Source organism: Panthera uncia, chromosome D2, assembly GCF_023721935.1.
Source record: "Panthera uncia isolate 11264 chromosome D2, Puncia_PCG_1.0, whole genome shotgun sequence".
Lineage (NCBI taxonomy): Eukaryota > Metazoa > Chordata > Mammalia > Carnivora > Felidae > Panthera > Panthera uncia.
The window spans coordinates 45,599,361-45,664,639 of NC_064818.1; the positions used below are offsets into that span (position 1 = coordinate 45,599,361).

Here is a 65,279-nt window from a genome sequence, read left to right on the forward strand (position 1 = left end):
CCTGCTATTCTCTTTCTGGCCACTAGAGGAAGAACAGAGGCTTCCTGAGCCCATCAACCCTGCAGACTAACTCACAAAGGAGGCTGGAGTTTGCTCAATACCTGGGGTCAGACAAGAGGTACATTCATTCAATCTGCTATCAGATGGCATCGGAGAAGTTCAAGTGAGGAAATGGTACCTGTCCTCCTGTCTCTTGTCCATTTACAAACCCACAGACTGCCCGCTCTTTGTTAGCATGCAGCCTGCTGATGACCAAACACTGCTCAGGCCTCACAGGACACAAGACACGGGCATAGTCCTTATAAGGGATGTGTGCATTTCTCATCAAGAATTAGTTTGAGGGGCGCCTGGGTGGCTGAGTCAGTTGGGCATCCGACTTTGGCTCAGGTTTAATCTCAAGGTTCGTGGGTTCGAGTCCCGGATGGGGCTCTGTGCTAACAATTCAGAGCCTGGAGCCTGCTTCACATTCCGTGTCTCCCTCTCTCTCTGCCCCTCCCCCATTCATTCTCTGTCTGTTTCAAAAATAAAATACAATTTAAAAAATTCCTTTAACTAAAAATTAAATTAAGAAACTAACATCTTACTGCCTAAGAAAACAATGCTCTGGTTAGTCTTCCTGACACTCAGAGTTGATCATGTTTTCAACTGAATCTGAGTGCCTCGCTGTCCTCCCCACAGCTGCCACTCCTGGCTGCCTAGTCCCCACACACCTGTGGAGAGAAGGAGACCACATCTGCACCTACAAAGTCCCTGTGTCCCTGCCCACGTCACCACCTGGAGCTCCAGTACTAGTCAGGGGATCCCCTCTCCCTCTCACACAACCCTGAGTCAGGCCTCACTATGGAATTGGACTCATGTGGCCAGTATGGTTAGAGTTAGGGTCAATCAGAGGTGTCCCTTGCCACCTGCCCACACCTCATGGGGCCAGTTCTTTCCATTGCAATATAGTTGTTTTTTTTTTTTTTTTTTTTAGCTCCAGAACCTGCCATGACATCACCGGGAGTTTGAGGGATGGGATTCCCAACTTCCCAGCCTAGACTTGCTCTCTCACAGAGACCTCTTTCTGGGGCCTCATCTTGGCACTGGGCCACAGAGCAGGCCTCGGAGGCTCTTCAGATGTGTTTTAACATCTTTGTCCCTCAACAAGAAGGGGTCAGAACTCTGGTCACTTTCCTCCCTGTGAACACCTCCAGAAAGAGTCACTTTTTATTCATTTGTTCCACGTGTGCAGACATGGTGCCCGCTGCTGGGGACACGGTGGTGGCAGACCTGAGGGGGTTATTAATGCTCATGTATATGAAGCATTAGCCATCATCAACCCTCCCTGGCATCCATGCTCTCTACCTGATCCCTAGGCTCACTCCCGGAGCATGGACCACAGAGGAGGAGAGAATCCTGATGCCCTTCACTCGGGCACAAGCTAACTTCCCTCTCACTCCTGGAAGTGCAGGACCAATGTTCTGGACAGAGTCACCCCGGAGCTATAGCTCAACCCTAGAGGGGAGGTGATGCTCTAGCTCTTACGTTCCTGTTGGTCACTTCCCAAGGGTGTGTAGGGAGCTGGAACTCACTCCTGCAGTGGGCTCTGCGTGGCCTCCTATCCACCATGTTTGCCCAGCCCCTGGAGCCCTGATCCATCAGCAAAGCTACATTCATGCAAGTTGAGAGCATGGGCTCTTAGGGCCGCCTGCCTGGGTTCTAAGCCTGGCTCTTGCTTCCTAGCTATGTGAGGTGTCTCTCTTTCATCAAATATGAAATGGAAGAAAATAATAGTACCAGCACGATAAGGTTGTCGTGAGGAATAAGTGAGCCAGCGTAAGCTTTCCAAGCCACGAGTCACCAACCATTTGCTGGTTATAAAACCAAGTTAGTGGGTTGTGACCAGCACTTAACATAACTATAGTAGAAACAAGAGTATGCCTCACTTTGGGTAGTAGGTCAGTATACACATCTATATGTGTGTGTGGCAGAAACTATTCCCAGATGCTTTTCTTCCTGTGAGACCCCATGGTGGACTTGGGAGATGTTAGATGGATTGAATATAGGCCAAGGTGGGGAGAAGACATGCAATCAAGCCCTACAATCCCTCTTGCCAATGCAAGGGTAAAGGTATGTGTACATGGGCCAGGATGTCCCCCACGGTTAGTAACCCATTCTGCTGGGAAAGTGAACATGGACAACAGTGGGACTGGGCATGGCAAGATGCAGGTGTCCTGGGCAGGCCACCATGTGCATGTGGCAGGGAGTGCTAGTAGAAGCAGCGTGAGGAGGAGCTGGGGACATACACTTAGGGCCCTGAAAGCCATGGTTAGCTTGTGAACTTGGCCATAGGCAATGGGAATTTAAAGCAAGAGGATGGCCAGTTTAACAAATATCTATTAAGTGCCTACTGTGGGGAAGATTTATGTTTTAAAAACTTGACTGTGAGAGCAGTTAAGGGGGTCAGGAGCTTGAAGTAACACCAGAGGCAGGGAGAATCTACCAAGAGCCTACTGCAATAGTCCTAGCAAGAAATAATAAGGACAGAGGTAAGAATGTCTCAGGAAGGAGGAAACAGATATAGCCTCTGTGCCTGGAGCTAGATGGTCCCCAATACCCAGAGGAGGATAGTAGTCATGACCCTGCACACAGGATTTGTGGGAGAGCAGTGCTTTGAAGACCACAGAGAAATTCCACAGGTCTCCAGAGAATGGAAGCCACATAGCCAAATGGATAAACCCATGGACATGAACCAGACGGCCGGGTGACCTTGGCACATTAGTCAACTCCCTACACTGCCAACTTATAAAATGGGGCCCAGAAGAGGACTTAGCTCATAGGAGTTTTATGATATTGAAAGCTAATAATGGTAAAAGCCTTTTGCAGTGTCTGGTACAAGGCCAGGGCTCGCACTGGGGCTGTTTGCTGACCTCTCTCTTACGTCACAGACACGCCTAGAAAAGGCCCTGGCAAGCAGCCTGGGAAAGAACAAACTTCTGGCCACTCAGACACAAGTCAGAGAGACTGGGCTGACTTTGTAGTGTCCCTGCCCCTTCCAGGCCCATGTCTGAAACTCAGACCCATCTATCTGCAATGACGTGGAGACTCAGGCTGGCAAGCGGTAGGCAGGCCCTGAAGGGCCAGCGGTCTTACCATAATGGGCCTCCTCTGTGCATCTCCGCTGTCTGCACCTGGGTGCCCTCGGAAAAGGACTCTGTCTTCAGAGGCTTCAAGATGAATGATCTTGAACCTGTGGCCACACTACACAAGCACGGAACGTTTCCACAGTTCTCAGTGTAGGCGGTCGCTACATACCCATTCAGAACAATTCACTCCCAAACAAGTATCCCCCTTGCATTCTCACTGAACCTTTCTAAATGCAGACAATGCGCTGGGTGATGGGGATATACTGACACAGCCCGCGTCCACAAGGGACATCCTTCTGGAGTAGTCGTCTGCCTGCCTTCTGTTCAGGGCTCTGAGATTTCCCTGCCCCAACCTTATACTTTTCAAGTCTAAAAATCGGAGTGACTCTGACTGATCAGTGCTTGCTTTTCTGATCACGACAAGCCTCTAAAAACCAAAAGGGATCTCTGGCAGCCTTCATCTCTCTTCCTGATTTTCCCAGTCATGCCAACCCTGACTGTAAAATGTAGTTTCCCTTAAATATCTTTCTGCCTACCCAACTAGTCAATCAGGGGAGCTTTTCAGGCTAGGCTGCAGTGTCAGTGTGCCTTAAGGCAAATCTATTTCCTGGCTCTCCCAGGGTACATCTAGGGCATTTTTCAGGTACACTTTAGCTTTCCCCTAAGTGTGCCTCTGTCCATTCCAAGCTCAACAAAATTTTGGCAAAATGAGGAAGCCCTATTTTTTTTTTCCAAAAGTGGCACACAGGCTAATTCTTCCATTGCACAGTCATCTATGGGGTGTTGTATCCCAGGCGCCGAGTGCAACCCACCCACCTCAGACCCTATCCTCTGGTAGAGGAAACAGACACGTGAACACACCCTCATAATACAGTGTGACAAATATAGTGATAGACACATGGTCTTGGCACAAAGGAGAGAGGAAACTGTTTTATTTGGGAAGTAGGACAAAGAGGCTTGATTTGATCACAACGGATATGTAAGAGGCATCCAGACAAATAGGAGGGGGAATAACTCACAGCAGCATCACCTTACTTCACAAGGAACCTCATTCTAAACCCTGTGCTGCCTTGTCCATGCACCCATTTTATAGATGCATTAGTAAGGTTTGGGAGGTTAAGTAACTTGCACAAGGTCAGAGAGTTAGAAACTTGCAAAGAAGGGACAATTGTATGCTTTTTTAAATGACAGAACCTAAATCCAGAGCATTTAAGTAAATGAGCTCCAAGTTAGATGGGTGGAAAGTGATGGAATCAGGAATCAGATCTGGGTATTGTATGGTGACCGTGGAAGTAGATGGATTACAGGGGCTCTGTTAGGTCTAGCTAAAAAATTTGGACTCTCTCCCACTGATGAGGAGGAGGCTGTGAATGGTTTTAACTGATGTTGCAACTTCATATCCACCCCAAACTATCCTTCCCAATAAGTATCAACCATCAATTCCAGTAGGGAAGAAGTAACAAAAGTTTTCAGCCACAATAGACATGCCCAAGGGAAATATATTTTATTTAATCAAGTTATTCTATTTAATAATGATATTCTACACAACAAACATTCCTATAACTCAGGAAGAAAAGAACAAACAACCTAATAGAAAAATGGGGAAAGTAAGAGGCGATTTACGAAAAAGGAAACACAAATGGCCAATAAACATAAGAAAAGGTACTCAGCCAGTTAAAATAATCCTCTAACTAAAACAATATTGAACACCATTTTTCTCCCATTAGATTGACAAAAGGGAAAAAGACAAAAAAGAACAAATGTGCTAGGGTGTTGGGAATTGTGAACTCTTCTGTACTACTTGTGGGGGATACATTTTTGCAGATGCTTTGGAGGGCAATTTGGAAATTTCTTTCAAAATTTAGAATGTGCATAGACTTCTGGGATCGACCAAAGTGTTTGTGTATCTCTTGCGGAAGCACCTCTACCCAAACACAAGGAAATCCATTGCAACATCATCATGCCTAAACATTAGAAATAACCTAAATGGGGGTGCCTGGGTGGCTCAGTTGGTTAAGCGTCTGGCTCTTGATTTCTGCTCAGGTCATGATCTCATGGTTTGTGAGTTCGAGGCCCATGTTGGGCTCTGCGCTGACAGTGTGGAGCCTGCTTGGGATTCTCTCTCTCTCTCTCTCTCTCTCTCTCTGCCCCTTCCTCTCTCTCTATCACAAAGTAAATAAACTTAAAAAAAAAAAGAAATAACTGAAATGTCTATCATAGGGAAATAGCTGTAAACACTGGGGTACGTTCATAACAAAAAATACTCTGCAGCAGCTAAGAAAATTGAGTTAGTTTTTATGGACTAAATTTTATGGACAAATATTCTTGAGTGGAAAAGGAGAGAACTGCAGAATGACACATTTATAACAACCTTTATGTCAAAATATACATATTTAAACATAAAGGTTGCTTATGTTGCATTTTATAGGTGTTCATAGATAAGTCTGGAAAAGGGTTTAGAAAGATCTTGGAAAATACACATAAAAACAGTTAATGGTAGTAGCTTCTGAGAGGGGGGCAGAGAGGACCAGGATTGGGGGCCACAAACAAATATTCACAATGTTCTAATTTCTATGAGTATCTCTATGAGCAATTTCTATTCACGTATACTTACATGGTTAATTTTCATTTTAATAAACATAGAGATAGATTTAAAAACCACTGACATATCCACTTCTGTGCAAAGTGCTGTGGCTGATACTCTGCAGAATACATGACAAGCAAATCTTGTTTTTAGACACACTCGGTAGATAATGCCTTCAAGAAGCTCTCAGGCTGGCAGAGGGTAGAGGGAATAGGTCCAGCACTGTGTGGAATAAAATTCCTGAAGAGGAGTAGGAAAATGCAGTAGGAGTCATGGTGGGGGGAAGGAGAGGGTGTTCACAATATATTAGGAATCAGGGAAGCATCTATTGCAACCAAGGAAAGCTAGAGGCACCTGGGTGGCTCAGTCAGTTAAGTGTCAGACTCTTGATTTCTGCTCAGGTCATGATCTCACCATCATGCAATCAAGCCCCACAAGGGGCTGTGCACTGAGCATGGAGTCTGCTTAAGGTTCTCTCTCTCTTTCTGCCCCTCTCCCTCTCTCTCGCTGTCTTTCAAGAAAGAAAGAAAGAAAGAAAGAAAGAAAGAAAGAAAGAAAGAGAAAGGCAAAGCTGGGCATGGGCTAAGAGAACTGCAGTTTCAAAGGTGCAGAGGCAGGAGTTTCAGGGGGCTGTTAGGAAAGACAAGAAAGACATGAAAGGTTGGGGACTCGTTGTGGAAAGCCACAATGCTGGAAGAAGAAGCTGGAGTCCAGTCCTAAGCAGCAGGGGGCCCTGCAAGGTCCATAATCACATGGGAACCTGCCTGAAACTTTACAGAAAAGAAGTTTGGCATCCATGCACAGGTGGATTGGTCAGGTCAGGAGGCAAGGGACAAACTAGGAGGTGACTGACTTCCACAGTTTGGGGGAAGATTAGGTTTAAGGGAAGATTAGGGGTCTGGGCAGGGATGGCCTCAATGGAGGAGGGAAATGAGCCTGAGAGACTCATTGGATTGTGATGAGAAAACAGGAGGAAGAAGAAACGGAGTGATTTTGAGGCCCTGCTTCCACTTCATAAGTGTCAGGAGCCACAAGGAAAGCAGGTAAGGGCAGCTTTTTCTCTGAGAGCTGTAGAGAGGTGTTCCAAGTCCTGCTCACAGTACAGGAATTTCAGCCCCCTTATTCCCCAATTAGAACCCAGATGTGCAGTGCACAAGACAGGTCTGAGTCCTGAGGACACACTAGCCAAGGGCAGGCAGGCAGGCACGTAGTCCTCCTGGCTTCTAGCCACCAGACTCACGGGCTTCCAGGAAAGGCTGACAGGGACTGCTCTGTTCCTTTGAATCTGAGAATATGTGACTGAGGAAACCTAAATTAATTAAGTGATTCTGAGGCTCTGAGGCCTTCCTGAGGAAGCACACAGGGTGAGTAGTAAGATCAGGGTAAACGGCACCCCTCCCCCAGTACTGGAATCCAAAGAGGCTTCTGAGCTTCATTGGAACTAAGCCTGCACTTAAGTGGTTCCAGGGAGACAAAGAAATAATAAATCAGAAGCAGGTGCCCCGCCCACACACCGCCACCACCACTATCAACCTGCTTCTCTACAGAAACATGGTCATTTTGAGTCTCTGAGTCCAGATGTCTCAGTGAAACAATAAATGGAGTGGCCCTGGAATTAACTTGGCCCATGACCTTCTCTAAAAGATTCCAGGATGGGCTGATGCCTTCCTCCAAAGCAGCACCCACATTACAAGTCCCTTGAGATCCATTCTGGAATACACACGCCATACCTCACCCAGGCACAGGTGCAGGAAGGCTATCCTTCCACACCTTCCTCATGGACACCACTACTCCCCAAGTCCACAGCAAGCAACACTGGGACACCAGTTCAAGCTTGAGGAAAGGACTATGTTCTAGCAGACAGAGGCCACAACTGTATCCAATGGATAAAAGGAGAAGAAAAGTTGTCAGGAAATCACCAAACTGTCTCTATCTACACAAAATAATAATAATTAAACTCCTACTAAGTATCGGGCATTGAACTAGATACTTTCAAGTAAGTTGACTCATAATCTCCAGCCACCCTGGATCAGGACAGCATGGCAGTTGAGAGCTGGATGCTGGAGCTAGATAGCCTGCATTTGAATCCTGTCTCCACCACCTATGAACTCTCCAACTGTGGGTAAATTACTGTCCCTTGGTGTCCTTGCCTGTAAAAAGGCAATATGAAATTTGATAAGAGTATTAAATGAGTTAATGTTGTAAAATGCTTAGAACAGTGTCTAGAATGTTATAAGTACTTCTGTGTGTCTAAAAAATATTTTTTTTTCCTTTCCTCATTTGACTTACATTGAGTAGCAGATAGGTACTCTGTAGCAACAGTTCCTATATCTAATTGAGAAAGGAGAGAAGAAAATGTTGCCATTTTCTCCAACAGGATTGGATGGGAAGTTCTCTTTTGCCTGCAAGTTATGGTCAGATAGAGAAGTCTCTGGAAAGGAATTTACCAAGAGTTCTATTGAAGAGCAAGCCACAGACACAGGAAGCCCAGAGGAGCAGGGCCTTTGTGTAAGGCTGGTTGGCCAGAGACGGAGCAGGGACCAGCACCCTGGACAGCTCCCTGCCAGCCAAGGAAGGGAATCCTTCCCAAGTTCTGCCAAGGCTAGGGCCCTAGCCTTTCGCTGAGGCAGGGGGTCCTCAACTCCCAGAGATGCCTGCTCCCTAGTTACTGGGGCTGCTGATCAAAGGGGTAGGGGATTGCCTTCTGAACTGGAAGTTTGAGGGTGAAGGAGTTTAGTGTCCCAGGAGTTTCTTTAGGGACAAGCCAAGCCTTCCTCCTCCCATGGATCTTGATCTGTCCCTCTCCCCTACACTGCCAGGTGTGGCTGCTTTGCAGTTGGAGCAGCAGAGGGACAGTGAAGCACAGGAAATAGGAAGGCATCATGAAAATCACAAGACAGGTGGTTTAAATCCAGGCTCTACTGTTGGGACCTTAGGTAAGTGACCTGATTTCTCTCTGCCCAGCTTCCTCATCAGTAAGACAGGGAAAAGAACACCTGCTACCTGCACTGCCCCAGGACTGAGTGAAATTAAATAACACAGCACACATAATACCCTTGGCACAGAGTCCTCAATAAATGAGTCTGTTTCCTCCCATTGGTGAACGGAGGACTGGAGAGTTGGGCATGATCTCAGAGATAACTTGGCTCCATGCTCAAGAAGAGTCATGAATTATGAGGGCCAGTGGGCTGGGAGAGGTGTCTGCACCTTGAAGTCTCTGGAAAAGTTTCCTTTCTCTAAGATTCCTCTAAGTTCTAAATTCTTCAGCCACTAGACAGAAAAACATCTGCTTTAAACCATCCCCCCCCCCCATTAAAGCAGACAGGGCAAACAATATATGCATAAATAACAATTGCTCTGCAGGCTGGAAGACTGACCCTTTATTTGTATTTATTTATTTATTTATTTATTCATTCATTCATTCATTCATTATTTTTAATATAATTTATTGTCAAGTTGGCTAACATACAGTGTATACAGTGTGCTCCTGGTTTTGGGGGCAGATTCTTGTGATTCATTGGTTACATACAACTACTCAGTGCTCATTCCAATAAGTGCCCTCCTCAACGTCCATCACCCTTCTTCCCTTCCCCTGCCCCTCACCCATCAACCATCTGACCCTTTAAAAGCCTCACAATGGGAGAGTCAGAAGAGGCCAGAGGTCTGCTTTGGGAAGCTGGAGCTGGTATACTCAACTGAGAATATGCAGATTATGATCTGCTGAATGAGGAAGTGTAAGCCACCCACACAGGGGCAGCAGGTAGCCCCCCACCCACCACCCCCCACCTCCCCAGCATCTGAGCTCTCACTCTGGGAAAGTGAAACCCATGGGATCACCTCAATTGAAGGTGCAGTTTCAATACACCCATACAAAGGAAGTAGAGTCACAGATATTACTTACAGATCCCAGAAGCAGAGGGGAGGCTGCGAAGAGCAATGGGGGAAGGGCAGACTCTGTCCCAGGTCACCAGTGAGCAGGAGATAGACAGTAGGGTAGCAAGCACTTTTTACTTATAAAGTGGTTGAGGCAGAGGTCACTAACATTTTGTGTGCTTATTTTTAAGTGGTTATTTTTAAAGGTGCCCCAGGAAAAGCCATGTGAGAACTTAAGTCAGAAATCCTAAACTCAAGTCCTTATCTAAATGTCAGATTCTGGGGGTGCCTGGGTGGCTCAGCCAGTTGAGTGTCCGACTTCGGCTCAGGTCATGATCTCTTGGCTCATGAGTTCGAGCCCTGCATCAGGCTCTGTGCTGACAGCTCAGAGCCTGGAGCTTGTTTCGGATTCTGTCTCTGTCTCTCTCTGCACCTGCCCTCCCCACCCTCCATCTCAAATATAAACAGACATTAAGGAAAACTTTTTTAAGTGTTTAAATGTCCAGATTCTGGGTATGAGTAGGGCTATCAAACTGTAAAATGCCTAAGCAGCAACTTAGAAAAACAAAAGTTGTTTTCCTCATCCCCAGGTTTCAAACTCAAATGACTGGACAAGCAAGTAGGTGACCTAAATGTGCAAACAAAATCAGTCGGAGGGACACTGTGATAAGCTGAAGAGTGTGTGCTGACTCAAGGCCTTCAAATAAAATTTAAAATAATTCTGTCACCCTGAAAAGCCCTTCTCTAGTACCCATTTCCCCAGGAAATGCAGTGGGGGAGGGGCTTTCCTCTCACCCCTTACTTAACAGAGACAAAAGCTGGAGTCCAGAGAGAGGCTGTGACTTGCCCAAGGTCAATCAGAGCCAGATCTGTCTCCATAAGGGGCTCTTTTCCTGTCTCAGACACAGGGCAGTTTGGCCACTGCAGAGCACGTGCTGGGAACTCCTGAAGTGGAAGGGTTTCTCATCCTCTCTGGGGTGCCTGGGTAGGTGGAGAGATTGAGTAACAGGTACCAAAGCTGCTGGCTGTCATCCTGACACCCTGGTCTCTATCATCTCACCCCACAGTCATCTCAGGGATAGAAGATAACTTCCCAATGCCCTTGGGCCTCCCATCAGCTAGGACAGAGCCTGGAATCACAATGCCCACCTAATCACAAGGACTAGCCAGGAAGCCAAGGTGTCCCTGTATCTTTTACCTGCTCTTTACAAGACCCCTACTGTGGGAAAGGAAGACAAAAGAACACATTTTACAGATAATAATGACAATAGCAAGCACTTGCATCACTCTTACTATGTTATGGGCGGTTGATACAATGATTACCCCGTTTTACAAATAAAGAAACAGGGGGACAGAGAGGTGAAGTCATTCCCTGACGCCCTAACTGGTAAGTGGCAGAGGTGGGAGCCATCTTCAGCCATTTGTCTCTAAAGCCCAAGTTCTTTGCACTGCATCACCAGTGCCTCCCTCAGGGTGGGGAGCACGGTAGAGAAAGAAGATGGATCTAATGCTAGTTTACTTTTGAGACCAGAAGAACGGGAAAATTCCTCTCTGACTCTGGAAAGGACACACTGTAATCTCAACAACACAAGTCCCCCAGTCCCAGCTGCCTCAGAGCCTTTCCCTTGCCAGCCCGCAGACTGGAACACGGACTCCGTGTGCCATCTAGGGTCCACGCTCTTTGGGGGAACACATTAGGCTCAGCGCACAGCCAGGGAGGCTCAGCCAGTCTGCAGAGAATGAGGTGTCTGGGCGTTGCAGCCCTCTCGGCAGGTGAGCCTCCCTCCATCCTCTGATGAGAGCAAAGCTGCTGGGTCCTGCCATGGGAGTGGGCGCCGCACCCACTCCCACGGGCTTTCTTACAGCTGCCAAGAGAGGACCCCGGCCACGTAACTCCCAGAGCCCACCTGGGACTTGGAGGCAGCTCTGGAGACGCGGGGCGGGACCTCACTGAAACTGAGGGAGGACTTGTTCCAGTGCTAAGAGGGGCTGGGAGGAGTTAGAATGGGGAGGGGTCAGGAGGAGGGAAAGGAGAAGAGGCGGAGCTGGGAAACCCGGACAGTTAAAGCTGAAAGGGGGAGTACGGGCTGGGAGAGGGTGGCGAAGCTGTACGGGAGGATGGGAGGGGCAAGGCTGATATTCGGGGCCCCGGGTGGGAGGAGGGTGACTTCTCCCCTCGATCCCCAGAAGCTAATAGTCAGGAATTCTCTGCTATGACATTCTCCCGAAGGGCCGGTCTGTCGGAACCCGGCCCAGCAGTCTCTGCGTCTCCCCCTCCCTTCCCGAAGGTGGAAGGGGCCAAGGGGGTGGGGCCGGAGAAAGGGTTGGGGGGATCTATACCGGGCCCCCACCAATAGCAGCCCCACATTCCAGCTGCGAGAACAGATGGACGCAGCGGCGGCTCACCTCGGGGGCTCTTTGCCGGCTGTGCTCGGAGATCCAGGCTGAGGCGGAGATCTGGAGTCCCCGGCGCCTTCCTCTCCAGCACGGCTGGAGGGTTGGGGGACGGCCGCTGAGCGACCCTCTGGGGAGGGGGGAAAAGAACTGGTGCAAACCCCTCGGGTCCTAGAACTGAGAGGGGGCGGAGGAACAGACAGCCCGCTCCTCGCGCGGCGCATCCATCCTCCAGGGCTTGACCAGTACTCTCTTCACACCAAGACCCCTTTCTAGGGTTTCCAGTCCTGGCGCCTCTGGGAAGGGGACCCCTGCCCGGCCGCGCCCCGCCCCCGGCCCCCGCCCCGCCGACGTCGCATTAGCATGAGCGACGCAAGTGGCCCGGGCACCACTCGGGGGCCGAGACTCGCCGCGTCACAGCCCCGAGTGGAAAGGAAAAAAAGAGGAGGCGGAGGAGGAGGAGGCAAGAGCCGACGCGAAGGGAGGGGAGAGCGGCGGCGGGGCGAGTGAGCCAGCGGGCGGGCGGCAGCAGCATGCCCTTCGGCCCGCGCGGGCGGCCTTTCAACGCTTCGGGGACCGCGCCTGACGAGCCCAAGGCGCCGCGCGCTCAGTCTGTGGCCCCAGCCACTCGGTGCGCCCACCTTCCCTGACAGCCCCCGAGCCCAGCAGCGGCGGGTCCGGGCTTGACTGCGAACGGCCGGAGGCGTCTCGCCGGACAGGGTCTTTGCCTTTCCCGGGACAACGGGCCATGAGCCCTGCAGCCACCTGAGACACAGGGGGCGCTGCGCCGCGCGGACCGCGCCCGCGAAGTTCCGTGCCCTCGGCTCTGCACTGCAGGGCGCCCGCGCCCAGGCGGCCCCAGCGGAGGCGTCCTCGGAAGAGCGGCGGAGTAGAGGCAATGGAACCCGCGGCGCCCGCGGGCCAGGCCCGGGCGGCAGCCAGCAAGCTGTCGGAGGCGATGGGCGCAGTGCTGCAGGATCCTCGGCGGCAGCGGCGCCTGGTGCTGGTCATCGTGTGCGTGGCTCTCTTCCTGGACAACATGCTGTACATGGTCATCGTGCCCATCGTGCCCGACTACATTGCCCACATGCATAAGGCCGGCAGGCCCACCACGAGCCCCAAAGTGTACACCCTGCAGGCGCCCACTCCAGCCAGTGGCAGTGACAACATGGGCAACACCTCAGAGTCCCCGACGGAGAGTGAGGACGTGAAGATCGGGGTGCTGTTTGCCTCCAAGGCCATCCTGCAGCTGCTGGTGAACCCCCTGAGTGGGCCCTTCATTGACCGTATGAGCTACGACGTGCCGCTGCTTATCGGCCTGGGCGTCTTGTTCGCCTCCACCGTGCTGTTCGCGTTCGCGGAGGACTATGCTATGCTCTTCGCTGCACGCAGCCTGCAGGGCCTGGGCTCAGCCTTTGCGGATACGTCCGGCATTGCCATGATCGCCGACAAGTATCCTGAAGAGCCGGAGCGCAGTCGTGCGTTGGGCGTGGCGCTGGCCTTCATCAGCTTCGGGAGTCTGGTGGCGCCACCCTTCGGGGGCTTCCTCTACTGGTTCGCGGGCAAGCCTGTGCCCTTTCTGGTGCTCGCCGCTGTTTCGCTGCTCGACGCGCTGTTGCTGCTGGTGGTGGCCAAGCCCTTCTCGGCCGTGACGCGGGCGCGGGCCAACCTGCCGGTGGGCACACCCATCCACCGCCTCATGCTGGACCCTTACATCGCCGTGGTGGCCGGGGCGCTCACCACCTGCAACATCCCCCTCGCCTTCCTCGAGCCCACCATCGCCACGTGGATGGAGCACACGATGTCGGCGTCTGAATGGCAGACGGGCATGGCCTGGCTGCCAGCTTTCGTGCCGCATGTGCTAGGTGTCTACCTCACCGTGCGCCTGGCGGCGCGCTATCCACACCTGCAGTGGCTGTACGGAGCACTAGGGCTGGTAGTGATCGGCGCCAGCTCTTGCGTGGTGCCTGCCTGCCGCTCCTTCGCACCACTGGTGATCTCACTCTGCGGCCTCTGCTTCGGCATTGCGCTAGTTGACACGGCACTGCTGCCCACGCTCGCCTTTCTCGTGGACGTGCGCCACGTCTCGGTCTACGGCAGCGTCTATGCCATCGCCGACATCTCCTATTCCGTGGCCTATGCTCTCGGGCCCATAGTGGCGGGGCACATAGTGCACTCGCTTGGTTTTGTGCAACTTAGCCTTGGCATGGGCCTGGCCAACCTGCTCTACGCGCCAGTCCTGCTGCTGCTGCGCAACGTGGGCCTCCTGAGGCGCTCCCGCTCTGAGCGCGATGTGCTGCTGGATGAGCCACCGCAGGGTCTGTATGATGCTGTGCGCCTGCGTGAGCGCCCTGTGGCCGACCCAGACGGCGCCCCTCGAAGCCCTTCGGGCCCCTTTGACGAGTGCGAGGACGTCTACAACAATTACTACACCCACAGCTAGCAGCCCAGCTACTCTCCCGGAGCCATCCCCTCACCGCCCACCCCCCCGGGTCAAGGTGGCTACTCTGTGAGAGTACTGGCCAGCTTAGACTCAAGGCCCACCCCTCCAACCAGTATCCTACACTCTTGCCCATCTTGACTTGCCTGCCGGGATCCCCCCACTTTGACCCTTTCTGTGTTTCCCTCCCTCTAGTCCGGTGGGACGTGGAGCACGGAAGCATACAAAACGATACACTCCTGGCAGAGATAAAGAGGTGCGCAAGCCGCCACCTGGGGGCTCCCCTGTGTAGAACCGTCCGTCTGTCTGTCTGTCTTTCCTTCCGTTCCTCTCAGTGCCAACTTAGCCCCCAGCACCGCGGTGCTTCTGGCCCGAATCAATAAACTATATCTGTTCGAGACCGAGTCTCTTTACTGATGAGGGTGGGCGGCCCGGCACAGGGCCAGGGCAGAGGGGAGGGCAGAGGGGAGGGTGAGCTGAGTCTAGCCCCGATCCAGGTCTGAGCCTGGCAAGCACTCGGGAAGCCTGTGGCTCTTGCTACCTGGTAAAGGAGATACGAAAGAAGCAAAACCAACTAGGGATCCCACCCTCAGACACCGTGTTGTACACGGCTCTCTTCCCTCGAGACAGCCCCTCCCTCCCAGTCCCAACGCAGCGCCCCAGGGCGCCGCCCGAGGGAGCCTGAGGATCCGCTCCCTCCGGGTACGCTAGTCCCCGCCCCTTGAGGACACTCCCAGTGTCAGCCACTGAGCTCTGAAACGCCAGAGCCCCGCATCCTGCCCTGTCCAGGCTCCAGTGAGGAGTAGGGGCCGAGCTGTTCCGGGCAGAGATCCGCTCTCTGGAAAAGCGCTTGTGTCGTGTGTGCTCGTTAGAGAGTTAGGCTCTATCCTTCGAGGAGTGGGGGAACTGTTGATGTGTCTGCTGTGTCCTGGCTGTGCGGGTCTGAGTCGTGACTGAAGAGGGTGCCAGTGTGGGAGCTGGTGCCAACCCCCCACCCTTACCCCCACCCTTACCCCGGCCTTGGTGGAAGCAGCTGGCCAAGGCTGTCAGAATTCTCCCCACCTCGATCGCAGGTCTCCGGAGCCGCAGGCCCCCATTTGCAAGCCACTCCCAGTCCTGGAGCCTGCGGCCTGATGAAGGCCAAAGAGCCCTCCAATTCTGGCAAGGGGAGGCAGCAGAGTTGGGGTACGCCTGTGTATTAAACAATGCCTGCAAGAGTCTTCACTGCTGGTGTGTGCACGTCTGTCCTCGTCTGTGTGTTGGGCTGTGTTGCATGCGTTTGGGCAGGGTCTGTCTTTGTGGGTCTGTCTGTACGTGTTGGTGTGTAAGGATCTGTATCTGGGGTGGGGGGAGGAGTGCTTTGTCTGGGAGGAGTGTCTGCCTCTGGCTGTGTGTCTATAAGCATCCCCAGGTCTGTATCTCCACTCCCTCACCCCATAGTGCCAGCAAGGATGGGGTGGGAATAGAAAAGGAAGGAGGACCTTGCAGTGATCAACAAACAGGATGATGATGATGATGATGATGATGATTTTGAAAGAAGTTGCGGTACGGTTTGAGCCTGGCCTAGACGGCGGGGAGGGCAGATTTCTCCAGACCCAACCCTTCCCAGGGTGGTGCGGACGCAACCGGGGCTTGGATAATGGAGTTGGGAGAGTGCGGCGACTGGGGATGGCTGGGCGGGGTGCAAAGGGCAAGGGAGGGGGGCAATGTTCTGCACACCTATCCCCGGCCCGGATTCCGCTGCCCTTACACAAACTCATCCGGGAAGCCGTCCGAGCCGGGGCTAGGGGCCGGGAGATGGGATCGCGGTAGGGAGCCGCGGGGGCGGGGGCAATGAGGAAGAACGGGAGAGACGGGGTGGGGCTGAGGGAGGGAGGAAAGAGGAGAGAGGGGAGGGAGGAGGAACAGGAGGAAGGAGAAGACAGGAGCGGCCGGTTCGCCGGCAGCCAGTAGGGAGGCCGCAGGGACCCGGCGACGTCGGAGGCTCTAAGGTGGACAGAGGCCCCCACCTCCGTACTGCTGACGCGCCCCTGGATCCCTTCTGGCTCACACTCGCGCCCCCAGTCTTGCTTGGTGCCGTGGAGCGGCGGCAGAGGCGGAAGATCCGAGGAGGGCAGGTGAGAAGGGCTGGGCTGGAGGACCGCAGCGCGGGGAGCAAGCAAAGCTCAGGGACCGGAGGGCCGCGGAGGAAGGCTCCGTCCAAGGACCGCGCCGGGGGCGAGAGACCCCAAGATCTTCGGGATTTCCGAGCCCTGAACTGAAGCGGCCGTCGGGGAACTGCCAGGAGACTGGGCTTCCGCGGCTCTGGCTCTTCCCCACCAGGAGTGGGGGCAGGGGGACAGGGAGCTGAACGTTGAGAAGTTAGGGGGAAAGGGCTTGGAGAGAACTTGACCATCAGGCTCCGAGGTTCCACGTGCGTATCCTCACTTCTCTCTTCTCCTAGATCCCCATCTGCTAAATGCCAAGGTCTGCACTTTCTGTGCCCAGTCAAGGCGTTGGCGGATCTCACCCAGCCAGACCCCTCTGAATCGCGGGTGAGCACCCAACTCTCGCGAAGGCGGAGGTGGGGGAGCCGCCGCAGGTGGCAAGTATGAGCTGGGTCCCAAGGAGTCTCTAGAGAGCACGGACTGCCTGTGTTGCCCCGGGTGGAGCTGGGGTTGGGCCTCCTGGGCAGAGCAGAGACCCCTCCTGGCAGTCCTCGGAAGCCATGCTGGTGGCAGCAGAGAGTGGAGAGCACCAGAGACAGAAAGACACACACACATACGCCTCCTTGTTGTGGGCCCATGGCCCAAGGAGGGAAAGCAGCCGCTGCCTCACAAGGACCAGGCCCTCCCATTTGGTCCCCAGGAAGCTGTCCCTGCTCCAGTCTTACACCTTTCCAAGATATGGAGTCTCCAAGAGCACTAGGGCCTTTACCAACTTGCCCTTGCCCTCAACAACCTTTCCAATCTCCGCGGTGCTGTGATGGACCCTAACTTGGATGCTGCTGCTTTTATGTTACTGGGAGTGGGAGCAGCTACTACCCTCCAGGGAAGGTCCAGGGACCACCTAGTCTGTAGCATCCTGGCAAAGTGTTCACATCAGTTCTATAGTCTCTGCCTAGCACTGCCAGGAAGGCTAGGTTCCTCCATTCTGGAGCCTGATTCATCCATCTTTCTGGATGCTCTGCCCTTGGGTCAACTGGGCCTGGACCCTGGCTCCCACCTGGGCCATGCTTGCCTGGGGGGTGGGGGAGGGCACAGGGGATAAAATGGGCTAAGCATCAGCTTTCTGCTCTTGGGAGAGAATAGGCAATGGGTGAGTGGAAATCATGGGTGCATGGCTCTGAGGCTTATGCTTAGCGCATTCTCTGAAGGTAGAAGGTAGCCTTAAAAATAGGCCTTTGCCCCCTCTTGGCCTGTTCACTTGTACTGTGAATAAAAAGTTAATCCTCTTCTCTCCAGGTTGAGTCAGGTGGTCCCTAGGGGCCTGGACTGTGCAGCTGCCCTGTCCCATCTCCCTCAGCATTCCCATGCCACCTGCTCTAGGAGCCTGGGAACCAAAGATTGCCTAAGTCCAAGTCTGTCCAGCAGGCCCCAGGGTCCTCCACTCCCACCCCTGCCTTGGCCAGAGGCCAGGCTCCCAGTCAGCCCAGAGTACTCCTGGAACCCACAGCCTTAGAGGACCTGTGTTCATTTACACATGCACTGATGCATGCGTACATTCCTTTTACTCAGCTACCCAGTACTGATCCTACTCCATGCTAGTCATGCAGCTAGGTCCCAGAGATGAAGCACTGAACACAACAGGAGAAGCTCACAGACTAGTGGGAAAGAGAGATTTTAATCAGCAAAACAGGTATCTGTTGGGTCCAAGGCAGGAACAAAGCAAGTGTTCTGCCAACACCCCCTTATGGATTTGGAGTGAGCGAGTCCAGCCTCGCTCCCTCCCACTCTGCTCTGGGGTGGTAGGTTGAGCCTGGGTGACAGTCTTATGGAGTAGGGACCACCTAAAGGCTCACTCTAGACCCCACTCTATCCCATCTGGGGACTCAGAAAGGACACTGTGGTCAGGGGGGGCTGGTCCAGAGATTGGGAGATTGGGACCAGGTCTACAATGAGGCCCTGTGTATTTGGGGCCCATGTCCAGCTCTAGCCTCTTCACAGGGTGGGGGTGAAGGGTCCATGTAGCTTTATGTGGCTATTGTGCTGATGCCCTTCTGCTTCTTGGTCCCCAGGTCTGCACCTCTGCTTCCCCAGCCAGGAGTCACCAAGATGCCCACACTGGAAAAAGCTCCCCATAAGATGGCAGCAAAACCACCCAGCAGTGAGGAGGACTCTGTGAGTGACTTTTGGAGCTCTCTCCTTCATCCCTGTTCTCCCTACTCACATACTCTTGCTTCCAGAACAGTCCTGTGTGGCACTCGCCCCCAACCCTGCAGTCTCCAGGGCATGAAGTCCAGGCTGCAGTCCTGCTCTGAACCCACTGAGGAGCCTGGGAACGCCTTGAAGGGCTGGGAGTGGTTTCAGGGGATGCTGATGGAATTCTGACAGCCACACTTCCTAACCCCAAAGCCAGGAAGAGCCCTTGACCTGGGCCAGGTACTCTCTCTTCTCCCAGGGCTTTTTCCCCTCCCCAAGTTCCACTTCCAATGGCTTTGAGCCTAGTGGAGTTGCCTTAGGGTGAGGCTGAATTCTCTACTTTAAGCCAGGTCACCTCCCAGTCCTGGCTACTGTTACTGGTTCAGCCCTGGAGCCTTAGGCTTTATCTTCCCCACTGGTTTAAGACAATGCCACCCCTCCTTAGGCAGGCATCCTCCTTCCTTACCTTCTTAAGTGATGGAGCAGCTTATCTAGTCTGTGAGTTGTTGCAGTGCTGGCCCCTCTGCTAAGTTGGTCTTCTTGCCACTTCTTTACCCAGGGCTTCATTTGAAATCCTAATCAGAACTTTTAGGCTTCTACCCATGAAGTTGCTCACCATGTTGTCTGTCCTGACTTTTGCAGCCCACAAACATCTCTGTTGTTGAGTCTTGCCATGGCATGTGCCTCCCATTGAAATGTGGCTTCCCTGGGAGCAGGCCTTTTCTTTCCATTTCTTTCCCTAAGTCCAGTCTAGGGCCTGGTTCACATGAACTTCCCAGGAAATGTGTACTGACCTGGGACCCTAGTGTCCAAAGACCCTCATTAGTACACCTCCCTGCCTCTAACTAGCCCGAGGTGTGGGCCAGAAGCCTAGGAGAGTCTGGGGAGGAGCCCCATGGGGCTACGACATGTGAGCAGAGATTTTCTGCCTCATTCCATTTTACCCATCGCTGATTCCCCATAACTCTGAGTCCCAGCACCCTGTCAGAGCCCTGAGGAAGAGTGACCTGTTTCTAGCTGGGGCCCCAGCCAGGCCTGCTGGCACTCTTGGAAAGGCCACCAGCTGGGCTTGGCTTTCTGCAGGTACTTGCCCACTCACCCACCAGACAGGCCTCCAGACCCCAAGGCAGGGGAGGGGGAACCAGAGCAGCTGGATGGGGGTCTGGACCTGGCTCTCTTGAAGTGGGCTGAGGAACCTGGAATGCTACCCAGACCACCCTGGTCCTTGAGAGTTCCCTGGGGCAGGATAGCCCATAGTTGGCTCTGACACCCTCCTCCCTCCCCCTAGAGTAGTGAGCTCTAAAGACAGGATGAGGCAGGCAAGATTCTCATTCACTCATCAGCACAGGCTCCCGTGGTTGGTCCTTGTCTGCCAAGGGCCGCTTGGGGAGGGCCTCAGCTCATGCAGCGGCAGGAGCAAAGCAGAGGCAAGCTTTGAATGGGCCCCTTTACTCCCAGCCTGCCAGGGGTGGAAATTCACTGTCACCCCCACCCCAAGGGGAAAAAAAACCCTGAAAGAAGGTGACTACCTACTGCCAACTTTGTAAACTTTATCGGTAATATGAAAAGTCCTGGTTTCTGACCGTAACTAGCTTAGTGAGGAAGAAGGAAAAGGAGGGAATGGAAAAAGGACCAAGGAGGAAGGGAGAGAACAATCTAGGAGGAAGGAGCAGAGTGGATGTTGGATGAACACTGATTTCAGGTCCCAACTCTGCTATCATATTGCTGGGTGACCATGGACTAGTTTCTCCACTCTTTGGGCTTCAGTTTCATCTGAAAATGGAAGGAAAATCCCTTCCCAGGTCAGCCGTAACATGGTTGAACACAAGCATGAGATCCCTGGCTGAACACAGCTGGTAAATTAGGAAGCATGGCATCCAGAAAGGGGAGACATTGGTGGAGAGTTCTATTCAGACTCTCTCCACACTTTGGGAGTCCCCAGAAGTTATGGGTTTCCTTTTAGGAATCCCTTTTAGAGGGGGACAGTAACATCATAACATTTTATGATGTGCTTATCTGGGGCCAGTGGTTTCTCTCATTTAATTCTGTCTGTGCTCCACTCAGGTAGGAATTGTTATTTATGTCCTATGGATTAGGAAGCTGGGGCTCAGAAAGGCTAAGATAGGAAGAACATCCACAGCGCTCTCTGTTCTCCCTCCCCGCCCTGTACCCACATGGAGCAGAATGGGGCTCCCCGGCTTTCATAACTGGGAAGGGCTTAGTAAGGAGCCAGGACATGAGTCACCTTCTTAGGAAACAACTTGCAGGATTCTGAACTATGCCTCCCGCCATCTTTCACCTGTCCAAATCTCTCCATTAGTATTATACCCTTTGGGTCCAGAGATCAACTGAATTCTGAAGCCCCAGCTGGAAACAATTTCTAAATTAAGAGTGATAAGTATCCAATATCAGTAACAGATCTGTTTCATCTTAGACCCATTCTTTGTGATTTAAAAGCACTTTTCACATAGGATCTCTTTGATCCTATGAGAGGTGGAGGTTATTATCCCCATTTTACAGGAGGGGAAACTGAGGCATAAAGGTGAGGTGGTTTGCTTAAGATTACACAGCTGGTCAGCAGCAGGGTCAGTGCATGAACCCAGGTCTGTCTGGTGCCAACATCAAGGTATTTTCCTCTACACTTTATCCCCTCGTGGGGGCAGGACTAGGGTACCAGAAAAAAACAAATAGAAGTTTCCTAAGTTCATAATTCTGCTGAGCTGAGCCCTGGAAATAGGCAAGACCCAGAGTGTAGAACAAGGATAAGGCCAGATGGAGACACACAATGGGGATCATCTCGCGGACAGGCATGGACCCCACACAAGAACAGGCATAGCAAGTGTTGGTGAACTCTCTCTTCTAGGAGTTGCCCAAACTTCCAGTGCCCCCACTGCAGCAGACCCTGGCCACTTACCTGCGGTGCATGCAGCACCTAGTACCTGAAGAACAGTTCAAGAGGAGCCAGGCCATCGTGCAGCGGTTTGGGGCCCCTGGTGGCCTTGGTGAGACCCTGCAGCAGAAGCTCCTGGAACGACAGGAGAAGACAGCCAATTGGGTAAGAGTTGCTGAGAGGGAGCAGACTAGGGCGTGGGGGCAGACAAGGGACCCACAGGGTGGGGGGCAGGGAGCAGACACGGAGACAGGGATTTGGATGAGGGGCAGGTAGGTAACAAAGATGGACAGATGAAGGGATAGGGATGAGAGGAGAAACAGGGGGACAGCAAGTGACAGACAGGATGTGGGATGGGAGATAGGGATGGGGACCAAAAAGGGACAGATGGGGATAGAGATAGAGTGCTGGGGAGAGACAGGATATACAGGTAGAAAACATTAGGAGTTGCGGATGGGGGACAGACAGGGACAAGGATGGAGGACAGATGGGCGATAGGGAAGGGGAACAGGGATGGGGGCAGCAGGAGATAGAAATGGGGCAATAGGGAAAGACAGGGTACAGACATGGAGACAGATGGGGGACAGGGATGGCAGATAGTGATGGGGTGGCAGAAGATAGAGGTAAGTTCAGGGAAACAAAGAAGGGTGAAAAGCGTGAACAAGACACACATAAAGATGGGCAGGGAACAGGGATGAAGTACCAAACACCCAGAATGGGAAACTGGGATGGAAGAGAAGGATGGCATGGGGCAAAAATGAAGGATAGTCATGGTGGGCTGGAGAGCACACAGGCCCTAGCGCATCACTAGGGCTCCATGTGCATTTGCGGAATGAATGAACAAAGTCCATGGTCCAAGAAAGTGTCTCGGTTGTCCCTTGGGCCTGCCAGGATGGGACTGGGTGCTCTCGAGGCAAGGTGCCTTTGTTCAGAGGGGCGTGTGTGACCTTGCGGGGTAATGGCACCCCTCCCGTTTTCCCCAACAGGTGTCTGAGTACTGGCTGAATGACATGTATCTCAATAACCGCCTGGCCCTGCCTGTAAACTCCAGTCCAGCTGTGATCTTTGCCCGCCAGCACTTTCAAGATACAAATGACCAGCTAAGGTGAGGAGGCCACCATGCTCCTGAATCCACAGCTTGAGAGCCTGCCTGGGGTCCTGGCTCCAGTAGCAGGAAGGAAAGGTCAACGCTTGTGCCTTGGCTGAGATTTCTGAGACCAAATGCCTCTGAGACAGAGGCAGTCCAGGCCATGGGTTTGGGAAATTGGTTAGATGAGGCTACAATATGAGTGACAAACACAGGGTCTTCCTCGGAATATATTTATTTGAGGTGGAGTGGGCAGTAAATGGAGGTCATGGGCCCCCAGGTGTCCCCATGGCATTCTTGACCTGGCTGAGGCCCTGGAAGGAGGTATGCATTTCTGCCCTACCAGTACTTGAGTCTTGGGCTTGTCACTGGGATGCACTGCACCAGGCTATCTAAACAGAGGCTCCAAGGGGGTGGAAATGGTTCCTTCCTGCCAGCTGCCGCCGCCAGAGCCTTTTCCATCTGCTGCAATTTCAGGGCTCACTGAGCCACGGGAATGGCCTCTGGGCCCACTGATGTTGATGGGGGGGGGGGATTTACACAGGGATGTGGCAGGGAGGAAAGGTCTCCCTACAGGAGTCTCTTAGAGCCAAATCCAATGTGGCACAGCATCGGGACAGCTCAGAGAGGAAAAACCAACCAAACAAAAGAGGCAGGGCCCACCTTGGCCTGTGGGTAGGGCTCAGCTATGCTAGTTAGACCTCCATCCCCTCCTTCTTCACTGAGACTAGCCCAACTGACTGCTGGTCAGGCAGCCTGCAAGCCTGGACCTCCCATGCCAGCAGGAAGTATGCAGATAAATGGATGAGCAGCTGCTGAAAACAGTTCTCCAACTGCTTACAAGGGGACATTTTTCTTCCTTAAGCCAGGGCCATCACCCATGGACAATTAAGATGACATGGCCCTGTGGCACAGTTCTCTGGTGACTCTTTTCCCCCTGGCACTTACTTTCATTTTCATTAGCACCGAATGAAATTGACTTTTCCTGGGAGACTGGATTTCCCCAAACCCAGGTTCCTGGTCCAGTTCAGCCCCAGCACTGGCCTTTCCTAGGGCGAAACCCACCCCTGACCATCCAGCCTTCTCCTGCCTGCTCTGTGGCCTCTGCTCGTTTTCTCTCCCTCCTCCTCCTCCTCGTCCTCCTTCTCATTCACCCTCTGCTTTCCTCTCCTCCTCCCAGTTATCTCCACAGGACCATTTTTAATCCAAGGCTTGTGAAGGACTGACAGCATGATGCGGGGGAGGGGGGTGGGCAGGCAGCAGGAATCCCATCAGATTGGTGTACCACTGAGGCCTGGCATCTGGAGGGTGGTCCTTGAGTTTGGGAGAAAGGAGGTGGAGGGGAGGGAGAGGAATGTTGGATAAAGGGAAGGGGCCTGAGCCCCTGAGAGGAGAACTTAAGGCTTCATGTGTCTCTGCAGGTTCGCAGCCAACCTCATCTCTGGCGTGCTCAGCTACAAGACCCTGCTGGACAGGTAGGATGGGGCCCAGGCTGGGAAGGGCAGAGCCCTGTTTTGGCACAGCCTGTTAAGTCATCTGTCTCCCTGCTACATTAGTCAAGGAGCAACCAGAGGGCAGAGACCTTGTCTTTTTCAGCTCTGTGTTCCTGGCTCATGTCATAGAGCAGGTGGACCAACCCCCCCCCCCCCGCCCCTGCCCCAACTCCTGCAGCATCAGGATAACCTTTATCCCAGCTGACCCAACCATTAGTGGTTCCTCTTCCTAGGGTAAGTACTTTCCTTCCTTGATCTCTTTAAAATGCACCCCCACTCATACACTCTACCAAAATGAATTTGCAGAAAAATGATACAGAGGTACAAAATACACAACCACATATCTTATGTTTACTCTAGATTCAATAGACATAAAATTCCTCCATCAAATTGCTGTAGAAGTTTCTGAGAGCTCCCACTGATTCCTATGGTTCAGTGTGGCACCTGCACGTTGAGCAGCAGGGCCGTGGAACACCCTACCCTCACTCTGCCCCAGCTACTCTTAGGGCTGCCTCTTCCCCTCAAGGCTTAGCTTACATATCTGGTCCTTATTACCCTGTCTCATTACCCAAAACCTTCCCATCTATCAGCTTGCTGCTTATTGCCTGTGCTCCACCTACACATCCCAGGACCTGTGCCCCATTAGAACAGGAGACTCGTGTTTTGCTTGCCACTATAATCCCAGATCCCAGATCATATATATAATGATATAATCCCAGCCACTATTACCCCTGTGCCTGGCACAGAGGAATGCTAAATAACATTTGTTACCTGAAAGGGAGGGAGGAGAAGTAGAGATGGAGGGAGGGAGGAGAGAAGAAGGATGAGGAAGAGGAAGAGGAAGAGGAAGAGGGACGGAAGAAGGAAGGACAGAGGAAAGAGATAGAAGCAGAGAGAAGGGAGAGGAGGAGGGGGAGGAAGTGGAGGGAGGAAGGAAAGAGGGAAGAGAAAGAAGGAAGGAGGGAAGGGGAGACAGAGAAAGATGAAGGAGGGGGGAGAGGGATGGAGGAAGGAGGAGGAGTAGGGAAAGGAAGAGGAGGAGGAGGAGGAGGAGTAAAAGGTCAGGGAGGAAGTAAAGAAGGACACAAGATATGCTGAGACCACAGGAGAAAGAGAACTTTCTACCTTGAATTTAGAGAAGGCTTCTGGAAGAGGCGATGGAAGAGTAGGCTCTTAAAGGAGTGGAAGTCTTCCTAAACAAATTAGTTGAGTGCAGAGGTGGGGTGAAGGCATGCCAGGCAAAGATCAGCAGAAGCGAAGGCACAGGGCTCCCTGAGGCAGGGGTGAGGGAAACTATCAGAGTCTTGAGCAAACCCTGAGGGTGTCCATGGACCTTGGAAATGGGGCACTCCACTACTTTAAAAAGTGAGAAATCCAGCTCTCTTACTACAATCCTAACGCAGTTCTGGTTTTTGTGCCCTGCTTTGCCTGATCAAGTCAAGTAGAAGCAATTTTGATTCCCTGCCTCCCTCCCTGCTCTCCCTCTCCAGTCACTCCATCCCCACCGACTGTGCCAAGGGCCAGCTGTCAGGGCAGCCGCTCTGTATGAAGCAATACTACGGGCTCTTCTCCTCCTACCGCCTCCCTGGCCACATCCAGGACACACTGGTGGCCCAGAAGAGCAGTGTCATGCCCGAGCCAGAGCATGTCATTGTGGCCTGCTGCAACCAGGTCAGTCGCCCCTCTCTGCTGCATCTCAGGCTTGGGGAAGGTGCATGAGTACTTACCCACTCCTATTTCACCAGGCATGATCAGCCCGCTCTCAGAGGCAGACAGTGAGCTGGGACAGCATGACCCCAAAGTGGGGTTTCTTGATTCCTACTCAGTCCCATTTCTCTCCACGAGTTAGATTTTAAGAACAAGGAGAGTCATCAATTGGGAATGACTTATGTGGGCTCTTATATGGGCCCTGACCAGCCAGGTCAACTCAAAAGAACTTCCTGGATGGACTGAGACCCTGCATGGCCTTAGCAACTCCTCATGAATCACCCAGGCTGTGGCCTTCCTGGAGACCACAGGCAGACATATGGACAGCTTAACAGACTGCCCATCGGGACCTCTGTGTCCAGGCCTTAGGCTTGGCACTTACATGTATGCACCCCACCTGGTTCTATAGTAACCTTGCAGAGGGGCCTTGAAATCTCCATCTGAAAAAAGAGGAAATGGGACTTAGACAAGTTGAGTGGCCTGTCCAAGGCTGAGAAGGACTCCCAGGCCTGGCCAATGCCCCATCTCCTGCAGCTCAGGTCTTCATACTGGGTTCCAGGAACCAACAAGGACCCATGGGGCCCCAGAGGATAGTCTTAGCATGAGGGCTCCTGACCCCTTACCAGTGCCCACTAGGTGATTTGGTCTGTATATTGAGCCTCCACCTCATGATTTCATCTGACAAAAAGCGGTTTTGTTTAGGATTTGGTTTTTTTCTGGTTTGGTTTTGTTTTGTTTGGGTTTGCTTTGGTTTTTGAGTTTTGGTGGGGTTTTTTGTTTTTTTGTTTGTGTGGTTGGTTTTGCTAAAAACCTACCCCCCAGGATTCCCCTGCTATTTGTGCTACAATGTTTTCTTCTTGGGTTCATCTGACATTTTCTAGAATAGGAGCTCAGTGAAAGTCTGCCATCCTAGGTTAGCGTTCCCACTGGAAGCCCACATGACAGTTTAGCCACAAACAAGAAACTTTCTCCGTCTTCATTCAAAAGTCAAACTCATTTCCCAGCCCCTACGTGCTGCAGTATCCATCCATTTCAGAAATGCTCTTGGGGCTCCTGCTCAGAACGGCCACATGTATGCTTCTCAGGACATGGGACCAGGTACTTATGTCAACCAGCAGAAAAGGGATCTTGACTTGGGGCTAGATAAGACCTTTCACAAAGCCCAAGACTCTGGCTTCAAAGCTACTAATGATAGCTCACAGGTCTCACATACAAAGCACATGCATGTACACCTGTATATGTGCACACAAAGGGATAGAGCATTTTGTGTGTTATTTTTCCATTTTAATCTTCCTCTGCTTATCATTTGCTGACTTGCTTTTTTTTCTCCACTCACCAGTGTGTTTGAGATCTATCTCTGTAGCTGTATCTAGAGCTAGTTCATTCCTATTTACCAATGAGTAGACATGCATTAGATAAATAAACTCATTTAATTTAGCTGTTCCCCTTCTGAAGAACACGTAGGCTGTCTCTACCATTTTGCTATTGCAAATAAGGCTTATATGCCACTGCTTCACATATCTGGGCACAAGAGTGTATGTTTCTCCAAGCCTAAGGCTAAAGTATGCATTTATAAGAGTGACTGCTGAATCATAAGGTATGCACATTTTCAGTTTTGATAGACACTGCCCTCCAATAGCAATTGTACCAATTTATACTTAATTCCCCACAAACGTAATAGTTTTACATGAAGTAGGAACCATAGAAACAGGTTTTATTTTAGCTAAGGTTAATCTGGCCCTCTTTGATTTGGGGAAGCTTAGAGTCCAGCCCAGTCAACAGCATTTGGATAGGTCCCCAACATGTGACTTTTCAGGGAACCATCACATACCTTGAGCCTGAGTATCCCCTATCTATACACACATGTGAAGGCTCAGTGAAGGCCCTTCACCTTGGGCCGGCTGCCATGAGTGACGTGTTTGACCTGTTTCCCCCACAGTTCTTTGTCTTGGATGTTGTCATTAATTTCCGCCGTCTCAGTGAGGGGGATCTGTTCACTCAGTTGAGAAAGATAGTCAAAATGGCTTCCAACGAGGATGAACGCTTGCCTCCAATCGGCCTGCTGACGTCAGAAGGGAGGAGCGAGTGGGCTGAGGCCAGGACGGTCCTCGTGAAAGGTTAGCAGCAGTGCCCAGCGCGTCTCCACGCTCATCTCATCCTCATGCCCATTGGCTTTCCTTCCTCCAGGGTTGGGCACCATGCCTCATCCCCATTTGCCATAGCATGGGGAGCTCAGGCCTCCCTCCAACTCAGGACCCTACGGAAAGTCAGCTGAGGCACCTGGAAGTTACAGGCACCTCGTTTTTCATCTGACAATATTCTAGCTTCCTGGGTGAGGCTGATGAGCACTGGAATCCTTGAATGTCTGGGAATATTGAGGGACGGAAGTGTTGAGCTGGAGGAAGGCTGGCTACAATTAAGCAGTTGTGTTTTACTGGTGGGCAGCAATGGTACCCATTTTAGGGGTCTGAGTCACTGGGAGAGCTGTCACCTGGAGATCTGGGATGGAGCGCAGCTCTGGGAGCATGGTTGGCTGCCTCCTTCATGTGATTTCTCAGTCCTAGAACTTTTCATCTTCAAGCTGACCTATCCTTGTGGCTGGCTTGCTGCTTTTATGAAAGTTTCCAAGCATTCCCACAAGAAAGCTGGTAATAGTCATAATAATTTTAAATCATCCTCCGGAAACTAATTTTCAAAGCTAAAGCCAGCCTTATTCCCAGGAATTGGATGGAGTGCTTTCCTTTTTTGCCTCTATTAGAGACTGGGGAATAAAAGGGAGGCTTCTGTGGACCTCCATCTGCCCCTTGGGCTCTCATTTGGCCAGATGTCCATTCAGACTCCCTGAGTATCTGTCAGCTGAGGGTCTGGGCTAGGCCTAGAAAGTCTAAGAGGCAGAGAGGATGAAGCTACTGCCCCCAAGCAGCTCACTGCACAGGGTAAGGGAAGGCATGGGGGAGCAGATTCAGGTACACAGTAAGGCAGCACTACCCATGTAAAGCAATAGAGACAGCAGGTACCAAATAAGTGCTCCAGGACTTCAGCGAGGAGAGGGAGCCCTTCCACCTGGGAAGCTTTTGAAAGATTTCATTGGAAGAGGTGCGAATTTTGCAAAGCTCTTAGACATGAGTGAGAAGAACAGGAGGGAGGGATAGCAGGCTGGCTGTGGGCAAAGCCGACTGCCCAGCAGAGACATGTCTGCCCTGCCTGGTTCCACATGGAGACCAACCAGCCAGCAAAGATGGCCATGCTGGACGTGTTGAGAGAATGAAAAGGTGGTAGGGCCTGGGTCTCGGGCAGTAGGCACTTACATTTTCTGATCCCTCTCCCTAGAAAGTTCTTTTGCCAGGGTTAATTGGCTCCTTGCACCATCCAGAGCTCAGCTCAGGTGTCACTGGCTCAGACCCTCCTAGTGCATCCCCAACTCAGCACACTCTGTCACCTTGTCCTATTTTCTTACCTTGTTTGCATTTGTAACTCTCTGAAACCAGCATCTCATCTGTTTGATGCATGCTGATTATCTGCCTCCCTCCCCTAGTCTATGAGTTCTAGGGGAACAGGGGCCTCATCTGTTTGGATTAACTTTTCAATCTGCTGTGCCAAACACAGTTGGGCCCCAATGATATTTGTTAAATAAAAGAATGAAGGGTTACTAATGATACTAGGCCCTAGACCTATTGCCTACCTACCAGTTAATTCTTTTTCATTCAATTATTGGGTACCCAAGGAATGCTCAGTCCTAAATCAGGGGATGCATGGGACACAGGAGGGTGTGAGAGCTGACCCCATTCTCACAGACCTGACCACCAAATGGGGGAATTAATAACTTGTCATTGGGAAGTGAGTTAATTCCCTCAGGAGACCATAGTGTAATCAGATCCCACTCTCCTCCCCTCCAGGGACAGAGACAGGCATCAAACAATCGCCTTTGCTTCCAATACAGTTTCCACTTTATTAGCAGGCCAAGCTATCTCCCTGCAGTACTGACCGGGATTGCCTTGAGGTTTAAGTGCTTGGGCTGTGCTAATCGGAATTAATTTGTTAATGGCACTTGATCTGGCTTTCTGAATGGAAGTGCTGTTTCTGAGGGAAGTGTGACAGAAAAGAGGGGCCCACACGCTTTCCCTTAGGAAATCCAATTAATCTGGTTAGCACTGACTGTGTCATCTGCACAGCAGGAAACCAGTCCTTCACAGAGACCCCCTCCCTGGAGCATCCCATACCCACAGGAGGGAAGCCATTTAGGAAATGATTTCAGTATAGATGTGAAAGATCATGGCAGCTTGGACTAAGGTTGAGAGTAAAGATGGAAAGACATGGGTGAGGTCCAGATATATTGCAAAGTAGAAGTAACAAGGAGGAAAAGAAAAGACAATGGTTCCGAGGTTTTTGATTCAAGCAACTGAGTAGATGGTGGTACCATTCACCGAGATGGGAACCAGTTTGGGGAAGTGGCTGCAGAATGAAGTCCTTTCTAAGTGTGTCAGGTTTGAGATGCCTTGAGTCATCTAAGTGAAGATGTCAAATTAGATCTATGTGTCTGGAGCTCAAGACAGAGGTCAGTACAGAGACATAAATTTGAGAGCCATCAGCACATAAGTGATATTTAAAGTCATGGACCTGGGTGAGATCATCTAGAAACAGCAGAATGGGTCCTCAGAGGTCAGGTAGGGAAAGATACAAAGAGGATTGAGAAAGAGCAGCCCATGAAGTCAAGAGCAAAACCAGGAGATGAGTCACAAAGATTCAAATGGAAGGAGGCAGTGGCCAACTACTTGGAATGCTTCTGATGGCTCCAAGCAGAGCTGGACAAGAGGGGAGTCAGAGTTTGGCAACCCTAAGTCATCGGTGACCTTCACCAAAGTCAGGCTGGGGAGTAGGAAGAACAAATGGTTGCATCCTGATGAATGCGATCCAACAGCAGGAAGAAATTGTTGATGACACTGTCAATGAGTAGAATCAGTTAAGTGTGGATGACTCTTTTCAGACATTTTGGTATTAAAAAGGCAGAAAAATGGGGCTGTTCCTGGGGGTTGATGGGGGTCAAGGAAAACGTCTTTAGTAGGAGAGGCAAATGAATCATTGTATGTACACACATGTATGGAAGTACTTTGGTAAGAGAAATCATTAATGAGGACAGAAGAGATGAACAGAGGCATGGGATTCTTGCAAAGGCAAAATGAGATGGAACCCAGAGAATAAGAGGCTTTGGTTGGTACCGGGAAAACCAAAAGCTGGGTCCGTGGTCCATGGGTCTGTAGCTGTGGTGGTAGGAATACGAGGAGGTACCTGACTGGTGGCTTCTAGTCTCAGATCAGCAGAGCTATGGCCATGAGCTGAGAGAGGCAGGGTGGGTTCTGAAGGCAAAAGAGAATGCAAGAAATAGCCTCTTGGAAAACTTGATGAGATTTATGGACTGTGTTGAGCTCATATTTGAGGGCTTGGGGGCCATACATTTTAAGAGAAACTAATTAGTATTGTTTCGCATTTTTTTTCCTTACAATGTTCAGCTCCTCAGGTTCAGGCAAAGAGAAGTGGGTCATCAGATTCAGCTAAGGTAGGAGAATATAACCAAGGGAGAGAGGTGGAAGATAGGGCAAGGGAATAGTTACAGTATTGGAATCTGAAATGAGTAAGGAGGTGTAGTAGTCTGCTTGGGCCACCTTAGCAAAGTACCACAGCCTGAGTAGCTTAAACAGCAGAAATGTATTTTCTTACAGTTCTGAAGGCTAGAAGTCTGAGATCAAGGTGTGGACATGATTGGTTTCTTCTGAGGCCTCTCTCCCTGGCTTGTCAATGGCCATCTTCTCCCTGTGTCTTCCCATGGTCTTCCCTCTGTATGTGTCTGAGTCCTAATATCTTCTTAGGAGGACACCAGATATATTGGATTAGGACCTCATTTTACTTTTACTACCTCAATAAAGACCCCATCTCCCAATACAGTTCTATTCTGAGATATTGGGGGGGTGTTAGGACTTTAACTTGGGGACTTCAAGAGGACACAGTTCAGCCCATGACAGGAGGGAAGTAAAAAACAAAGGTGGATGATTGATAGTGGAAATAGGTGGTGGGGTTGATGATTTTTAGGGGTCAGTGAGATAAGACATGTTGCAGAGTGTGGAATAACAGACCTTGTGAATCAGAAAGTCCAGAGTGTGGTCTGAGTGTGGGATGCTTGAGACTGAGACTTCAAAGGCATCAGTTCCGGTAGTGATGAGCTCCCAGGTGTGATTGTGGGAGTGGATGCCAAGGTTGGACTGTCAAACGTGGAAGATTGAGGGACTGAGAAAGGAGGGTCCCTGTGGGTCGGATCCTCTGCACAGGTGTTCAGGCTGTAGGAAAGATGACTGGAGTGGTTATGGGGAGGAAGAAGGTGAACCAGGAGCCCAGATCTGCATGAGGGGGTGTTGTGAGGGAGTCAGGGGAACACAGCAACAGAGGGGTGATAATGATGGGGGTTGGAAGGTAGAAGTCTAATAGCTATGGCTCCAAATGAAAAGCAGCGAAGACGTGTTCAGGAGCAGGAACAGGGAGAAGAAAGCCACCTACCCCACCTGGCACTGGGGTGCATGAGTGTGAAGGAAAATAGTCTCCCGTGAGAGGACATAGGGAAGTGTTTCCCTCAGAGGGTGCCCCCTCCTGTTGAGGCAGAAGGTGAACAGAACACTTTCAGAAAAGACTGGGAATGCAAGGGGACTAGCCATCACTACTCAGATGTCATAAGGGGTTCAGGAAGGGGGAGAGGTGGGGGGGTGAAAAATGAGCCCATGGAGGGGACTCATGTCATGGGAGTGCTACTGAGATTCCCAGGGATGGTGGTGATCATTGCAAACAACACTCTCAAATCCTCAACTTCTGTGGAGGTACTCTCCTGGTTCCAGTGTGGTTGTGGGAGCTGGGGTGGGCATCTGACTGGCCCACAACAGTATCACAACTAGCACAATGGAAAGCCCAAGTCCCAAGGTCTCCACCTCCCTTCCTCGGACCTGGGCAGAGACCAATGCCCATGGGCACTGGGCCCAGGCAGGTGCTGTCTAACAAAAGGCTTCAGCCAAGCTGAGCTCCTCTTGTCATGGTGGAGGCCTGGATGGAGGCACCTGAGCTCAGACAAAATCAGCTCCTGAATTGTCATAGGGTCAACTGAGGCACAGTGGGGCAATTGATTTTATCAACTCTCTCCTTAGAAAACGGGACCCTGATCCTTCACCCTGCCTCCCAACCAAGACAGCTCCCACTGCCAGCCCACAGTTTCCCCCACCCAATCCTCTGCTATGACATTGAGAAGGTGGAGCTCACAGAGCAGTGGAGCCAGCTGTCTGCCATAAAGCCCATGCTCTCTCTCTGTACCCCATGTCTCCACACCCCCTTGACACTCCCCCAGCACTTCTTACATGAAATCTCTGAGAATATGTTACAAGACAAGTGTGTGTATGGTCATCTCTATCTTCAGCCTAATCATCAACAGCCAACACAGAATGCCCTCCTGGGGGTCCAAGAGCTAAGAAACCCAGCAGGACCATCACTGCCCCACAGAAGCCTGAGGTCTTTTTGGGAGACTGGAATAAGCAGAATGGTTAGAACAAAAGTGGACAGGACAAAACCAAAGGAGTGCCTCCAACAGGTGTCCAGAGGGAATTTGGGGACCTTACCCATCTGCCTGTCATAGCTCAGGAGGGCTTCCTTTGCCAAGTGGGACATGAGGCTAAGCCCAGGTGGGTTGAGGTGTGTGTGACTGGGGCTGGCCAACAACATCAGGATCATCTAGGGAGACCCTTAAAAAAGATTCTGGGGTCTCAGGGATTTTGCAGGGAGATAGGAGTGAGGCCAAGGAATTTGTTATTGTTGTTTTTAAGTTTATTTATTTATTTTGAGAGAGACAGAGACAGTGCAAGCAGGGGAGGGGCAGAGAGAGGGAGAGAGATTGAATCCCAAGCAAGTTCTGCAATGCCAGCACAGAGCCCAAGCCTGGCAGAGCCTGATGTGGGGCTTGAACTCACAAAACTGTGAGATCATGATCTGATCGGAAACCGAGTCAGATGCTTAACCAACTGAGCCACCCAGGTGCCCTAGGAATCTGAATATATATTTTTTAAATGGCCTTGGACCACATCTTTCTTTCTTTTTTTTTTTAAGTGTATTTATTTATTTTGAGAGAGAGAGAGAGAAAGTGCATATAAGCTAGGGAGGGGCAGAAAAAGAGGGAGAGACAGAATGCCAAGCAGTTTCCACACTGTCCACGCAGAGCACGACACAGGGTTACAACTCATGAACCGTGAGATCATGACCTAAGCCAAAACAAAGAGTCAGATGCTTAACCAGCTGAGCCACCCAGGTGTCCCAGGAATCTATATTTTTAAAATACCTTTGAATGCAATTCAGGTTGGGACCAACTTCTGCAGATATTAGCAGCTACTATGTATGGAGGTCCACCTTGATGCTGACCTTATCTTGGGCCCTTTCTGTCCCTTGCTTTCAGTCTTCAGTATAGCCTGTGAGGTGGGATTTCATCCCCACAGAACATAGGAGGCTGTGTCTCCAACAGGTTGAGGTAGTGTTCACCCTTACAGGTGGTCAGTGGTGGATCAGGGCATCTGTCCCCCAAGCCTGAGATCCTCAGGGCCCGGCAGGCAGGGTGGGATTTGGGGCCTCAGGAAGGTCATGCATAACCTCTCAGGACCTCCCTCCCTGCACAGCCTTGAAGCTTTGGCCTTCCTGAACCCAGGAGGTCCAACACTGTTATCCTGGTCTGGAAATTCAATTAGACATTCTGCCCTGAGTCTGGAAGACTACAGCACTTGTCAATTTGTAGGAAAAGGATAGCCAACTCAGAGAGCCCACACCCCCACCCTGGAGCCCGCTGGCTTTCCTGGGTGCTGCGTGGAGATCCTGTGAACAGACTTTGGGCAGATGCTTCTGTTTACACAGCGCCGTAAATATTTATCCCCAGCAGCCAATTAGAGCTGAGCCATTGCTTTCAAGGAGGGAACTGACAGAAGGCGGCTGCGTCTGGAGAAGGCCTCAGTCATGGTTTACAAGAACCACTCGGGATGGGCATTTTGCTATTTAAATACTGTCATCCAGGGATAGACAAGTCTGCTGATTTTAAAACCAATTACACATTAGCAATAACAGCCTTTCTGATTTAATTGGCCCAGAAATACCTCCTGGACTCCCAAGGCTGAATGCTGTTTTCCTTCCTTGGGTGTAGGAGGGTGGTGTTGCAGGGGCCATTGTCCTCCCACAGTGGAAGCATGACAGCTCCTGTGGATGAGGGTATCCAGACAGGGAGAGGCACAGGGTCAGAGGCAAGAGGCCTGGGCTTGACCTGGTTCTCCTTGCTGTGCCCTGAAGCCTGGTGTCCTAGGCCAGGACATGGGGACGGCCACCCTGCCCTGCAGACAGGACCGAGGGTTTGCAGAGGGACTACAATGCAGGTGGTCTTGTGCCTGGCGCCTAGAGGCTGTTTGCTAAATGATAACTCTTATTAGATTTGGGAAAACACTCTGGGGATATTTATCCAAGGCCCACACACTTTATGGAAAAATCTGGTGAACTGCAAATGGATACCTGTTGAACGTCCATTTGGTCAGTGACAGTGACCCATGGTCTTAGACTGAATGGCCTGTACTCCTTGCCTCGGAACTCTAACCCTTATTAACTCCAAGATACCCTTGGAGGTGCTTCCCCTGGGCTCCCCACATGGCACATACTCTGTGTGCTCACACTCAGACACCTCTGTTATTTCCTTTCTTCTCAGATGCTGTCTCTCTGGCTCTCACTTTCCATTTTATGATATTTTGGGTACAAAGCAGGTGGGAAGTGGTTTTTTTTTTTTTTTTTAATCTCCTGCCCTTCTCAACTCACCACCTCTCCCCTAATTCTGGAAGTGTGATAGCTCTTTAAATTGGCCTCTGGGGGAAGGGTATTTCAAACCCAGAAGAAAGAGCAGCTCTTGGTTCTTGAGGGTTTTTTTTTTTAATTAAATTAAACTTATTTGGGAATAATTATAGATGCACACACGCTTGTAAAAAATGATCTCCCCCAGGGGGGCACCTGGGTGGCTTAGTCAGTTAAGCGTCTGACTCTTGGTTTCAGCTGGTGAGGTCATGATCTCACAGTTTGTGAGCTAAAGCCCCACATCGGGCTCTGCACTGACAGCTTGGAGCCTGCTTGGGATTTTTCTCTCCCTGTCTCGCTGCCCCTCCCTGGCTTGCTCTCTCAAAAAAAAAGAAAAAAAAAAAACTAGAAAAATAAAAATAATCTCACTTGTACCCTTTCCCCCCAGTGCTAATATCCTGTAAAATTCTAGCATGATATCACAACCAGGATATCACAGCCCATTTCCCCTCCAACTCCATCCCTCCTTAACCTCTGGCAACCAGAATCTGTCTTCATTTCTATAATGTAATTGTTTTCAGAACGTTATACAAATGGAATCGTACAGTATGTAACCTTCTGAGACTGGCTTGTTTTCACTTGGCATAATTCTCTGGAGATTCATTCACACTGTCCCATGTCTCAATAGTTCATTCCTTTTTATTTATTCCTTGGTATGTAGTTGATATCATTCACCCATTAGAGGACATCTGAGTTGTTCCTACTTTTTGGTCATTCAAATAAAGCTACTATCGTATATAATAGCTATAAAATGTATAGTAGCTATTACTATAGTAGCTTTATTTGAATAGCCAAAAATTATATATATATTATAATTAATATATAATTGATATATAATTATATTTATATTATATATAAATTATATATATATATTTATATTATATATAAAGGTTTTTGTGCAATCATAAATTTTCATTTTAGGAAAAATGTCCAGGAATAAAATTGATATCTGCATGTTTAGGTTTTTCTAAAATGTTTGTTTGTTTGTTTGTTTGTTTGTTTTGAGAGAGACAGCACTAGCAGGGGAGAGACAGAGAGGGAGAGAATCCCAGGCAGACTCTGCACTATCAGTGTGGAGCCATATGTGGGGCTCAAACTCATGAACCGTGAGATCACGACCTGAGCTGAAATCAGGAGTTGGATGTTTAACATACTGAGCCACCATGGTGCTCTGGTAGATTGACCATTTTGTTTTATGTAATGCCCCTCAATGTCTCTGGTAATTTTTTTTTGCTCTGAAGCTTACTTAATCTGATATCAATGCAGCAACTCCTGCTTTCTTTTGATTAATGTTTGCTTGATATATCTTTTTCCTTTCTTTTACTTTCAGCCAGTCTATATCATTATATTTGATGTGAGTTTCTTATAGATAGAATATAACCAGGATGTCTTTTTAAATCTACTTTGTCAATTTCTATCACTGTAATTATTGATATGTTGGGATTTCATGTTGCCATTTTATTTTTCGTCACCTCTGTTGTTCTTTTTTTAAATTTTTATTTATTTTTTTAATTTTATTTTTTATTTTTTTAAATTTACATTCAAATTAGTTAGCATAGAGTGAAACAATGATTTCAGGAGTAGATTCCTTAATGCCCCTTACCCATTTAGCCCATCCCCCCTCCCACAACCCCTCCAATAACCCTCAGTTTGTTCTCCATATTTATGAGTTTCTTCTGTTTTGTCCCCCTCCCTGTTTTTATACTATTTTTGTTTCCCTTCCCTTACGTTCATCTGTTTTGTCTCTTAAAGTCCTCATATGAGTGAAGTCATATGATTTTTGTCTTTCTCTGACTCATTTCACTTAACATAATACCCTCCAGTTCCATCCACGTAGTTGCAAATGGCAAGATTTCATTCCTTTTGATCGCCAAGTAATACTCCATTGTGTGTATGTATATATATATATATATATATATATATATATATACCACATCTTTATCCATTCATCTATTGATGGACATTTGGGCTCTTTCCATACTTTGGCTATTGTTGATAGTGCTGCTATAAACATGGGGGTGCATGTGTCCCTTTGAAATGGCACACCTGTATCTCGTGGGTAAATGCCTAGTAGTGCAACTGCTAGGTCGTAGGGTAATTCTACTTTTAGTTTTTTGAGGAACCTCCATACTGTTTTCCAGAGTGGCTGCACCAGCTTGCATTCCCAATCACCTCTGTTTTTCAATTCTTGCTTTCTTTTTCCTTCCTATGGGTTACTTGAACATTTTTTAGAATTCCACTTTGATTTATTGTAATGTTTTTAGTGTATCTGTATAGTTTTCTCTAGTGGTTTCTATAGGTATTTATATATTATATTGATAAATTATACATATATTATAGTATATCATATATATGTATATATATAATTTATCACTATCTACTGGTGTTGAAATTTTGTGAGTTCTAGTGAAATGTAAAAAGTTTATTACCCTTTACTCTCCCCCATTTGTAATATAATTGTCTTAAACATTTCCTCTAATACAAATTTAGAACCACATAAGGCAGCATTAGAATTTTGTTTCAGTAGGGAAATATAATTTTAAAAACTCAAAAAGAGAATGAAAATTTATTTACTATAATATTTACTCTTTCTGTTATTCTTTCTTCCTTCTTAATGTTTCCATGTTCCTTTCTTTATATAATTTCCTTTCTTTGGGGGGAAATTCCTTTAGCTTTCCTTTTAGGGCAGGTCTTCTGGGGATAAATTCTCTTAGTTTTTCCTCATCTAAGAATGTCTTGATTTCCCCTTCCTTCCTGAAGGATATTTTTGCTATATATAGAATTCTGGATTAATGGTTTTCTCTCAGTACTTGAAAAAGGTTGTGTCACTTCATACCAGCCTCCATGGTTTCTGATGAGAAATAGACAGTAATTTAAATTGTTTTTCCCCTACAGATAAAGCATCATTTCTCTCTGCTTTCAAGATTTTTTCTTTGTCTTTAGTTTTCAGAACTTTGACTATGATAATGTCTTGATGTGGACTTTTTTGAATTTATCCTGTGTGGGATTAACTGAATCCCTGAATTTATCCTGTGTGGGATTAAGTTTATGTCTTTTGCCAAATTTAGGAAGTTTTGGGCCATTATTTCTCTGAGTACTTTCTTGCTCTGCTCTTTTTCCTCTCCTTCTGAGACTCCAATAACATAATTGTTAAGGTCTTTTGTCCCACGGATTTTTCAGTATTATGATGATTAATTTTAAAATATTTGTCACATAGTTCTAACATTCTGGTCATATCAGTAGTGGGCATATACTGATTGTCTTTTTTCATTCAAGCTAAGATTTCCCTGGTTCTTGGTATAAGTGATTTTCTATTGAAACCTGGATGTGTTATATTGTAAGACTCTGGATGTTATTTAAACCTTCTGTTTTAGCTGGCTTTCTCTGACACCACTCCAGCAGAAGCAGGGAATGGGTTCTGCCTTGATGCAACCAGGTGGAGATAGAAGTCCAAGTTTCTCATGAGACCTATATTAACACCCCAGGGGAGGGTGTTCCTTGTTACTCATGGTGGGAGTAGGAATTCAAGATCCCGCATATCCTTGACTAATGCTGTGTGTGGAGCAACTGAGGTGGTGGATATTGCCCAGTGGAAATGGATGTCCCAGCTTCTATCTGAGACCATGCCTTCTCCGATACCCTCAGAAGCTGACATGCTTCAGTACAGACTGCTGATGGTAGAAGTCTAGGCTCCCCACTCTGCTTTTGTTGGCATGGGGGAAGGTTATTATCTAAAAGCTTTCCTGTCTTGCTAGTATGCTTCTTTCCTGGTCCTTTGGCTAAAGAAAGTAGGTTTTTATTGGGCTTTTTTTTTCTTTTTGGTCTACATTTGTTTGTGTTTTATGTTATTGGCTATTTGAGCTCCAAGCCTGGCATATTTTAGGTAAAACAGAAAACCCAGTGTATTCGTCTGAGTGGCTTAAACAACATAAATTTATTTCTCACCATTATGGTGGCTAGAAGTCCAAGGTCAAGGTGTTGGCAGCATTAGTTTCTCCGGAAGCCTTTCTCTGTGGCTTGCAGATGACCACCATCTCACTGCATCCTCAAATGGTCTTTTATCTGTGCACACACATCTCTGGTGTCTCTTCCTCTTCTCGCGAGGACATGGTCATATACATTTAAGGCCCCACCCTTATGATTTCATTTAACCTTAATTACCTCATTAAATAAAGCCTCATCTTTAAATACAGTCACATTGAAGGTTAAAGCTTCCATATAAGAATTTCAGGGCTGATGGAACACAATTTAGTCCAGAACAGACAGGGAATTCACCATCATATTGTTCCTTGGGTCCTGAGAGCCTCAGCCTGTCCATCTCTCTCCATCTTTCAGAGTCTTCTGATGTTTGTTTTAAATATAATATCCAGGGTTTTTAGTAGAAGGAACTGGGAAAAGTCAACTTGATGTTCCTGGAAGCAGAAGTCCTTCCTTTTGAGCTCTTTCAAGAGGATTTTGGAACTCAAGTCAAAGCAAGTCTGCTGTGCAAGAGCCAGGTCTTATTGGGCAAGAAATACTTTTGTTGGAATTTTCATAGCCTTTGGGAACTGGGAGCATAAATATTATTCCATAAGCCATAGAGTAGAGAAGAATATGGGATGTGTGATGGCAAATTTCCATCCCAAAAGGAGAGACAATCCCTTTATCTAGGCAGAAAATCTGCTCAGATGAAACTGACAAAGGTTTAGAAGCTCTAAGCCTCGGAAAAGGAGCCAGTGTCTCCATCTCCCTGGACCATGTGAGGCAAGACAGTAGGGATCTGACTTAAGCCACCTTCCCAGGGTGTAGAACAGAGAAGGCAAGTGTCTGAGATAGAGCTGTGTATATGTGCACACATGTGCACAGGTGGAGGTGTTGGGGAGCAGCACCTGAGTTCTGCAGCCCTCCACAACAGGGGTGCTGTGTTCCTTTCATTTTTGCTCACATTAGTCACAGTCTGTAAGCTTTCAGTCTCTAACAGAAGCTCCAGGGCCCTCCAAGGCCCTGTGGCCTCTGGAATTTCCGTGTCACCGAAGCTGTCAACTCCCCAGGCGTGGGTGGCAGAGCAAGCTCCTCCTATTACTCAACTCCGACTTCTCACTATTAAGCAGGGGCTCCTTGAGGAAGATTGATTTACCACATTAAACAAGCCTCCATGTGCTCGATGAGAATGTCACAAGACAAACGGCTCCTGCCGCATGCCTCCAGCCCACAGCCCCCCGTTTCCATTACATTTGGGCCAGAGTCATGGTGGATGAGTTTGGGTGTAGTTCATTTTCTGCCTTACACGATAAACTTGTCAGCCTTTGACCGATCAGCTACTTGTATGCAGGAGTTCATTTGCAAGGCCACCCGCATCCCAGCTCTGCTGTCCTGCTCCCATTTCACCCTGTCTAATGAGCCAGGACCTGGTTACTGTTGGTTGGCGCTGAGCTCTGGGGCCCTGCACAACCCGCATGCTCAGCCCCTCCTCAGGGGCCCATCTCTCCTGCCTGGAGGCGGCTACGGCACTGATGCCTGGGGAGATGTCCTTGTCTGTTGCTTCAAGTTGTCCATCTGGGAAGGAGTGTGCAAAGGCTCCACTCTCCTGAGCAGATGTGTTAGGCCTACTCCCCAGCATCCTGGATGGACAGGCCTGCCTTGAGTTTCCTGGGAGAGCTATAGCCTGCCCGCTCCACTTTGGGAGCTATTCTAAGGAAATAGCTTCGAGGCTATTCTAAGGAATTTGGCTTTGGGGTATTTCCAAGGAAATTTTAGTGTAGGCAGATACCCAGCCTAGGCTCTCAGAGCTCACTGAGACATGACCAACAGGGCCAAGGTATGCAGCATTGGGGATTCCCATGGCCCTTTAACTGACCTCCAGACCCACATCCTTCCCAAGCTGCTGGGCATCCTAGACTCTGCTCTGACCATATCAACCCCAGCCCAAGATCCTTTGGTGGTTCCTTGTTGTTTCTAGATGAAACCCACATTCCGGATCCTGCCATTCACAGCCCTTGATGATCTGTTCTCAGCCTGGGCGTTGTGGTTGCACGCCTGAGATCAAGTCTATTTCCCTCCATTTACTGGGTAACCTTAGACAAGACATTTAGCTTCTCTGTGAATGGGGATGATAAAAATGCCTATCTCATGTTCATCAATATGAGGGCTTCAATAGATGCCTGGCACATAGTAGGTGCTCAACAAAGGTTAGCTAATAGCATCACTTCACTGCATTTCTTCAGCCTCACCTAAATCTTGCATGCCTTTACCTATAATCTGGGGATGAACTGCAGCCTGGGGTGGTCTGCTCACTCAAAACCTCCACCCATAAGCCTGGGTGTCTATATCCCAGCCCTTAGAACCTTTTCCAGGACTGTTATCTCCCCCCTGACATGTTTTTCCCTTCCTCTCTGCCTGTTTAAATCTGATCCTAGCCTGGCCAAGGCTTCTCCATTCTCTGAAGTCGCCAGCCAGCCTGGGAGCCAAAAGGAACCCCCAGAATAGCACACAGGGCAGGGCAGGGCCGGGCACCAGGGCCATTGGCAGGGACTCCAATTGGAGCAGAGAAGGGCAGGCCTGGGAGCCTTGCAAAGGATGAGGAATCCCTTCCATATCTCCATCCCCTCCCAATCTCTCACCATTCCCCCATCCCATGAGGCTCCATGCCCTGAGGGTAGTGGTTTTCTCACCCTCAAGAGGCCGTGGACCTTACCTGTTAGCCATATGGACTCCTCCAGGCTCCCACTCTGCACTGTGTACACAGATCTCAGCCTCACCTGTCTATATACACTCTCAAGTCCGCTGTCAGCCATGGACACTTTCCTGTGCCCACCTGGACTAGGGACCCAGGCCTCACCCTCTACAAGCTCACAGACATGGGAGAGTGGACTAGATCAGGGTTTCCGGAGCTGGACTAGCAGTGACTGCTTAAAGTATAGGGAGGTCTGAGGTCAGCAGCAGGGCCTTGTGCTGTAGGGTCATGCACAGTGCAATAGGAGACAACAGGTATAGAGGGGACCAGTCCAGCCTTGAACCCAGGCACCATATGAGGCCAGCCTGGTGGACAGTGCAGAGGTTCCTTGTCTTCCCTGAGCAAGCAGCTGAGCTAGCATGCTCTGGGTATGAGGAGTTCTGGAGTGCAGGAACTCTGTCTGGGCTGCACCCCCCCATGCCAGGCACAGTACCAGCCCTGTTAGAGGATCGGGGAGCTTGGGAGGTGTTTATGAATGGAGCTCTGATAGGCGGAGTAGGAGAGGAACCCCCATACATGCTATGATGTAGAGATGAATGAGCCCAGGTGTCTAGGGAGTAGCAGGAGGTATGAGGTCCATGCAGGGATTCAGGGGAAGTGATCCCCAGAAGGGCAACATGATGAGCCATGGGGCCCAAAGGGCTATACTTAGATTCAACTTCATGAGCAATAGAAGTCATTTCAGGTTGAAGAGGGTAACCCAGTGACAGTACCACACTGAGGAGTAGAGGGAAGGGCAATTCCTGAAGGCTTCAGCTGGTAAATCTTTAGATCCTCAGGGCATGGCCTAAAGCCTTGAAGTTGATCAGAATCCAGGAAATCCCAGGAGGCCATGTGGAAGATAATGAGTCATCCTGGCACCATTGGCATCAAGAGGGGTGCTGAAAGTGCAGTGCTCTCCAAGCCCTCATCTAGATAGCAGTGGGGAGCAGATGACCCAAGGATGGGCTGGCTTGCCTGTCAACCTCCTTCCCAGAGTGGAAGACTCGCTGTGAGAGGGATTTGCAAGAAGTGGGAGGGAGGGGATGGGTGGGGACTGCAGACTCTCTTCACATGAGATTATATGTGGACACTTCTCATGAACTGGACAAATCATGTAGGCAGAGCAGACAACACCCAAGTGGCCTTGACATCTGTGTGCCCAGCACAACGGCCCCACTCAAGTCTTACTGCATTGGGGTGGGGGAGAGTCACCACACACTCCAGTGAGGGTGCAGCCCAGAAAGGTTGGGGTGAGGCTCAGAGCAAGGAGGAACAGACAGAACCTTATTGAGGGCCACCCCAGGTCGCTAGCTGGATAGAAGGAAGGACAAACTACCATTGGCAGCATCAGGCTATATATAGACTCAGCCTCCTATTGACTGGGGAAGGTGCTGTTGGCCTGGCTCCAACCCACAGGCAGGACCTGGCTGGTGGACAGAGGCTGTGGGGAGATCCTGAACCTAAGCCACACCTGCTCCCACACATTCCCTGGACTTCAGAAAAGCAGTTTCCAGATGGCTATGAGAGATGATGGGCATAATTTTTGGCTTGAGGCTCTGGAAGAAGAGAAGCTTCCAGAGCCAAGGGCTCTCTGAAAGAGAGAATTGTGATCTATCAGTAAATGGATCCCAATAAGGAGGGGAAGGGCAGGAGCAGAGAGGTATGTGTGGCTGGACAGGCAGAGGGCTGTGTGCTTGGACTCCAGCTGACTACAGGAAATAGGAGAGCCAGCACTCAGGACCAGGGCCTGCCCAAGTGCCTGCCTTAATGGGACAAGAGGGAGCAGGGTGGGGGTGGTCCTGATTGTCATCTTGGAGGGCTCCTTGGCCCCCAGAATGTTTCTCTCTGACAAATAGCTTCCTGGACAGGGACCTCAAATTTCAATACCCACAGGGATCAAGGGGGTTGAATGAATGAGAAAGGACTATGATAAACCAAGGGTGCAGCTTCTAAGCTCCAGCCAATTCTTGCAGTGTGAGAATCTGAACCCAACATCACCAGATGGTATAAGTTAGGATTAGATTTGGCCACGTGTGACAGAAAGCCCAAAATAATAGTGGCTTAAAGAAAACAGGTTTCTCTCTCTCTCTCTCTCTCTCTCTCTCTCTCTCTCTCTCTCGTGTACACCAGAAGTAAGCCATCCAAAGCTAATACATGGCGTCTAGGGTTCTTCCATCTCACTGCAAGGATGTGGCCCTGCATCCATATGGTCCAAATGGAGGCTAGAGGTCCAGCCATCACACCAGTGTTCCAAGCAGTGGATAGAGGAAGGTGGGAAGAGGGGCAAAGAGCATGTGCTAGTTATCTTTAAGGAGCTCTCTTAGAAGCTGTCACGTTGTGTTTCTAAATGCTGTTGGCAGTGGGCAATGTAGCTTGAGTTCTGGTTCTCCCTGTGCCAACCAAAAACCAGGCACTCTGTGACTAAAGGGAGAATGGATATTGCCATCTGCAGCTATCAATCTCTGCCACATAGTGCCCCTTTGCCTCCAAATACCTTGCACCCCACCTTCCATGCATAGAATATTCTGGGGCTTGGAGGGAGGGGTAACTCTGCACTTCATCCTGTTACAGCATCCAGCCCAAAAGGCTGGATAGAGGAGGTGGTGGAGGCAGAGGAGGCTGCCTAGGGCAGCCCATCTGGCCAGGCCAGCTCTACTCCAAGAGAAACCCCATGCCCAATGTCCCCCATGGAGAAGCTGAGCTGCCTTGGTGACATGTCTCCTGCACAACTCAGTGGCTTTTAGTGACATGCCTGAAATGGCCCCAATGGGCTCACCTGCATATGGCTTTGGGGCAGCCTGTCCCTTCCATCTGCCCTCTGCATTGAAATAACTGCCGAGGTGGCAGGGGGCAGGGAGGGCAACACCTTGAATCCCTCCCTTCAGCTTTTCATGTGAAACGGACTGATTTTTAAATTTCAGCAACTAATGTTCAAAAACTGTAGTTCAGGACAAATAAACATGCCTATGTGCCAGATGTGGCTCTTAAGTGCCACAGTGGGGCGGGTGGGGGTGCGGCTGGATGGGGGAATTGGAGCTCCTCCCCTGGCAAAATCTGGCCAGTGGGTTTAACATCCGTGGAGAAGGCCCTGCATGAGCCCCCTCATCCTAGAAGGCAGGGCCAGTGACCACCCATCCAGGGGCAGAACTGGCCACAGATGAAGAGTAAGTGGGACTCTTGCAGAGACCCTGAGAGTGAGCCAGCTGCTGGGATTCGCACAGAAGCTCAGGACAGTCTGGCTGACTTCACCGCCCACCTGCTGGGGTTCAAAGAGGGGTCGGGACTGGCTCAAGGGCTGGGTGTCTGCCTGTGATATGTGACACTCCGTGGAGGGGACCTCAAGCCTAGGGTTTGGGGGTAGGTGATAAGGCCTTGTTTGCCTGGCCCGCAGACTCCACCAACCGGGACGCACTGGACATGATTGAACGCTGCATCTGCCTGGTATGCCTGGATGCCCCGGGAGGCATGGAGCTCAGCGACACCAACAGGGCACTTCAGCTCCTTCACGGCGGAGGCTGTAGCAAGAATGGGGCGAACCGCTGGTACGACAAGTCCCTGCAGGTAAGCCTCCCCAGTGGCGTGGCCAGGGGCCCGAGCCAGCACATGCTCACATCCAGCAGGCTGGCTCGCTGGCCTGTGCTACCCAGGATGCTGCATCGGGGGCCAAGGGAGCTGAAGGCACTGGAAATGTGCTGCTGGTGTCAGCCCCTAGACTGGCCAGGATGCTTCTCTGGAGCAAGTGCCCGAACCCAACTCAAACCCCTAACCTTCCTGCAGCCTGTGCCAGGCATGTGGGACCTCTGGGTCAGACCTGGGGCTCACTCCCCATCTCCCTTCACACACTATAAGGTGAGGGACATGACTTTCATAATGACCATATTAAATAGCCAGCGATCTCTATGCTTTGGGCTAACATTGCTCACACTGAGAAGCATTTCTAGGCAACATCTCATTTTCCGCTTTCTCTGGCCCCTACGTTCTGGTTATCCTTTTTTATTGGTTTGCATATTGGTTCTGCTATTCCTGATGAGTTCTCTTGCTGCTGTGCTGGCTGTCTCAGCCTCCACCAGTGGTGCTAATGGCTTGTAATCTTTCATGGAGCAGCTGTGGGAGAGAAATGATATAATGGATGTACAGGACCGGAAACATAGCAAGCCTTGGGAGTGGTTTTTAAAAGGCACCGTTTTCCTTCCTTTCTTTTAGTGACAGGGACAGAAAATCACTAATGCATGAGTGGGCACAGCCTTCCCCTCCTGCCTCACATGGGTGACTGTGCCCACCTCTGGGCTCTTTCCACGGGCAGGACGGATGATCAGGTGAGCTGGAGGAGCCAAACAGGCTCCCAGGGACGTGAATTGAAAGGATCAAGAGCTAGTCTCAGGACAGGAAAGCAGGGGATGTTGGGGAAAAGAGAAAAGGATCTGCAAGGGTTGAGTTTTGAGAAAGATGACGTGGGAAGATTGAAGAATGGGAGGAAAGCTTCGGGTCACCGGCACGTGATGTGAGAGACTGGGCAAGACATGAGGAGAGTCAGCTCACGTGTGATTGTTACAGCATCCTGGAAGAGTATCAGTAAAAAATGTCAATAGCTTGTTTGTTTGCTTGTTTGTTTATGGGTGGTGGACCAGACTCTCTTGAGTGTGATGCTGTGCTGAGCCGCTATAGGCAGCCCCACTTTATCTGGGGTACGCTTTAACAATCAAATCTCAATCTCATTATTTTCTGCCAGCACTTCTGTACATGCTGAGTATGTTCCTTTTCTAAGTGGGCTAAGTACAGCCTTGGTAAAATCTTTACAGTGCCTGTGGACCCTTCCTATACCTTCTTTCTAATCCTCATAGCAATCCTGTGAGCTGGGCCTTATTGCATCCATTTTAAAGGGGAGCAAACTGAAGCCAGAGAGCTGAAATGTCTGGTTAAAGGTCTCCCAGCTGGCAGGTGGCAATGGCAGACCTGGAATCCGGGTCCCTGACTCGAAGCCCAGGCAGCAGGGAGCAGAGCATCCTCAGAACACCCTTCCTTCACTCCCACCAAGAGACAATTTGTTTCTCCCTGGGAATCTGCACACCATCCGAATTGGATCATTATCTTTCAGTCACTCATTCAACAAAATCACTGAGCACCTACTATGGGGTAGACACTGGTTTAGATCCTAGGAATAAAATCCAAGGTACCAGACACACAGGGTGGACTCAGACACATAACCACACAAAGCCGTACAGGCTTGTGGCCCCAGTGCCCACTGTGATGGGGAAACAGGGCTTAACAGAAGCTGAAGGAACTTGCCCATGACCTGAGCAAAGTATGTACAGCTTCCGTGTGAGGTCTCAGGAATCACTGGGCTACCTCAGCCAGGGAACCTTGGGCTCCATCCTCACTGCCCAGAGCATTTCTGGGAAGGAGGTCACACGACAGAGCTGCCTTGAGGCCCCCATATTCTCAGGTCTTGGCAATTTCCAGAAGCATTCTTTTTGGGGAAATCATGTGCTTTGGTGTCCCTGGAGGAGAGGTCCCTGAGAGGTTGAGGATGCCTGGCCTGGAGCCAAGGGGCCAGTTTGAAACGCAGATGCTACCAGACGTGCCTCACCCCTTCTTCTTGCAGTTTGTGGTGAGCCGAGACGGCACCTGTGGTGTGGTGTGCGAACACTCCCCTTTCGACGGCATCGTCCTGGTGCAGTGCACAGAGCATCTGCTCAAGCACATGTGAGTCTGGGGGCGGGGCCCCTTTGCAACAGCCATAGAAGTCAAAGCCAGACTGCCAAGGGGCTGCCAAGCTAGGCCAAGAAAAATTTGGGTGTCCGTCGGGGGGGCCACATTTGTCCGGAAAGTGTCTTAGCAAAAGATGGGTTTGAAAACCCGCTTGACATCATACACTTTATCTGCCATGGACAGAGGGGGGCAGACTGGACAGCAGGTTTTGGGCGGTTAGAAAAAAGCTTGGCAAAGGATTCTCAGCCAAAAAGGAACACCTGCTTTGGCCCAGTGAAGCCCAGAGCAACATCTAGTGCTGTTCAGAGTCAGGGCTGGGCTGGCTTGACCCAGCACAGAGGAGGGCAGGTCCCACCTCCTTCCATCCCCTTGGGCTGCATCTCTCTCCCTAGCTTCCAAGCCGGCCAGACTGAGTGCTTCTCTATCCCTTAAACACACCGACCCCTTTCCTCTATTTGTGGTTTACCCATTCTCTCCTTCCAGAATCTTCTCTCTGAATCTAAGTTCTAAATCTCTACCATGATTTAAGAACTCTTTAGGATCCCTAAAAGCCCTCATGGACAAAACAACACAATTTGCTTCTTCAATTTCCTTCCAAGTGTTTCATAAATGTCAGTGGTGGAAAGCGGTGGAGTGGAAAAGCGTGAAAAGAAATACGGGGCTCTGGAGTCAGGCAGAACTGGCTGGAATCCTGGCTCTGCCACGTGCTCATTTGAGTGGCTCTGCTGACCCTCAGTCTGTGTTTCCAGGGACAGCTCATACCCACTGAAACTCCAACAGCTAAGACGCATGCTGCCGGCAGCCCGCAGCATGTGGCAGGGCCGCACGAGGTCACCTCTCTCTGTCTGCAGGGTGAAGAGCAGCCAGAAGCTGGTCCGAGCCGACTCCGTCAGTGAGCTCCCGGCCCCCAGGAGGCTGCGTTGGAAATGCTCCCCGGAAATTCAAGGCCTCTTAGCCTCCTCAGCAGAAAAACTTCAACGGTACAAAGTCCAAGTCTCTTTTAGGGTGATTGCTACCACCTCACCACAACCCCCTCTATCCAGGCTGGTATCCAGAGGCAGCCTGGAAGTTTCTAAAGACCCCAGCTCTTTGCCTCCCCTTGCCCACCTGCACTACTCCCTCCCACCCCCATCATGGAAATGTATTCAAACTAAAGGGGAGTTACAACTCTCTGGGAAATAACCTTGCTGGAGTATCCATCATTTCCATAAAATGCAAACATGGAGCTATTTTTTCATGGGTTTCACCTGACTGAGCAGAGCCAAGACGGGGAAATCATCCCCCTGCTTTCGGGGGGAGTAGTAAACAACTGGTTTGCATAGGTCATTTGAATCCAAGCTATTTTGATTTGCTTGAATTTACAATGCAACTTGACAAGGGGGCCTTTTTTCCCAAGAGGAGGGAGGCAGTCAAGGCCCTAACGGGACCGTGCAGGAGGGCCCAGGATGGGTCTGGGCATCTCTGGGTGGGCCAGCACTAGAACGGTGGCAAGTTGTGGAGTGAGCTGTAGGCTGGCAACTAGGTCCGGACCTTGGTTGTTCATTCCCTCATTTGGTAAGTGAGCATGATTCATTCATTCACTCACTCACTCATTTATTAAACATGTACAGAATTTTAAGTGTGCCAGGACTGTGGAAAGGCTGAGGACACCAAAATGAATATACCACAGAGCCTGCCGTCCATGCTTCAGTGGAGGAAGTAGACCCTCAGACCAAAACGTGTGACACAATAAAGTGCCAAAACCAGGGAAAGGAACTCACAGAGGCTACAGGAGTGGAATTCTACCAGGACATGGTGGGAGGGCTTTGCAACGATGGGCCTTGAAGAATGGATAGGAGTTCATGGTGCAGGCAGGGGAGAAGAGGCAGAAAGGCAGCTTGTTCAAGCTTGTACAGGTTCATAGAAGATCCAGGCTGGCCTGGAAACCAGCAACTGAGAGAATTGGCAGAACTGAGGCACTAAAGGGACGTTGAGGCCACATTGTGAATACATTGCTGTTCTTGTGTTATGGGACCTGGAAGCTGTCCTTCAGTGGTGAAGAGCCCCTGGAGGGTTTTGAGCAGGGGGGTTCAGGGGGCCAGTGAGGAGATTATGGGAAGTGCATGGGTGAGTGGGACAGATCATGGCCAGGCTTGAAGGGTAAAAAGGGCAAGGCCACTGCAGGCTGCTGTGGAGGATGACTGGCTGTGGCAGGAGAGTGGGAGAAGCCCCAGGTGTTCATGTACAAATGGTGCTGATATCACAACCTTACGGGGCTGTTCTTGGGATGAGCAGGCCTCTAGGAGAGTGAGTTGGTAGACTGGCAAGTCCTGGGTGGAGAAAACCCCCACTCATTTTCAGAGATCTGAATGGGGCCCCTGAAGTTTTCTTTTCAGAAGTGGGGAACCAGGAGAGGCCTGAAGCTGAGAAAGCAGGAGGAGCCTTGGGGGTCCTGGGCCACCTGTGGAAGGGAGCAGTGTCTGTGTGGGCAGGGCCTGGGCAAGAGGTTTCCAGGTGGCTGTGTGACCATGAACTCAGCCTGTCTAGAGACAGTTGACTAACAGGTTGGACTGAGGGGTGGGCCTCCATGGGTCCCCAGAACCTGACATGGCCCCACTGAGAGCTGAGCTCCCATGAGGAAGGGGGAATAGCTCAAGGAAGGGCAGGCAGGCAGCATCTGTGACCTGAGGAAGTATGTGCGTGGAGGCTTGGGGTTGCCTGCCCAAGGCTCTGTGTTCACTTATGGCCAGTGGACAGATGGTGTGGACCCTGCCGGACCATGTTGCAACAGACAATCAGCCCAGACCCCAAACTCATGAAGGAAGAGACTGGTCAATAGGGGATGACAGGTACTCAAGGGTCTCAGTGTAGACTCAGGGAATCTACCTGTTACTCTGACAGTGACTCATGGGCAGTAAGGACCTGGGCATGCCATGAAAGGCTCAGTAATAGTTCCTGGGGTTTATAGTCAGCGGCCAAGCCCAGAAGAGCAGCCCTTGCTGGGGTGGCCATGACCAACAGGGAGGCCCCAGGTCTTCTTCTCATAGCACAACAGGGAAGAGTCTCTGTGAAGAGACATGGCTTACAGCCATCTCAGAAATAGGCTTTTCCCTGGGCAAAGGTGGCATGCCCAGTCTGGCAGAATAGCCAGGATGCCAAAAGAGTCTGACGATGTGGGACACACCTTCCCAAACAGGTCAAATGAATGGCCTCCTTCAGGCCTGCTTCTGTGGGCAAGAGGCTTCTAGGATTTTGTTTGAGGACACTGCTCTCCCTGCCCATGCAAATGCCTCTCAGGCCCCTGTGCTCCCAGGCCCCTCCCCTACCACCAGAACAGGGCCACTGCCCTGCCTGGCCAAGCCTCACCTTCAGCTCAGGGATCCCTGGTCTTGCATGCCCTCTGCCACTTCTGTATGTCAAGGCCTGTCTCTGACACCCGATATGTTCCTGGTGGGCAAGGACTGTGTCCTCAACTTCCAGAGCACTAGGTTGTACACCAAGCTTGAGCAACTTGGTTAGACTTTGTGGTGTGTGCATTCCATTTTGCATGTAATAGCACCTCTTCTTCTTCTGCCACAGAATAGTAAAGAATCTCGACTTTACTGTTTATAAGTTTGACATCTTCGGGAAAACATTCATTAAGAAGCAGAAATGCAGTCCTGATGCCTTCATTCAGGTGGCCCTCCAGCTGGCCTTCTACAGGTGAGCAAAGCCTGCTGGCGGAATGACGCTGCACAGGCGGGCTAACTGACAAGCTGCCCTAGACTCTAGGGTCTAGAAGCATCCTAGAGGGAGGAATGACTTCCTGCGGGCCTAGGAGATGGGAGGACCAGAGCAGGCTGCATGAAAGAAGGTGCCACTTCATCAAAGTGTGAATCCAGTCTCAGAAAAGAGAAGGAAAGACATCAAGTCAGGAATTTGCCCGAGTGATGGCACAGGCGCACAGAGCTCAAAGCGCCAGAACACTGAGCTAACAACGCGGGTGATGGAGGCCGCTCCTACTCTTGCCCTCACCCAGCCTCTGGCTGTGCCCTGTTTCTTTATAAGGACATGGAACCAGCATACCCCCCACCCCTGCCCACTGTGGGTCAAGTCAAAGAATTTGAACTCATCTTTGATTTGTCCCTGTCTCTCATTCCCCACCCGTGACACCACCATGTCATCCTCCAGATGTCTCTCAGAACCTCTCCCCCCCACCCCCCATTTTCCCTCTCCATCACCATCGGCCCCTCCCCCGCCCCCATCATCTGGTGCTGCTTAACTGCAGCATGCTCCCCCAGGGTCTCTGCCTCCACTCCCATCTTTGCAAAACGTTGAAATATGCAAATCAAATCCTATCACTCACCACCTTGAACCCTCCCAATGGTTTTCCACCATGTTTAGAACAAAGTCCAGGCTTAGAAAGTCTCCCTGTGAACTGGCCTCTACTGGGGCCCTCCTCCCAAGCCCTTTACTCTGGCTGTGCCTCCGCCCACCCACCCGTTGCCATCACCACTCTTCACATGCCACCTCCTCCCCTCTCCTGGGGTCTGCTCTGGTGCCAGCTCTCAGAGGCCTGCCCTGACCCCCTTATCTAAAGCAGCCACCTCAGGCCCTCGCCATCCAGCTCTCTAGCCTATCCCATTGTGTCCTCTTTTTCTTTCATAGCAGTTGTTTGTGTGAGCTACCTTGTTTGTTGATTTGTTGATTTTTGTTTTCTAGCCTGTGTCTCCCAAGCCTGACACTCTGGGTATCTCTCACACACCCGGCACAGAGTAGGCATCAGGGGCTGAGTCACAGATGTGAGAATACACGACAGGAGTTTGATCTGGGGGGCGGCACAGTCAGGTCTGCAGCTTAGAGAAGTCCCTGCGGTGGTAGCCCTGTGTTGGCAGCAAAGTAGGGAGTAAGGGAGTAAGGGTTGAAGGCAGGGAGCCCAAGCAGTCTTTGACGGGAGGCTGAAACTAAAATGCAAAGTGGATCATCCTAAAGACAAGGCCAGCTCCTGCAGGCTCCAGTGCTCCTGGAGCAGCACTCATCAGCCGGCATAGGTGATAAATAGCACTACCCCACCAGGACCTGCCTGCATTTTGCCATGTACGGGGGGGGGGGGGGGGAAGCATAAAGTGACCTTGCGATAAGGCTGGGGCAAGGGTTGACAGCACTCGTGTGGACACAGCAACCCAGATCCCAGTTTCCCCTGGAGGGGTGGTAACTCACAGGGAAGGAAAGTGGCTACGGCCATTCAGAGCATTGGGACTCCTTGGGGAAGGCTGATGTCACCCCACACGAGGTCTGTGCTCATCGTGGGGACACAAAGGCCTCGCTGGCATTGAGCTGTGGCAGGTCCTGGTGTCTGGAACTGCGGTCGCCATTCTGATACTGGAACATGGCTCAAATGGGCCATGAGGTCAAGGTTCTGCTGGAACCACAACCAGAGATGCCGGCAGGTGTTAGTTCAGAGAGCACTTCGGACCCAAATCTAGGAGGGGGCTAGTGGACCCTGTACAAAGCTCTGCCTCCTCCACCCTTAATGATCTTTGTTGCACTGGATGTGGCCAGCAGTGGATGTGGCCAAAGGCTCCTGTGAGTAGCCCAAATAGGATCTGCTTCTCATGGAGAACATTCTTCAAGAGTCTAAGCCATAACAAAAAAAATTTTTTTAATCTGCCCCTAGAGTCTGCAGAAGCCTGGAAGCTGCCTAAATTGGGGTTGATCAGTGATTAGCCAGTGATGGCATCTACTTTTGTGCTCAGCATGGCATTTGCCTCCTGGGGCCATAGAGATAGAAGAAATGAGCTCCCTGCCAGAGTCCTTTCTCCTTGGGGAAATGAGGCATAAATGTACAGGAAGTTGATTGACCTTCTCACCAAGTTTCAGGACAAAGCACTGTGCTGAATCAGACTTGGCCTTTCTCCTCCTAGAGCTTACCCAGCATGGGAGGTACATGCCCTGACAAGGCCAAGATGCAGGACCATGACTTGTATGTGACTTTGGGCTGTCACTGCCCCTCTGTGATTCTGTGTCTTTCTCCTCCCCACCCCCAACACCAAAGACTTTACTGACTGGTGAGAAAGATGTGTGCCAGCCAGGTATGCAAGCCTAGGAGTGCTCACGGCTCCCATGCCTAATGAAAGGACTTTCCCTGGCTGGTGTGGGGAGTGGCTCCTGTCCCAGACGTCAGGGAGGAGAGGCACAGCCATGGTGCCCACGGGTGCTGCCCCTGGACAGGCGGGCCTGTGCTGAAGTTTCCACTCATGACCACTGAAGCCCCCTCCCTGCTTCCATCCATAGGTCACGCTTGAATTGTTCTAAATAAAACAGGATTCCCTCAAGGGTGTGAATGATTAATTGCACAATTATTCCATTCTGTGCTATTAATCAAACACTCATCAGATCTTGAAGAAAATTCTAGGTTCCCCACCAGACTGGGGTTTTTTGAAAAGTTACCAGTCACTTCTTTATTTTATATCCACACAGTGTCACCAAATGTATGAAAGTCATATTAGCGACTCCCCGACACTCCTCTTTGGGAAATCTCCTCCAGAATTCTATTAACATTAAAATGAAATACTATGCCAAGTAGAGTCAGGACTGTAAAAATAAAGCCTGCCGAGGCTATTTTTCTTTCAACGTTTATGGTTTCCTGAGACTGCATCACCATTTGCCATTCATCTTGCATCTTATGCAGGCTCCACAGGAGACTCGTCCCCACCTATGAGAGCGCGTCCATTCGCCGATTCCAGGAGGGCCGCGTGGACAACATTCGATCGGCAACTCCAGAGGCGCTGAGTTTTGTGAGAGCCATCACTGACCACAAGGCTGCTGTGCCGGTGAGTCCTGCTCTGTCTAAAGAGTCTCCAGGAGGCCAGAGGGGCAGCGGTGGGCTGCCTGTTGGCTGGGCTCCGTGACAACCAGCTCCTTTAGCTTGCCACTGAGTAGCCCTTTAAAGCCCCATCTCTGGTTTGTCGACAGGCTTCGGAGAAGCTGCTGCTCCTGAAGGATGCCATCCGAGCCCAGACTGAGTACACAGTCATGGTGAGTGATGTGGCGCCCCCTCTCAGGTGAACTCATGACTGTGGGCTGTGCCCAGAGCGGGGCCTTCAAGAGTAGGGCCGTGGCACAGGACCTGGGTGAGAGCTGGGCCCAGTGGCTTGGCCAAGGCCATGCCTCTCAGAGCCTCCTTTTTCTTATTTTTAGATACTAGATAACATGGCACTCTTTTTTTTTTAATGTTTATTTATTTTTTAGAGGGATGGAGCACAAGTGGGGGAGGGGGAGAGAGAGATGGAGACAGAGGATCTGAAGTGGGCTCTGTGCTGACAGCAGAGAGCCCAATGCAGGGCTCAAACTCAGAAACTGCGAGATCATAACCTGAGCTGAAGTTGGATGCTTAACCAACTGAGCCACCCAGGCGCCCCAACAGAGCACTTGTTTTTACATGGATTTTACAAGAATACGACGAATGGTCTTTGAAAAAAAAATGATAATAATAGCAAATATGTTATAGCACTTTAGAGTTTATACAAGACAAGTCAAATGTGAGAGATGGTGGCCAAGCCTGGCAAACTGGGGTGGCTTGCACACCTTGCATGATCGCAGGTGAGGCAGTATTTATTCCCACCAAGGGCTGATTTTGCCTTCTTATTTTCTATTTATTCATATTGCCTATGAATAAAAAGGCTTTGCTGAAAATTAATAGTGAAATCAAAATTTTAAGGAAAATGTTCCCTTATTTAGAGAAATAGTTTATTTTCTAGCATGGCAGAGCCATCATTTGCATACAAACAACAGAGGATAAACTACTACTTGCACTGGTGATCAATATATTAACTGACAATCATTCTGGGGTGCCTGGGTGGCTCAGTTAATTAAGCATCTGACTCCTTTTTAATTAATTAATTTATTTTTTAATGTGTATTTGTTTTTGATAAAGTCGAGCAGACGTGGGGCAGAGAGAGGCAGGCACAGAGGATCTGAAGCTGGCTCTGCACTGACAGTAGAAAGCCCAATGCACGGCTAGAACTCATGTACCATGAGATCACGAACTGAGCTAAAGTCAGATGTTTAACCAACTGAGCCACCCAGGTGCCTCACCTCTGATTCTTGATTTTGGCTCAAGGAATGGTCTCACAGTTCGTGAGTTCGAGCCCCACATCCGGCTCTGCATTGACAGTGTAGAGCCTTCTTGGGATTCTCTCTTTCCTTCTCTCTCTACCTCTCCTGTTCACTTTCTCTCTCTCTCTCTCTCTCTCTCTCTCTCTCTCTCAAAATAAATAAATAAACATAAAAAAAAAACTTTAAAAAAATCCTCTAGAGCATTGCCCTAGGTTTCTGCTGTGTTAACTATTTTAAGTTGTGGGAACAGCTAAATAAAAGAGATGGGGTGGGAAGGAAAGAGCTATAAGGATGCTTTGAAGGTTAATCTGGTGCCTGGTTGGTGACATGGGGTAAGGGATGGGGGAAAGAAGCAAAGGCAGCTCCAGCTCCCTGGCAGGTGTATTTGGGAATGGTTGTGGAGAAAGGACATCCCAGTGAAGGAGCAGGTGTGCGCCAGATGCCCCATCACGGACTCTCACAGCACCTTATGCTTTTCCTTCATAGCACGCACACTCCCAGCACCCAGTAGCTTGGGCACACAGTGGGTGCTCAAGTAAGATTCCCTGAATGAATGAAAGAAAGACTGAGTGATGAATCATTCTACTCATTACTACTTGTGGCCTTAATCCAAACAATCTGTTAAATCAACCCCAGTTGCCACAGTGAGCTTGAGGTGGTGAAGATGGGTGGGTGGCTGCTGCAGAGAGTGGCTGCTTCTCCAGATCTGCCACCAATCAGCGATGACACAGAGGTAACCAGAGAAATTAGAAGTACGCCCACTTCAAAGATAGGCTCATAGTTCTTCCCCTCTGTTCTAACAGGGCACGTCTAAAGTGAGCTGAGGTTGTGTGACATGTCTTTTAACCTATAATTAGGTGCACTGGAAGAGACTGGGGCCTCTGAGTCATCTTTATGCGTTCATTCTGTACTGAGAAAGAACAGTTGTCAAATCCCAAAGCGTGCCTTGTAAACTTGAACAGAGTTCATTGTGATGGAGGTTTCCTCCTCGCTGGGGCTCTAACAACTAAGTGGGCATCTTATGCAACTGTGAACCCCCTATGATTTACAATTACCCTGATGTGGACCCAGAGGTCACTACTATAGGCCAGAGGTGGCCCCCAAGTCTCCATCACTTCCCATAATTGCCCCAAATAAACATGTAATCCAAGTGAAACGAGCGTGCATGCTACACATGCCACCTCAAGTGGGAAGGATATGAAATGAGTGCCCCGGCCCCACTACCGGCCATACCACCACTTCTGAGTTCCTCTTCCATAGAAATCCTGGAGTCCCCACTGCTATATTTTATCCTTTGATAAGAATTCAAGTGTCTTATGATAAAAAGAAAAAAATCTTTTTACATTCAACAAGCTTTCCTCTTGCAAACATCAGCTGAGACTCTGCTAAGATGTCTAGTTTCTGTCTCAAAATGATTTCTTAGATTATAATCCAGTTTAGTTGAGCTGATTCTGGGCCCATGAAATAGCAACCAAGATTTAGAAACAGACCTTAATGTCCTCTATCACTCACTCATTGGACTTCTGCTGGAGGATAAAGTATTAGTTGTGGTGAGAGTCTGTCCAGTGATATCCCAGGGCACCCCTCCCCATCCGTCCACAGGGCACAGAACCCATCCTTCTCCCCAAACTCTTCTCCTACCTATGAAGTTACTGGGGATGGCCTGGCCCACCTCTTCCACTTAGAGCGGTGACCATGCTGGGATTGAGAGGTGAGGGATACTCAGACTCATAGACCTTTAACTCAGACATGCTCATGTTAGAACCCAGCCTGCTCTGGACTCGCCCTGTGCACATAGGAAGGGTCCAAGAAGCAGAGGCTGAGTAGTAAAGTGGTCAGTCCTGGGTGGCCACTGACACCCACCGTCTGCAGCAAGCACTGGGTAAATGCAAGCCTTGACCCTTGCAGTCACCATTAGCATTGTGGACTAGAGACAAGGGGGAGGGCAGGGGAGCCCATTCTTATGTCCTGTTCTTTGTCCCTAACTACCCAGGCCATAACAGGGATGGCCATCGACAATCATTTGCTGGGGCTGCGGGAGCTGGCCCGGGACATGTGCAAGGAGTTGCCAGAGATGTTCACGGATGAAACATACCTGATGAGTAACCGGTTCATCCTCTCAACCAGCCAGGTACAGCCCTAGTGCAGCTGTCACCCAAGGGGCCATTTAGTGTAACCAGTGCGCTTTCTAAAAAGCCACTTGGTGTAACCAAGTGACTACAGCTCACTGGTTGGAGTCAGGCAAGTCCCAGATCTGCTTCTTACAAGCTGCATGACCTTTTGCAAAATGACTTAAATGCTCAGAGTGCTGGTTTCCCCACTGCCTAAATGGGTGTAATCATGGGCGCCACCTTGGCAGAGGTGGATTGGATGGGTACTGGTGCCCTAATCATTACTGCTTATTACCTTTAATCTGTTACTAGAGGGGTAGTGTTCCACCATGCTGGCCACAGGTTCTGAAGCCCAATAGGACTAGAGTGAAGTCCTGACTCAACAAGAGGTGACGATGTGGGTAGAAAGCCTAGCCCAGTGCCTGGCATGGACAGGATCCTCTAATCAGGTCACAGACATTATTATAAAGGTCTGTGTGGCCAACAGCAGGTGATTGGCTGCCATCCCAGCATCTCCTCACTAGTGCTACATCCTCCCTCTGTTGGAGGACCACTGTTGGAGAGAATGAAATCCACTAGAGAAGGCAGCAGTTTAGGAAGGAAAATAAACCCCCAAAAGTCAGCTTACTAAAACTCTACCTCATCTGCTAAAGGCTGGACATGGGCAATAAAAGGGGCTGACAAAGTTGTGTTTGAGGATAAAAGCCCACTCAGTAATTTGATTTTGTCATTACGGCAGTGAGCTCGTAGACGTGAATAAACGAGTGCAGGACGCAACAACATAAATTCTTCAGGAAACCATCCGTGGGCAAAAAGTGCTTTGGAATGGTTTTACGGCCTTCAGCTGTTGCACGGCAAATTTATCTCACAATGAGGTGACTCTATTAGCAAGACTAATGGTTTGTTCTGCCCCATTAAAATGGCCGCTGTCATTTCTGAAGGCCCAACTACAGAGCACCAGAAACCTTAGGTTTAAAACAAACCCCATCCTGCAAGTACTCAAGAATGTGTTTTATTTTCCCCGTAAGACCAGCTAATAAAATTAATTTGGGGTGTGGTGGTTTGGTGTTTTTTCCCTCCCAACTAGAAATGAACATTTATGGCTTGAAGGCCTTCAGAGACACATTTTCCTGATTTGTGATCCCGATTACAAAATCTCAGCACTCTGAATTCAAAATGTATTAGGTGCATAACTAAAACTCCAGTTGATGGCACTCTTTGAAATGCCCAATGCTGGGTAATTGTGCATGGCGGGGCTATGGGGAGAAAATCAGACCAGCCAGGCAATACTGACAGTAATTAAGGATGTGGGGAAAATCGACAAAGAAGACAGGCCAGATTTCCTTCTGTTCATAAATTACTCCCTCTGGGAAGACATCTAACTGTTGGGTACCACCAGGGTCCCATTGAGTTAATTACCCTGATTGCCTCAGTGCCTCAAACAGCCTTCCCGGTGAAGGAGAGTCTCAGCCTGAGACCCAGCACAGGTCACTCTGGGAGATTTTGACTCTACAAGTACAGCACATTTCCTACCAGGGAGTGGCTTATGGACCCTCTTCTTCTGACATCGTGTGGTTAGATAGGTTTGTTTTTATGACTCTGCCTGTGGCCAACCATGCTGAAGCAATTGGTTCATTTGGTTAATTCAGTCAAACGCCCAGGTGGAAAAGAGAAGCAAATATCCCGTTGAGGCCTCTGGGTTGTTGAAACGCCCTGCATTCTAGCAAGTTCGCAGGTTACATTTCAGGACAAGCAACTTCTGACCTGTCCTCTCCTCTAGGTGCCCACAACCATGGAGATGTTTTGCTGCTATGGTCCCGTGGTGCCTGACGGGTACGGGGCCTGCTACAACCCCCAGCCAGAGAGCATCCTTTTCTGCATCTCCAGCTTTCATGGCTGCAAAGAGACATCTTCTACCAAGTTTGCAAAAGCGGTAGAAGAAAGCCTCATTGAAATGCGGGACCTGTGTAGTCTGTCACAGTCTATGGTGGGCAAGCCATTGGCAACACAAGAAAAAGCAACAAGGCCCATTCAAGGGCACCAACCTTGACTCCTGCCACTAGATTTCACCTCCCCAAACCCAGCATTCTGCCGCTGCTAGACCCTGCCAAACCCCTGCTTCCCACCCTCTCCCCAGCTTTCAGTAGCTCCCATCCTCAGGGCCCAACACAGAGACCACACTGAGGCATCACACAAAGCAGGAGTGTTAGGAGGAAAGTGTCCCTCATTACTCATGGGAATTGTCATTATTTACCAAGGTTACCTCTAGCCTGTGTACTGGGAAATAAGACTGGCCTGGCTCTGAGGCAGCCTTGGTGAGATGGGGAAGTCTACACTGCCTTCCCTGTGTGGTATCATAAGCTTAATGTTGGTGTTTGCTACCCTAGCAGGACCTAGTATGTCCAGGTGAGATTTTTGACCCCAAAAAAGAATGAGTCAACCTATTACATGCAGTGTCCCTACATGAATCATGAAGAAAGAGGCTAACTCCAGGTCATTACCTCTTTTTTGGGGGGAAGAGTAGGGGCCTTTGTTTTCAGATTCACAGCAGTCTGATCATGGCATGCAGGGTGGCCTGCACTGAGCCAGACAGTGCTGTAAACACCCCCTCCCCTACACACACACACACACACACACACACACACACACACAGCCCAAGTTATTTTAAAATGTAGTGACCCAGGCCCAAAACCACATGTCTCCTGGTTTTCATCTCATCTCCTAGGGGCAGTCTTCCATTGAGTTTGGAAAATCTGGTCCTGCTATTTTGAAAGGGGAAAAAGAACCATCTGCCATTGCCCTAGAGTGGTATTGCTCTCTGCTTCCCTGGGGTGGGGGGGCATTAAGGACAGTCCAGCAGAGTAAGCAGCACAGTGCCCACCAAGCAGCAGGGATGGAGGGAGGACCAGTCTACGTCCCCAAGGATCCTGCCACTCACATTTTTTTTTCTGGTTCCTTCCCCACTCCCCTTCACAGGAATCATGCCCTTATAGGTGATCTGCCTTCTACAGAGGAGAGGGTTATTTTGGGGGTTTTCTGTTGTTATTGTTCATTTGTTTTGTTTTATTCATCTTTAAATTTTTTTTAATGTTTATTCATTTTTGAGAGAGAGAGAGAGAGAGAGAGTGAGCAGGGCAGGGGCAGATACAGAGGGAGACACAGAATCTGAAGCAGGCTCCATGCTCTGAGCTGTCAGCACAGAGCCCGACATGGGGCTTGAACTCATGAGCCCCAAGATCATGACCTGAATCTAAATCAGATGCTTAACCGACTGAACCACTCAGGCACCCCTTGTTTTATTCATTTTTAAGAGAGGATTTTAAGAAAACTACCGTATAATTAATTTCAGAAAATTGTCTCAGTGATCCAAGCAGGACACCTGCAGACAGCTGGGCCCCTTTATGTGGAGGATGTTACCCAGGGATTCCAACTAAACCCCATGAGGAGGAGTGCAGAACAGGACTCTCCTTGCCCCCAGCAGGGGAGGGTGGGGAGAGGAGACAGCTGGTGGGGAGTGGGGCCAGGAGGAGGGAATGGCTGTATCCAGAGACAACCCTGATGGAGGGGTGGAGAGTGCACAAAGCCAAAGTTAAGGTGGTCCCGAGAGATTGTGATCACCAAGAAGATATGAGAATCACTTCCTGTTGGGGACTATTTTTATAGTAAATCTAAAAGGCAAGGAAGTAGAAAGGCCACACTGCAAACAGATGAGGCAGCCTGTCTCTGTCCAGAGGAGGCACAGAGCTTGGCTCTCACCACTAACTTCTGCTGTGCAACCAGTAGGAGATTCCTGCAAATACCCCTCGCCCCATTCCCACTGTGCTCTGAGGCATTCTGAGCTCTGCACTCTAGCCCAGGGACCCTGCACATGTCCCTTTGGACAACCATGCAAGCTTTCTGCACTCTGACCAGTATTGAAGTAGGCAGGGCTGCGATGGGGGACCTTTGTTCAGCTCTGAAAACACAAACCGCCCAGAACAGTAAATTCCTTGAGCCCTGGTTTTAGATTGAGGATTTCTGTTGGATAATCTAGGAGATTCTTCACTGCCCTTCAAAGTCACTGGTCTGTAGGTGCATACTCCTACAGACCTCCACCTTCCTGCTCCCCTTGGGAAGTAGCATTCTAAGAGTCCTGAGAATGTCTGGGGAATTTCTGTCCACCTGATGTAAGTTGACCCAAAACCACTTGTCTGTTCTCACCAAATGACCACAGTACAGATCTGATTTCTCTTCTGATTTCCCTCCACGGATTTCTGGACATTTGATTTTGGGGTCTGGCAACCCCACTGACCTGACCAAGAGACCTAAATATCCAGAGACTCAATTCCCTCCATCATCAAATGGGGACAAGAATGTCCCAACTTTGCAATGCTTTGAGGATTGCAGATCATGTCTGTAAAGGGCCTTGCACAAGCAGTTGGGCTCTGGTGTCCACTGTCAGTATGATGTTACCCCAGCAGGCATTGTTCAGGTGAAGTTATTTCAAACTTTTACACTGGTTTGAAAGAACCAAGCTCACGTCTGTCATTCTCTAAAGGAAACTGAGTCTGGATATTCAAATATCAACCATACACTGTGAGGGCTTTAAGAAGTGTAGGATTGTGGACATTTGGCAGGAGGGAATACCTCCTCTTTCTGAGGAAGAATCTGGAAGCTGGTCTTCCCCCTCCAAGAACAGGTGGATGCCCTGAGTCTTTATGCAAAGGCAATGCTGAGCCATGGCCATGGGCATCTCTGGGGGACCCTGGTAATGGAGACTGTTTCAAGTGTCCCCAGAGAGATGGAGAATGAAATCTGAAGACAGTCATTTCAGGGCAGTGATGCATAATAAAAATGCTTGTGGCCACCTTACAATACTGCTAAGTTGCCAAAATATATAAAGTTGACATTTGAGTTCTATTTTTATAAAATTGTTCTAGATTTATGGCAATATATACATGTGTATTTATAGTCTTTCAATTTTAAGTTATAGTTTGTGCTTTAAAGAAATATATGTATGACTAAAGGACTGTATATTGAAAGTACTATATTCAAAATATTTAAAGACTGTAAGCCTGTATTCAATAAAAAGTAATGCCAAGAAAGATGGCGTTAGCCATTGTTTCTACCCAGAAATGCTATAAAAATTTTGTTGTAAATTCTGTGAGCTGGGTTAACAATTCATTTGGCATTGTCTGAGGTCCGTCAGCAGCAGCAGTGGATGTCTGAAAGGTACAGGGACCAGGAGAGAAAGGGAGGAAGGAACTTGAGTCTCTCCTACCATGTGGCATGGGGAAAGGGTGAGGGGCAGAGGGGCTTCACGGGCTGTTTGTGATCACATTGGCAGAAACCTGGGTGTAGAGATCAGTGTCTCCACTTAAGCCTCCACAAACATGCGTAGCAGAATGGAATGGAGGGGAAAATGCCAGACTCAGAGATGGGATGCCTAGACTGTAAATCCAATTCTATCTCTAACTTGCCATGGACTCTGGGGATGTTGCTTCACCTCTCTAGCCCTGTTTCTTCATCTGTGAAGTGCAGATGTTGACACCAGCACCACCCATTTCCAGGACTGTGGTGAGATGACACAGATGGTCCTTGTTTGAAAACTTAGAAAGTGACGTAAAAATCGCTCACTGCAGGCTCACAGATACTTGCACAGCCCAAAGATACATTCCAAGCTGCAAGATCCCCTCTGCAGCCACAAAAATCCACAGAACCAGAACTGGGTTTCCAAATGCTTTCCAATAAGAGCCTAAAAGGAACCTTAACATGTCTGAATTTGTATACTTGGGAAGCAGAAAAGGCATTATCCAAAAAGACAACGGCTAAGAATATTCCAGGAGGAATGGTGGGGTTAGGAACGAACAGGGTCAGAGTAATGTCAGCTTGCTCTTATTTAGCACACAGATCACACGTGGCCCTAAAATAACAAGATGAAGAAAATAGAGAGAGAAGAATACAAACAGGCAAGCCAGCCCCCAACATACAAACTAATGCAACTCCCTCCTTGTTGTCTCTGGAGTCTCCGTGAGGTGGATGTTGGTACATTTAGTTAAAAAGGCAGAGAAGAGTCCCTCCCAGGTTCACAAGAAGAACCAGAATTTTCCAAATTAATCCCTGATAGTGGGGGGGGCGGGGCGGGAACTAGTGCCCTTCATTCCCTTTATAAATTCAGCTGATCTCCTTCCTTTTATAGTTCTCTGAGTTTTCCTTCCAAGGAGGCCTTTTGAGTCTGCAGGATAAACAATATGCCATCTCTGGGAAAGCTGGCCTCATATCAAATAAGAGAACCTTTCTAAAAACTGCTCTCCTTCTTCTAAGGGCCAGGTCTCTCCTTGTTCTATTCCTTCTGTTTCTTCCATCTCCTTGGGGGTTTCACTTCCTATTTCTGTCCCTTACGTGATATTGGACCCCAGGGTTCTGTCCTTGATCTCTATTTCTTTTTTTTTTTTTAATGTTTATTCATTTTTGAGAGACAGAGCATGAATAGGGGAGGGACAGAGAGAGAGGGAGACACAGAATCTGAAGCAGGTTCCAGGCTCTGAGTTGTCAGCACAGAGCCTGATGTGGGGCTCAAACCCACAAACCGTGAGATCAAGACCTGAGCCAAAGTCAGATGCTAAACTGACTGAGCCACCCAGGTGCCCCTGTCTCTATTTCTTATATTAAAGAGCAACAAAACGGGAGATTGAACTGATCCAGAAGGGCCCTTCTACCTATAAAAACATATGCACAGAGAAAATTCTTTGAAATATATAGTCAAATTCAAAAGAAAGAAAAGAAATCCTCACATTACAAGAAGGAGGAGGGGGAGGAGGAGGGGGAGGAGGAGAAGAAGGAGAAGGAGAAGGAGAAGGAGAAGGAGAAGGAGAAGGAGAAG

At 49.8% G+C, this 65,279-nt stretch overlaps 2 protein-coding genes across 2 annotated transcripts; both read left to right on the forward strand.

Annotated features, from left to right (window-relative positions):
• Positions 1 to 12,874: 12,874 nt before the first annotated feature.
• On the forward strand, positions 12,875 to 14,419 carry SLC18A3 (solute carrier family 18 member A3). The gene has a single exon (XM_049646646.1). It carries the CDS (start codon positions 12,875 to 12,877, stop codon positions 14,417 to 14,419), a length of 1,545 nt encoding a protein of 514 aa, XP_049502603.1.
• Positions 14,420 to 18,684: 4,265 nt separating this feature from the next.
• CHAT (choline O-acetyltransferase) lies at positions 18,685 to 60,502 on the forward strand. The gene is made up of 14 exons (XM_049645355.1): positions 18,685 to 18,735; positions 21,623 to 21,811; positions 22,633 to 22,751; positions 24,155 to 24,208; positions 25,717 to 25,897; positions 27,873 to 28,050; positions 45,913 to 46,082; positions 48,124 to 48,224; positions 49,082 to 49,210; positions 51,789 to 51,911; positions 54,880 to 55,021; positions 55,164 to 55,226; positions 58,300 to 58,437; positions 60,198 to 60,502. The coding sequence occupies exons 1-14, from the start codon at positions 18,700 to 18,702 to the stop codon at positions 60,465 to 60,467; spliced, it is 1,893 nt and encodes a 630-aa protein (XP_049501312.1). The 5' UTR covers positions 18,685 to 18,699; the 3' UTR covers positions 60,468 to 60,502.
• The last annotated feature ends 4,777 nt before the right edge of the window (positions 60,503 to 65,279 follow it).

Excerpts from the sequence above, each read along its gene's own strand:
- SLC18A3 (XM_049646646.1), top strand. The coding sequence starts at position 12,875 with ATGGAACCCGCGGCGCCCGCGGGCCAGGCCCGGGCGGCAGCCAGCAAG.
- CHAT (XM_049645355.1), top strand. The coding sequence starts at position 18,700 with ATGGCAGCAAAACCACCCAGCAGTGAGGAGGACTCT. Across the intron at positions 24,209-25,716 it reads TACAAGACCCTGCTGGACAG|TCACTCCATCCCCACCGACT; the intron begins GTAGGATGGGGC and ends CTCCCTCTCCAG. Across the intron at positions 28,051-45,912 it reads CAGGACGGTCCTCGTGAAAG|ACTCCACCAACCGGGACGCA; the intron begins GTTAGCAGCAGT and ends CCTGGCCCGCAG.